Raw genomic sequence first — 72,089 nt, forward strand, 5'->3', positions numbered from 1 at the left:
TCAAAATATCCTCCATATTTTAAGGTCATCTGGTTAGTAACCTCAAATCCTTATGTAAAGTCCTTTCACAGCATCATCTAAACTAGTGTTTGATTGAATAATGAGAGGTCTGAGTCTTGGGACGACAACTTTGGAATTCTGCCTACCACACTGGCTTCAATAATAAAGGAAAATGACTTGCGAATTCAATCTGGTTTTGGTGAATGTCACTGTTTTCTGGGAAATTGGTCTATTCCAAATATCCATTCCTTGGGGTCAGTTTTGATCATGTCCTTTTTGATAAAGGAGATCATCCACTTTTTCCCGGATTTTTCAAATTTGTTGGCTTGCATGTAATATTATGATTCTTTTCCTCTTTTCTATATCTATGGTTGTTTCTTTTATCATTCATATTCCTTTTTTCTCCTTTCCCTTAAGTCCTTTAATACCAAAAAACAAAGTGAGGCACTCCATTCCATTTACACAGAGTTTTATTCAGGGTAATTTATACAGGGGAAATCAGGCTAGTGAATAGACGTTCCAGGTGGTGCTACACACCTATTCTCCGCTCCATATTCTCTACCCATTCTCTGCATCTTAACCCCCAGCTTTCATGTATATTTTAAAAACGAACACACAAAACAACTATTGCTTTTATTTATCCTTTTATACTACATTTTTATTTCTACTTAAATATTTGTAGTGTTTCTCTGTGTTAATTTCCTATTCATAATTTCTTGTGTATTATTTTATGCTTTTTCTATTTTCCTGAGATGAGAACCTTGGGATCCTTTTTACTAAATCCTTTCCAGGAAGAAAGAGAACTAGGAGCGGGTGGAAGAGGGAGAAAAATGAAAACTTTACATTTTCTTTTGAACTAGTTTTTGCTGTTATGCCACAGGCTTTGGAATGAAATGGTTTCCTTTTCATTTTCTACCTTATAATTTGAGTTTTGGCTTCTTCATCCCTTATTTTCAAATAGTAAATAAATTTAGAATTTTCCTTATGCTTATTCTTAATTTTATTGGATTTTTTAAATTCCTATATTTATTTTTAAAAACATTGGGTATTTCTTGGGGTGCCTGGGTGGCTCAGTTGGTTAAGCATCTGACTTCAGCTCAGGTCATGATCTTGAGGTTCGTGAGTTTAAGCCCCATGTCGGGCTCTGTGCTGACAGCTCAGAGCCCAGAGCCTATTTCAGATTCTGTGTCTTTTTCTCTCTCTCATTGCCCCTCCCCCACTCATGCTCGCTCGCTCTCTCTCGCTCTCTCTCAAAAATAAATAAACATTAAAAAAGTTTTAAAAAATATTGGGTATTTCTGCATAGTCCACAATACAATCAATTTTCTAAGAACAAAACCCAAAATTTATTTTCTCTGTTGCAGAGAAACTGAGGTCCATATCCATTACATCAACTTTATTAATTAGATTGTATAATTACTCTGCATCCATATTTTTGGGGTTTTGTTTTGTTTTATTTTACTTGTTTAACTCCGAAACAGATGAACTGAGGTCTTCCACTATAATTTTATTTTTATTACATTCTCCTGGGAATTCCAGTAGTTTTTACTTTATATAACTAGCCACTTTCTTCTTTGGCATATACAAAGTACACCAAAGATGCTGTTTTAATATATTGTATTTTCATTATTACATAACATATAAGGTCCTTGTTTATTGTTTCTAACCTTAAATTTTAGTTTATCTGATATTAATAATTCCATTCCAACTTCTTTTTGTTTCATTGGCTTGGTATCTCTTTCCTCACTACTTTATTTTCAAGATTTCTTTATTGCTTTAACTATATTTCTTATAAACAGTATATACTTAAGTGTTATTTCTTTAACTCAGCCTGAGAGTCCCTGTCTTTTAATGGGAAATTTCAACCTATTCAAATATAGTATCAGGACAGAGACTTGATTTCAATATTTTTATGATTTATTGTATATTGGTTCTTTTTAAAATTTTCCTTGTTTTTTCATAGTAATCCCATTCCCCTTTTTATTTGGAAATCTTATACATTCTATTCAATTAATCATTAACTCTTCTATTAAGATTATGCTTGAAAGTAATAACAAATCCAGCCCATATCTTAAGGAAAATAGTATAGTGAGTGTGCAAGTGTGTGTGTGTGTGTGTGTGTGCATATAGTGTGCTATACTTGAATCTCCTTAAGTGTTTGTATTATTTTTCTTATCAAATTGTTCCTTGTCTCCTCTAACAGCTCTATGTGTTCTGTTTATTTAATCGCTGGTTACTGAAAGAGTTGGACTTAGCAGGGTTAGCAAACAGGAAGCAACTTTATTTTTTCTAATGATTTTTCTCATTGCTAATCCTACAAAATTATTGTGTTTACCTATTCCTCCTCATCCCTGAAATGAGATTTCTGTCAATTTTCATAATTTTGCCCTTTTTCTGTTACAGTCCTGCGTGGCTGGCCACTGTCTGCTGCTGGGCCCCTTTAGATGAGTTACTACTTTTCTTAGTTGGCTCAGGGAAGTGCAGGTCTGTTTATTGCCATGTCTAGTAACTACAGTACTGTTGAGTGGTGGAAGGTAAAGTCTAACCCATTATGGAATGGTGCTTTAGAAGCAAGCAGACCACAATCCCCTGGTGAAGCATCTGAGGGAAAATTCACTGATCTCTGACTTCCCAGTGTTCTCACAGGCTTGGTGTTTCCTTCCTGGCCTCTTGGGACCAGTGAGACCAGAAACACTTTTATTAGACCAAAGGCAATCTTTCCCTCTGGTAATCCACAGATCCCAACAGCCAGCTGGTCTCAGGACACAGCACAACCTCCGTCATTGCCTTGTGACTCAGAATCTGGTCTCCAGGGCCATAGTCAGATCTCAGCATCAGAATAGAAACCATGTCTAACCTTGCACCCCGCTGCTTGACGATCTCAGCAGCTGTCTGGCTTAGAAGATGACAGATGGAAGCTGAGAGTAGAAGAGAAAGGTACTGAGCTTAGGTCACTACCTTCCCAGAATCCACTGCTCCCAGCTGTCCAGTTGTTTTAATGGAGAATTCTCAGCCAAATGGAATTGTTAAGTTGATTTAGTTCTTCCTAAAAGATAAAGCTCACAAGTTCCAGCAGAAACTTCCAAAAACAACTAAAATAAAAATCTTCAGTTCTAATCTGCATCTACTTTGGGCTAAAGTTCAAACACTGTAGTTAGGTCCAGCATTTAATTTAGAAAAGATTGGAGTGAGAGACTTTTGGGAACTTCTTTTGAGATGTTATATTAAGAGCAGGGGAAAGGGTGAAGATAGAAAGGGAATTTTTAATGAATGCTTACTATGCTCAAGGCACACCACATTAATTTTTAACACTGAAAATGATAATACTATAATAAGGTACTGTCCCATCTCAAGGCAAGGATACAGTAACTCAAGGCTCAGACAGTTTACATTGTTTGCTCAAGTTTAGTCATATCTGCCCACATTTCATTACTTTATAGTGACTATCACAAAAAACGACCATCATTACTTGTGCTATTACTAGGTATGTGTTCTATTTCTTATTGTTTTTATTGTTAGTGATTTAAAAGTTTGTGTTTTATCTTCTGAGCCAGCAGGGTAGTTAGGGATACTGTTTTGCTTTGCAGTGAGCCTGGGAGGAGGGAAAACGAGGATGGGGCGGGAGTGGGGAGTGAAGAGAATGGATGACAGCAAGCCAAGAGAACAAGAGGATCAATCCTTATTTGCTGGAAAAGAGACACATGACTTCAAAACTTTGACCTGCTGCTGTTGCTACTCCTCTAGTAACCAGAAGAAAGGTAAAGAGCCAGGATGCATGTATGCATCTCCTCTACCTCCTATATACCTGAGCCCATCACCCTATCTTAAAGCTCTTGCCTTAAATAAAAGCCCATCACCTTATCCATCACTCTTGCTCTTCCCTCATTTACAGAGTTTCCATTTGTACTTCCCCATCCCCTCCCCCACCTCCATTTTCTCTCCTTGCCATTCTATTTTAGAGCCAAAACCTGACTCTACTTGGGAAGAGGTGCCCAAGAGGAACATTGATGGAGCACAGTAAATAAAACCTCCAGTCTGAAGTGGAAACAGGAACCTTGAACATATTTATGTCCTTGCCTTTAAAAGTTTCCAGAGACCCCCAAAGCCTTCCTCTAAAGGAAATGTTTCTAATTAAACTTACTTCTCCTCATGTACTAACAGTTCAGATTTAAAAAAAAAGTTTAAACAAATGGATTAAAAATGAAATTTTGAAATACAACTTCTTGAAAACAGTAGGACATGGTTTCAAAAAATTTTTACCTTATTGTGAATAAGTTATTCTTTTAAATTATTTAACAATTCCAAAAAAAGTCAAAAGTATACTTGAAAAGGTATTGTATAGCAATGAGTTCAATGTCTACTAACAAAAAGCTATTTTAAATTTGACAAAGTCTTTTTAATTGCATGAATTGCTAATGTAATCCTATTTTCCAATGATTATCCAAAATGTTGATATATGATTAATTCCACATGCATCAAGTTAATGGTGCATTTGTCTTATTTGATATTCAATTATTGAGCAAGGTTATTGGTGCTGTTTGGCTTCCAACAGCAAATTTCCAGAGACGGTGAATGCCATTCTTGGTCCCAAATCACACTTTACTGTAGAAATGCTGATGATTGAGGAATCTAATTGAGTTCATAAAAATTCATGTATTAGTCCCTCTTGTGGATAATTATTTCCTAATTTTGTCCTTTTGTTTACTAAAAATGTTGGCTTTTCTTGAACAGATGACTGTTGATTTATAATTGCAATTTCTATGTTTTGCTTTTTTATACCATCCACAAGAATATTATTTAGGTAACAATTTCTTCTATGATCTTGGAGCTTCATTATTTTCTTTTTGTTACATAAATATTGCTGTAAAACAATATTTTTTGAGGGGCCTAATTTTCACTTGACTAGTTTAACAAATCATCCAAGGGTGTTACATTATTTAATTTATGGACTTTGAGTATATTTTTTAAAGGCTTTAAACAATATTTGACAGGTAAGGTACTGAATTTGCTAATTGGTTTTACTGTAGAAAACATTCTTTCAAAGTTGCCATGTCTAGCACTCATTTCTTGAATAACAGTTTTATCAAGGAAGCCCATAAAATTTTTTGTTAGGCTGGAAAAAGTCTGTGAGAAATTATAGAATTTACTCCAGGATACGTCTTCAAATGTCTTCTTACTAGTTTTCTTCCTTAGCTTACTCTCTACAACTCTATGGCCCACATCAACAGATATTGCTTGTATATTTCTTTTCCATGCTGTAGCCATTATCCTTTTAGGTTTGGAAGGAATAATAAATTGATCCCTAATTAAAGATTTGAGGGTTTCACAATTTCTTTCTAAGACAAAATCTGCTCTTTTATGTGGGTAAATGTTTTCATCTTCCATTCGATGGGGAGGAAGCCGATTTTTTGTCAAAAGTAACATTTGCACATATCCAGTTTCATGGAAAATTATGGGATTTGTGTCATTTTGTTCCTGTGGATTAAAGAAAAGAGTACTTAGTCATCAGTCTAGTGAGACAAGAAGGCTACATATATTTTTAAACGTGAAAATGAAATGGTAAAGTATACTAAAAATGACTACAGAGACATTTTTAATATGAACAATAATGGTAGTGAAACACACAAAAACGATGTGCTTATATGTGGCACACTTCCTTCTCTTAATATTCTGTCAAGATGTTAGGGGTAAAATCTGAACTTTTGGCCTATGAAAATCCTTTCTGAAATAAAGTGAGATATGACAAAATAAATACATTCCTTAAATGTCTGAGATGTTGTCATTGGAAAAATAGGATCGTTGGTGGGATGGGACATTGCTCTGGCATTTCTTAGGTTTCCATGTCCAGAAATAAAAGGCATACCAAAAAATGAATTGAATCAAAGGTGATAAGCCAAATTTAAGCCAAAATTAAAGTCTGCATACCGTTATAAATAATTCCAAGCATCTAAAAGTATCTTTATAATATTATATTTATTCTGATACTCCAACCCTTACCACAATACTTAGCATATAAAAAGCACTCAATATATATTTGTGTAATAATATAGCCAAAGTAATAGATTGACTTAAAAATAGACTATTTTTGTTACAGTAATAGCAAAATTTGTATGAACGAGCTACTTATTAAACTCTTTCCCATATTTCCATTATAGGGCAAAAAGATTAACTCTCAAGACATAAGAAACCAGGATCATCTAATTGTACATCAGTATACTTAGTGAGAAAGGTATTGCTTATAATTACTAAAAAGATAATGAAAGATCTGGTTTTGCAATCCATTGGGATGTCAGTGATACCTGTTTAGCCACAGTAGTGAGGATTTGTTCTATTTTTGTCCTGTCCAATGCCTCTGGGAATTCTCCACCTTACAAATCTCTGTACTCTTACATAGAGGCAGAAACTAACTTTATTAGCCTTCCTTGAGGTTAGGGCACAGGCATGTGACCCAGGCTCTGCCAATCAGATACACCTCAGATAAGTCTTCAGTTCAGAGAAAGCAAGCACTAAAGGTGGGCTATTTGAAAATGACTCTAGTGAGAATGTAGCACATGTATCTGCTTTGAAAGGCAGCAATAGCAAGGGTCTTAGAAATAGCATCTCCTGCCCAGCATCAGAGTCATAAACTGTGTAACAAAAGCATGGGTCTGGGTGGAGCAGTCTAGGGTTACAAATGGGTGACTCCTGACTGGATAGCTCTCAGGCCAGATTGTCTCTCCAGCCTTCCTACAGTCTCTGTGAGCTACCAAATAGCCTTAATGTATGTATTTTCTCATTCAGTTAGCTAAAATAGATTGTTAGAAAAGTGAAAAGCAATGCAGTTATTTAAAAAATACAAAATCTGTTTTATATTTCTTTTATAATCAAGAAAGGTTTGACAAAGCCTTTTTCATAAAGAAAAACACAAAATTTTCAGTTGATGCAAAGGCATCCCCAGTTTTGGGTTGGCAGTTCTAAAAAGAGCACTAAGAATCTAAGGGTGGTTGTCACTTTGTAATGCAAAACCGAGAAGTAAAAATAATTTATCAAAGATTCTAGTCACTAGAATATAAGATTCCTGCAAGTAGAACTTATGCACATATTTCCTGAACAATAGTAGGTATTATTACCATGTGAGAAGTTACTGTCTTTGCTGGACTAATGTTGATTATCTTGGCATTTGGCTTTTTTAATTCATCCTCAAAGCACAAGGGGAGCAAGCTTTTCTTTCTTGTTGAACAATATTCACTTAATTGGTCATTTATGATGGTTTTGTTTTCTTTTGTGCTAAAATCATCCATCTGTGGGGGAGATTTTCTTCTGAAAATGAGCACAAGTTCAGCATAAATAATGATTGATTTTAGGGTTGATTCTAGTTTGTCAGTTCTTGCTTGTCTCCCCGATCCCCGAAAGTCACTGACAACATCTTCCCCAAACTCTCAGCCACACACTTTCAATCTGGCAAGAGTATTCCTTCCTGCCTTTTTGGGGGAAATAGCAAAAGTGGGGGGAGAGGAATATATATATATATAGGCCCATATTAAATAGGCCCATACTATAAGTAATAATAAGCCAGAATAAATTCATTCCGGTCCAGTAAAAAATAAAACAAATAACTCTTCCTATTAAAAACATTGAACACAATAAAATATGAAAAATGTTAAAATAAATTACCTTTTATTGACAGAATCTTCTAAGTGACCAGCCAAATCAGATGATTCCCTAGGTTTTTTTCCAGTTTGAGCTGAAATTATAAAACATTTTCATATATCATGGCATTTAGAAAATACCTTCTAGGGGCGCCTGGGTGGCGCAGTCGGTTAAGCGTCCGACTTCAGCCAGGTCACGATCTCGCGGTCCGTGAGTTCGAGCCCCGCGTCGGGCTCTGGGCTGATGGCTCAGAGCCTGGAGCCTGTTTCCGATTCTGTGTCTCCCTCTCTCTCTGCCCCTCCCCCGTTCATGCTCTGTCTCTCTCTGTCCCAAAAATAAATAAATGTTGAAAAAAAAAATTAAAAAAAAAAAAGAAAATACCTTCTATAAAATATTTTACAGTGTAAAATAACAATAGAAAGCTTCCAGTATAGTGCTTGATCTGTACTAGATACTCAAGTAAGAATTTCTTAAATGAACAAGATAGAACTGGAAACAACTGCAGCCAAGGACCTAATATTTGGCTCAGGCAAATCAAACATAAAACTGGCCTTGGAGATTTTTGTGGAAGAAAGACATTCTCAAATTTTCAAATCTCTCTAACACGTAAGTCATTATTAGCCAGTAGGAAGCCTCAGATGGTTAAACACTGTTGGTAAGTGGGGAAGTTGGTTAGCACAGGTCAAACAGATCTTGCCACCTAGCAGGAAGGAAGTGTCTAGGGTTGAACTCTTCCAAATATGCCTGGTGGACACTTCAATATTTCCCTACTTTCTTTGAAGTGCTCCCAGACACATATGATGTGAGCAGTAAATTCAACTTTTCTCTTGTCCTGAAGTAGTTTGTATTCTAGTGCAGTGCTTCCCAACATTTTCCACATCATGGCAAACATACTAATTAATATTCTTTTATACAGTACACTGAGGACAAACACTTGAGTATACTTGTAGCCAGACTGACCTAAGGCCAACCCTTGCATTCTTGAAGGCTGAAGGATTAGTATTTCAGCATAACAGGTTACCACAGAAGCTCTATTCTAGAGAAAGGAAATAGTCAACAAACAAGCAAATAAACAAACACAAAAATACATAAAACAATTTCAACCACTTGTAAGTATTATAAAAACATATACCCATGGGACTTCACCTATGGTGGCTATAGAGGCTTCTCTCAGGAGGGCATATTTGAGTTGAAGTCTGAGAAAGAAGAGGCAGCCAGGTGAAGAGCTGGGCAAACAGACTACTAGACAGAGGAAAGAGCAAGTGTAAAGGTCTCAGTGTGAAATCAGCTTGGAATGGTAAAGGAGCTGAAGGCCAATGTTGTTGGATTGTAGCGAATGAGGGGGAGAGTGGAGTAAGATGAGACAGGTAGCAGGAGCCAAATTATAGAGAGCTACATAAGCCATACCAAAAACTTAAAGACAGTATTCTGGTTATAATAGAGGTGATTTAGAAGGTATTAAGCAGAATAAGAAAGTAGTTCGATTTATGCTTCAGGAAGATCACTCTCTGTGCTCTGCTTTGAGCTCTGCTGGCTTCACAGAATGAGTCTGGAAGTTTTTCTTCCATTTCTACTTTTTTGGAACAGCTTGAACAGAAGACATATTTACTCTTCTTTAAATGTCTGGTCGAATTCCCCTGGGAAGCCATCTGGCCCAGGACTCTTGTTTGTTGGGAGATTTTTGGTAACCGATTCAATTTCTTCACTGATTATGTCTGTTCAAATTTTCTATTTCTTCCCATTTGAGTTTGGGTAGAGTGTGTGTGTCTAGGAGTTTGTCCATTTCTTACAGATTGTCCAGTTTGTTGGCATATAATTTTTCACAGTATTCTCTTATAATTATATGAATTCCTGTGGCGGTGGTTGTGATCTCTCCTCTTTCATTTCTGATTTTATCTATTTGGGTCCTTTTTCTTTTATTTTTGAGAAGTCTGGCTAGGGGTTTATCCATTTTGTTTAGTCTTTTAAAAAAATCAACTCTTAGATTCATTGATCTGTTCTACTGGGTTTTTTTTTTTTTTTTTGGATTCTATATTTTTTATTTCTGCTCTAATCTTTATTATTTCTCTTCTTCTGCTGGGTTTGGGGTTTCTTTGTTTCTGCCTTTCTAGTTCCTTTAGGTGTGAGATTTGGTTATGTATTTGGGACCTTTCTTGCTTCTGGAAAATACAATGTATTTTCTTCTTAGGACTGCCTTTGCTGCATCCTAAAGGGTTTAATGCCATGTTTTCATTTTCATTTGCTTCCATGTATTTTTAAATTTCTTCTTTAATTTCCTGGTTGGCCCATTCATTCTTTAGTAGGATGTTCTTTAACCTCCATGTTTTTGGGGCTTTCCAAATTTCTTCTTATGGTTGATTTCAAGTTTCATAGCTTTGTGATCTGAACATATGCATAGCATAATCTCAATCTTTCTGTAACTGTTGAAAGCTGTTTTGTGACCCAGTATGTGATCTATTTTAGAGACTGTTCCATGTACACTTGAGAAATATGTGTATTCTGCTTCTTTAGGATGAAAATTTCTGAATATATCTGTAAGTCCATCTGGTCCAAAGTGTCATTCAAAGACGTTATTTCCTTATTGATTTTCTGCCTACATGATCTGTCCATTGTTGTAAAAGTGGACTATTGAAGTCCCCTACAACCATGGTATTGTTATCTATAAATTTATTTATGTTTGTGATTAATTGATTTATATATTTGGGTTCTCTCACATTGGGAGCATAAACATTTAAAATTGTTAGCTCTTCTTGATGGATAGACCCCTTAATTATGATATAGTGCCTTTCTTCATCCCTTGTTAGGATCTTTGGTTTAAAATCTAGGTTGTCTGATACAAGTATAGCTACTCCACCTTTCTTTTGATGTTCATTAGCCTGATCTATGGTTCTCAATCCCCTCACTTTCAATCCACAGTTGTCATCCAGTCTAAAATGAGTCTCTTGTAGGCAGCATAAAGATGGCTCTTGCTTTTTTTTATCCATTCTGATACTCTATCTTTTGATTGGGGCATTTAGTCCATTTACATCAAAGTGATTATTGAAAGATATGGATTTAGTGTCATTGTGTTATCTGTAGATTTCTTGCTTGTGGTGATGTCTCTGGTCCTTTGTAGTCTTTGCTGCTTTCCACTTACAGGGTCCCCCTTAGAATCTCCTGCAGGGCTGGTTTAGTGGTCATGAACTCCTTTAATTTTTGTCTGGGAAAACCTTTATCTCTCCTTCTATTCTGAACAACAGCCTTGATGGATAAAGAACTCTTGGCTGTATATTTTTCCCATTCATCACATTGAATATTTCCTGCCACTCCCTTCTGGCCTGCCAAATTTCAGTGGCTAGGTCTGCTACTACCCTTATATATCTACCCTTGTAGGTTAAGGCCTGTTTGTCCCTAACTGCTTTCAGAATTCTCTTTGTATTTTGCCAGTTTCACTATGGTATGTCATGGTGTTGACCTGTTTTTGTTGACTTTGGAGGGAGTTCTTTGTGCCTCTTGGACTTGGATGCCTGTTTCCTCAGCTATAATTTGTTCAAATAAACCTCCTGCCCCTTTCTCTCCATCTTTTTCTTCTGGAACTCCTATGATAAGGATACTATTCATTTCATTGACTCCCTTGGGTCTCTAATTCTCCCCTCATGGTCTAATAATTTCCTTTCCCTCTTTTTTTTCAGCCTCATCACTTTCCATAATTTTATCTTCTGATTCTCTCTTCTGCTCTTCCGTCCTTTCTGTCACTGCATCTACTTTATTTTGCATCTCAGTCATAGCATGTTTTAATTCATCGTGACTAGTTCTTAGGTTTTTGATCTATGAAGCACTAGATTCTCTGCTGTCTTCTACACTTTTTTCAAGCCTGGCTATTAGTTTTATGACTATTATCCTTTTCATATATATTTTTTATATCTGTTTTGAGCAATTCTCTGGATGTCATTTCTCCCTGGAATTTCTTTTTTTAAATTTTTTTTTTTTTCAACGTTTATTTATTTTTGGGACAGAGAGAGACAGAGCATGAACGGGGGAGGGGCAGAGAGAGAGGGAGACACAGAATCGGAAACAGGCTCCAGGCTCCGAGCCATCAGCCCAGAGCCTGACGCGGGGCTCGAACTCACGGACCGCGAGATCGTGACCTGGCTGAAGTCGGACGCTTAACCGACTGCGCCACCCAGGCGCCCCTGGAATTTCTTTTGAGGAGAATTCTTCCGTTCTGTCATTTTGGCTAGGTTTCTGTCTTTTACGTGTGTTAAATGCTTGTTATGTGTCCTGCACCTGTGAGAACTACTGTATTATAAAGGGGTCATACACTGCCCAGGGCCTGGCACTTCAGGAAGTGTTTTTGTAGCATATTGTGTGCACTCTGTTGGCTGCTCTATCCCACTGGTCAGTCTTCTACAAAGCTGCTTCTTACTTATAGTGGCAGATTGTTTAGACCTTCCACCAGACGTGCTTTGATTTGTTCATTGAAGTAACCCTGGAAGAAAGGAAAGGGCCAGGGACCTGATCCCATACAAAGAGAAAAATGAAAGGGGTGAAAAAGAGACCAAGCAGAGAGAATCAGAGAAACTATAAGGCTTAATCCAGAGAGAGAGAGAGAAAGGAAAATAAAGGAAATATAGAAAAGGTGTGAAAAGAATAGAGTAAAAATGCCTGATTACAGAGACAAACAAAGCACAGAAAGAATATATATTTTATATATAAAATAAGAATTGACCAAAAATCAAATCAGAAACTTTGAGCCTGATTCCAAAGGGGGAAAAAAGAAAAGGGTAAAAAGAAAAAGAAGAGAAAAAAAGAAGAGAAGGAAAGAAAAAAGAAAGAAAAGGAGCAACAGTCTAACACACAAAACCACAGGACAGTTATCTGTTGGTGCCTGGGACTGGTGGTTGTGCTGGTCTGGAGGAGAGGCCGTCTGGTTCTGTCTTTGTCAGTCTCACTCGACTAGATAAACAGTTGCCAGGCTCAGAGGGGTGGAGTTTGGTGTAAGTGGGTCCCGCCTCCACTGGGGCTGCTGTACTGCTCCCTGAAGCCCCACCCTGTTGGTGATGGGGAGAAAAATAGCGGCACCCCAATCTCTCCTCCTCAACCAGGGGGATTGCCCTGCTCCACAGTCTCCCGTGCCTCCTAGTCACTCAGCTGGGATTCAAAACCCATATTTTAAAGGATCCCACACTACATAGACCCGGTTCTGGGGTAGCACCAATCTGCCCTACAGATGTGGCAGGTGCCTGCAGGGTCTTTTGTCCTTGGGGGGCAATATACACTCTTCCCCCAGTACTCAAGGGAGGGCACTGTCCTCTCCCTGTGCACCCCTGAGGTCGCTCCCGTGCCCTGGGGCTAGCTCTCCTCTCTCCTCCCAAGGCATGCTCACACCACTACAGCAGCTTCAGTCTGGAGAAAGTCACGCACTTTTGAAAACTCTGATCTTCAGCTCCTAAGGCTGTTTGCAAAGTAGAGACTGGCACCGATTATATTTCTCGTTCCCCAGTCCGCAGTCCCGAGAGATTTTTCTCTTGTTCCAACACAATACCGCAATCCACAGTTTCTCTCTCTCTCTCTCCCTTTTGTCTCGCCACAGAGGGGATCCCTGCCCTCCATGCCCACTCTGTTTTATCTCCCCTAATTCGCATACAGGTACCTCTGTCCCGCCAAGCTGTCACCCTCCACCTCTGGAGATTTTTCTGTCACTCCGAAGACAGATTTCCTGGGTGTTCCAAGTGTTCTGACCTTAATACAGCTAAGTTTGAGGGACAAGGGAAATCCTGGTCCCCCTACTTCTCTGCCATCTTCCTCCTCAGATTATTCTAGATTATTATTAAATAATTTTCTTTCAGATCACTTCAGATATAATAGATTATTTTGGAGTTTTTGACTTTTGCAGTGTTAATCTTTTGCTTTCTTTTTAACTTAACTTTATTGAAGTATGATTTGCATACAATTAAATGCATGCATTTTACATGTATAGTTTGATGAATTCTGATAAATAAATATATATATATATATATATATATACACACACACTTATGTAAGCATCAACAAAATTGAGACTTTGACTATTTCTATTATTTAAAGATAGTTTTCCTATGCCCTTTTGCAGCAAGTTCATTTAATTTGTTCTGTTCTCTTTTTCAAACACATTGTTTATCTCGGTGTTGGATACCTCAATATACTATCTTGTCTGATCCAGTCATACTTCTGTCCCTTCATGTTGCATTCTATGTGATTTTCCTAAACTTGCTCTTCAGATCTTTGATTTGGTTTACTCCAATGTTTATTCTACTCTTCACAACTTTTAATATAATTTTAGGTTCTGCATTATCATTACTTATTACCTTAAAAATATTTTTATCTCTGAGGCGCCTGGGTGGCCCATTCGGTTATGTGCCTGACTCAAAACTGATTTTGGCTCAGGTCATAATCTCAAGGTATGTGCACTGACAGCTCAGAGCCTGCTTGGGACTCTCTGTCTCTCCCTGTTCCTCCTCCACTATCTCTCTCTCTCTCTCTCTCTCTCTCTGTCTCTCAAAATAAATAAATAAACTTAAAAAATATTTTTAGCTCTCACAGCATCATTTCATTTTTGACATGTATCTTTTATATCTTCAAATCTTATTTCACAGAATCCCTTATGTTCTTTAATCTCTTAAACATCTAAAAAATATTATTTTCTAAATTTCTCCTGTTTCATGGGGTACAATTTCTGTCAGAACGTGACCATAGCTATCTTTAAATTATCTCCTTTATTTGCTATGTGATATTTAATAAGCCCCACGTTCTTGTTTTTCCTACTCACCTTTGAATCCGGACACTTTAATCCAGGTTTGATCCTAGTCCAAATATAAAAGAAGTAAATTTCTTTGGCTACTCTCCCTGCTTATCTGGATACTGTTAAATTCTCCCCTTAGAAATTGACAGGCAAATCCACATGTTGTTACCTTGTAAATTCAGGCATTCAGCTGCCTGAGCTGCCTGGTGAGGGAGCCAGAGCCCTGAAACATTATGGGGAAATTTGTTCCTGTGCACTGTATGTTTTGTGAAACCTCTTCATGACTCTAATGAGGTGGTGAGGTGGTGATGGTGATGGGTGATCTGGTGAAGTGCCACTTGGGTTAGAGTCCTTTACCTCTCTCTTGGGGTAAGCAATTCAGGTTGAGGAGACATTTAGTCAAAGAAAGGCCTCAAAGTTCTTAGAGTGTTTTATGGGATCATATATTTTTTTCTTTACACAATTGTCTTTGTGGCTATTATTCACACTTGCAAAGATGGTTCCTAGGAAACTGCATCTTGTCTCTTCTGTTGTCAACTCCCCTTTCAAGACCTTGCTCCTCCAAGTTAGGAGGTTTTTCCCCCTGAGTCCATATGAAGCAATACTAGGAAGCCAAAGAAAGAAAGGGCTAAGTATGGTCATCACATTTCTCTAAAAACACTGCTAACACAGACTTGGACTGCTATTGACTTGCAGTGAGGAAAGGGATCCCAAAAGGGAGGAATTTCCATCTTTCTGTGACCCATCATTAGTAACAAACCCCTTTTCTTTGAGTATTTGGGTGGTGGGGCTAGGGAGTGGTATTAAAAGAAGAATTTTCAGAATATCTTCTACTGGCTTTTTAAATACTCTTCTTTCTCTTAGGAAATGGAATTGTGAATCAACTTCTGGAATCTTCTTTCAAACTACTTCATGTTGTAATATGTAGCAGATTTCCTTTCAGTTTGAGATAAAATGTCTTTGTTTCAATTTAATGAATTTTTCTTGTCTATTTTTCTTCTTTTTGTTATTCATTTTGGCCAAGATAAATTTGTATTTATGTTGCCAACTTTCCCAGAAGTCTTAATTTGGGACTTTGATAAAAGAACTGTAATTTTTCTTCTGTAGAGAGACTCAAGAAATTTTATAAAGGGAAATTTGCTTTGCTGAAAGAGTAGAACAGTCTGCCCCGCTGTTAGGAAACACTTCAGAGGCGACTTATGTGGTAAACAGAGAATTGCCTACTTAATAGTCCCCTTTCTCCCTTTTATGCTGACAGAGCTCTGATTTTATTTATCTTTCTCCAAACAACCATGTCTTCCACAGGAGGCTGGGCTCCTTCCTCACCCAAGGGAGTGAATCTTTAAAAGATCTAAGCCTGTGCTTTTAAAAACGTGAGCTATAACCCATCAATTTAGACACTAAATTAATTTAGCATACTTTGACCAACATTTAAAATTTTTTTTTTCCAACGTTTATTTATTTTTGGGACAGAGAGAGACAGAGCATGAATGGGGGAGGGGCAGAGAGAGAGGGAGACACAGAATCCGAAACAGGCTCCAGGCTCTGAGCCATCAGCCCAGAGCCTGACGCGGGGCTCGAACTCACGGACCGCGAGATCGTGACCTGGCTGAAGTCGGACGCTCAACCGACTGCGCCACCCAGGCGCCCCAAGACCAACATTTTAAAAAACAAAATAGAACAGCATACAGTGTATTACTTGTGTCCTTAGTAACAGCTGTACAAAACACTAAAATACTGCAATCAAATTCAACTAACAGAGAAAAAGACAATTAGGACACCATGAAGCTAAATCTTCTGCTCACTCTATATATCATATAATATACGTGAAATAGTTTATATATAATATATATATGTATACACCATGTTTAAAGCTGGAAAAACTTACCTGAGCTGATAATGATTTGTTGGTTAAAATATGGGTGCATTAAGCTATTCTAGTAAGGAGACACCAGGGAAGGTCTGCTGGAGGGCTTTGAGGAGCATTTTCCTCATTTTTACAAAGGAACCAAAGAGCTTTTCTCTTTTTCAGTGGATGTTGTTAGCCATACAAGTTATCTTGAATAGCAGTCACCATATTGTACAGCAAAACTAGGAGGACAGGCTACTTACTAAGAAACTTGAGAAAAGATGGAGGGACCAAGTATATCTCATCAAGACTCTGAATTAACCATGCCTGGAACTGCCTTACTGATAGACTTATTTGAGATATAAACATCTTTATTGTTTAAACAATATATAGTCAGATTTTATTTTAATTAAAGCTGTATGTCTCCTAAATATTAAAGATGAGTAAGGATCTATCAGGTGGAAAAGTCAGTTCTGAGTTATAGAGGCCAGAATGAATCGTATTACACTGTATTTGGAACAGACTGTTCACAGTGACTAGAATCAGTAAGGAGAAAGAGACAAAATAGAAGGCTAGAAAAATCTTTTATACCATAATAAGCAATCTAAATTTTACCATTTTTGTAATAGATATTATTCAGTTATTAAGTAGGGAAATAATGTGGTGATAAGATCAGATACGATATTCTTTAAAGATTTTCTTAATGCTTTTAAAAGTTAGATACAGTTAATTTTCAGCAATTTCAATATAAACACACAATGTGTATACCTGCAAATAAAGCAGAGTCTTTTTCCTTCTTATAAGCCTTAGATTGAATCGTGGGTATAGGAGAAATGGTTGTACAACCCAATGTTCTTCTATGCTCTTGTTTATTCTGTGAATAAGATCATGCAAAGGCTTAGAATTTTTTTTTTACCTGAACATTAGGAAAACTGGAAAACTATCTCAGAAATTATTTCTCTCTATGTATATTGATAAATAATTTAAATCTGATTATTCACACTTGGAATATATAATTATAATAACTAACAGGTGTATAGTTCTTTAAATTATTTTAAATGTCAATTTATATTTGAGAGAGAGACAGACAGAGTCCGCATGAGGGAGGGGCAAAGAGAGGGAGACACAGAATCTGAAGCAGGCTCCAGGCTCCAGTTGGCAGCAAAGAGCCCAACACAGGGCTTGAACTCATGGACCACAAGATCATGACCTGAGCCAAAGTCAGATGCTTAACCTACTGAGCCACTCAGGCACCCCCCCCCCACCCCCATCTAGTTCTTTAAATACTTCCAAATATAGTATTTATTTAATCCTCAAAAACAAAACCCTATAAGATGGATGTTAGTACCACTTTATGAGGAAGAAACAAATCTACAGAAATTTAAAACTTGGACTACGTTCACACTTTTTACTAAATTCTATTTTCTTTGCCTCTAAAGCTTAGCTATTATACTCATATAAAATTTATTTCTCCAAATGCAGGGAAAATCTAAAATTCAAATACTGAGGGGGGAAAAAGCCCTCTTAGTTTAAAAAGAAACTCGACTCATTCATTGAGTAGATATAGCAAAATACCTCTGAGTAGAATAAGAGAACTGGAAAAAAGATCCAACTTTTCCCAGGTTAGGGTCTCAGATTGGCTCTAATGTGGAGAGAGACTTTGGTGAATCCATTATGTCACTAGAAAGATTATTGATGCTTTTATTTTAGCAATTAACTTAGTCGGGTTCAAAATACAAACTGTCGGGGCGCCTGGGTGGCGCAGTCGGTTAAGCGTCCGACTTCAGCCAGGTCACGATCTCGCGGTCCGTGAGTTCGAGCCCCGCGTCAGGCTCTGGGCTGATGGCTCGGAGCCTGGAGCCTGTTTCCGATTCTGTGTCTCCCTCTCTCTCTGCCCCTCCCCCGTTCATGCTCTGTCTCTCTCTGTCCCAAAAATAAATAAACGTTGAAAAAAAAAAATTAAAAAAAAAAAATACAAACTGTCTCTGGAGCAGCAGCTCACATTTCAGTCCACTTGTTTTATCCTTAGCTGGGCTGCTTGCAGTCTCCCTAAACATGCATGGTTCAGGGGGCAATGAGATACTTGGATAGGGTTTATACATGGAAGATGGGGCTGCCATCTTTGACTTTCTTCTTTCTATTACTCTCCACTCACTTTCCAGAAGCTTGGGCTGCCCTGAACATTGCTCTCTAGTTCTCCTGGCCAGGAAAAACATGTTTCCTATCGGAGGTTTCGATGCCCCATGCAGTGCCAGCTTCATCTACCCTTCAAGCTAAAAGTCATAAAAATAGCCCTGTGTAAGTAAGTTATTCCAAGTTTCTATGCTTTTTGTTGTCACATGCTTCTGGTTACTTACTCTCTAGGGTCTTCAGATAATATGTGTGTGCGTGCGTGCGCGCGCGCGCGCGTGTGTGTGTGTGTGTGTTTTCTGAGTATCTTGTCTAGAGTTTACATTTATTGTCTGAGACAGGGTGGGTGTAATAGGGTTTACGCAGCCATACTAAATCAGATTTCTCCAGAGTTTTTACTACCTCTATTGTCTTTTCCTATTGCATTGTTCAATACTTCCTAAACATCTATAAATAATAGTGGCAATAAGGGTCACTCTTGCCATGCCATAGACTAGTGTATTGTCATTAATTATGAAGTTGGCTATTTTAAGGTATAATTTTTAAAATTATGCTGGGGGTGCCTGGGTGGCTCAGTCAGTTAAGCATCCAACTCTTGGTTTGGGCTTGGGTCATGATCTCACAGTTCATGAGTTCGAGCCCTGCATCAGGCTCCAAGCTGCCAGTGCAGAGCCTGCTTGGGATTCTCTTTCCCCCTCTCTGCCCCTTGCCAACCTTGCTCTCTCTCTCTCTCAAAATAAGTAAATAAACTTTAAATTTTTTAAAAACAAAATTATGTTGATATTCTTTATCATACAGCAAGTATTTTTTGTAGTTTTATCAATGATGGCTGTTGAATTTATCAATTATATTTAAAATCTTGCAGGTATTAAAATAACTACATTTTTCTGATGAAACTCCAGGCATAGAGCTGGCAGATATTTAGGGTGAGGATGAAAACAAAAGTTGTAAAGAGACAGGTTAACTGCAATTCTTTGGACTTTCTGAACCAACTGCCACCTCTTCCATTTCCCAGTTACCCTCTCCCACATACAGTTATAGAAAATTGTATTTAATTAATCTCAGGCTAAAATAAGTGCCCTTCTCTTAATAAACTTACTGCTAATGTTTGGTTCTCTGGAGTGAAACTCTCTTCATGCTAGCATTTGGAAGAAAGGCTACCAGTCAAATTACCTTCTCTCTGCCCTCTTATGCTAAAGTAAAGCTAGCTGGTTGAGAACTCTGATGTATACACGGAACAGCTGACTCTCCACTCTGAAGAGATACTTATTTATAAAATTAATGACAGTTTCATAGAAAAATTAACTTATATCTTTACTCTTAAATATGAACAAATGAAGATTTATTAGGTATGATAAAAATCAGTAACTTCAAAAATATCTATCATGTTAAACAAAAGGAATACTGACACCAGAAAAAAAAAAGAGATAATTCAAGAAACAGAAAATAAATTAAAAGAAATGAACTCTAACATCCTCAGAAAATGTTGAGAACACATGTAACAGGAGTCTGCAAAAAGAAAAACAACAACAACTAAGGACAAGAAAGAAACTTAAAATATCATTACTGAACCAAAATGCAATCAAAGGACTAGAATAAAAGGTAAATTTTCAGAAACAAAAAGTAGAGAATAGCAATATAGAGAATCAACCCAAGAAATCTAATATCTGACCATTAAAGAACACAGAAAATAGTGGAAAGAAATTGGAAAAGAAATAACAGATATTTTTTAAGATCTAAAGAAAGACATTTGCTTTAGGGTGGGGTCCACAGAACACTGAACAGAATGAATTGAAGAAAATTACCACCCTTGGGCATATCCTCAAGACATGTGAAAACAATATTGATAAAGAGAAGATCCTAAAAGTTCCAAGGGGAAAAATTAAATAAAATCAACTTACAAAAGACTGAGAACCTTTCATTAACAATACTGAATGGCATAAGACAGTCTAGCAATGTCATCAAAGTTTAGGGGAAAAAATGAAATTAAGATATAATTGTACTCAGCTAAATTATCAATCATATAATGGGAAAAATAAATATACACCCAGACATCTATGAACCACTTCTAGGGATGTTCCTTGAAGACATATTATAGGAAAATAAAGATGAAATCCCAGAAGAAATAACAAAACATGGAGTACTAAAATCTGGCAACTAAACCAGGAATGGAATGACCCAGTGACAACTGCAGAACAGGCTTAAAACAGGTCAAATTTAGAACAAAAAGTCACTGGGATCCTTGAACAATTCCTCCAAGAAGATTAGAATGGATTCTACTCAATAGAGATAATGAGTAAGAAAGCTTGACTATATTCACATATAACGATAAAACTGTATATTTCTTTTTTAGAGACTGCATATCTTACAGGCATAGAGCATGTATCAGACTGTTAGTTTCTTCCTAGCTCTGCCATTTATAATTTGATCTCAGCCAAATTACTTATATCTTCTTTGTACCTCTTTTTTCTTATCTATAAAATAGGAATAAAAATAGTACTTCCTTGGGTTGTTAGGGATGTAAATTTATATATATACACATATATACAAATATACATAATGTATATTTATACTACAAAAGTACTGTAAGTACTATATAGATGTTTGCTATTATTATCATCCTCCCACAAGAAAAAAAAAGGCAAATTGAATCTTCAGAAAAAAACACAAAAGTGTATACATGACAGTAAAGGTTTCAATATGAGGCAAACTAACACATGGCATTATTTTTGAATAACTGGTGGGGAATAAGAAAAGAAAGCCTTTTGCTTGTACATTTTACCCATTGAGAAGAATTGTAATCCTACAACATTACTTTGTTGCACATTCATTACAATGAATATTTAGTGTGATCATAACATAGATACTATTTATAGCCTTGAGTTTTAGAATTAACCTATAGACCAAACATGAGGGCTTAATCAGAGTTGCAAGACTGAATATAATCATTGATGTCAACAATGCAAAAGTAAAGATATACCTGACTTGGGGAAGAAGGTGTGAAGGAGAATGGGAGAAAAGGATAGGGCTGCTAAGTTCTTCATTTTACAAACAGAGGAATCAGGAGGTAGTGCTTAAAGTTAATATAAAAGAAAACATATTTAGATATGTTATTTATAGGTACAAAAGTTAACAACTGAGGAAATAAAAAAGTAACTACCAAAGATCCAGAAGAAAAAAAACAGGGGGAGAGATGAAATGTACAGCAATATAAATAAGCTAATTCAAATATATTTTACTGACTATATAATATTTAAAGTTGAAAAGCAAAAAAGTAGTAGTAGAAGCTCATTCTTTAAAATTACGGAGTTAATCATAAAGGAATTAAACCCCCCCCAAAAGTTAAATATGGTTCCCTTTGAAAAGAGGAAATTAGAACAAGAAGAATGGGATGGAAGTGCTTTGTATCCTTATTAGACTTTCTGAATTATTTAATTTTTTAAAAATTCATATGTATATTTTAACTTATTTTTTAAAAATTAAAATGTTGCATATTTTATATAAGATACGACTAAATTTATTATTATGAGTAAACTTGCTACAATATGTATTTCTTGAAAGGTATTTATTTAACATGAACCTAAATAAAAGATGTAGTTGATGATAATACTAATATTCTGGACAGTGGATCCTGTAAATTTTCTTAAAAATTATAAAAGGGGAGGGGCGCCTGGGTGGCGCAGTCGGTTAAGCGTCCGACTTCAGCCAGGTCACGATCTCGCGGTCCGTGAGTTCGAGCCCCGCGTCGGGCTCTGGGCTGATGGCTCAGAGCCTGGAGCCCGTTTCCGATTCTGTGTCTCCCTCTCTCTCTGCCCCTCCCCCGTTCATGCTCTGTCTCTCTCTGTCCCAAAAATAAATAAACGTTGAAAAAAAAAAATTATAAAAGGGGAATATGCAACAAAAATTATAATGTCATTAATTATGGTCCAAAGTATGTTTCTTCATGCTTCATTTTCCATATTAGCAGTAATCAGGGTTAATAATAAATTAATATCTAAGAGACTCTCTTAAATGACTTTCCTTTGCTGATTCTCTGGTTAACTTCTCTCCCTAGTTTCCTAGATAAAACCTAATGAACAATAGCCAAGGCATGCTCAGTGTTCAAGGCTAGTCAACTACTTTTCTGGATGCCCATGAACCTCTCTGCTCAAAAGGTTATCAAGAGTCAATGTTGTTGTCAAATCACTATGTTGTACACCTAAAACTAATGTAACATGTGTGTTATACTTCAATACTACAATTATGCTGCAATTTAAAAAAAGAATCAATACTGCTGGTCCCAAGCTTGTTTATAGTAATTGTGACTGTAATTATATAAATAACTATAGTATGCTAAGAAGAAATGGTCTTGGCTATACCTCAAAAGATTACAAATGGATGCATATTTTCATATTTTAAATTAAAATAAAATATTTAAGTCATGCATGTATTTTTTTATGATGTCCTGTTTTAACTAACTTTATGATAACTGTTAGTCCTTATCATATTCAAGTAATTTCTGCTATATGGACTGTCAAGCAAATAATATATTATTTTCTGTATTATCCTTTCACATAAAGTTTTACATAATATCAAAGATGAAATCACTTTAAAATTTTACACTTTGAATCCTAAAATAAATGTGAATTTGGGATTCATAGAAGTACATACAAAATTGTTAGTGCCAATCTGAATTTCTACAAAGTAATTGTTAGGTACACAAACTAAACCTACCTCAGCTGTATCCTTAAGATAAAGAAAAGGTCTAAAAGATCTTGAATTCAGATTTTCTTTCATTGGCTCTAAAGAAACAAATCGAAACATAAATGATATTTCTATACTATTAGGCTACTTCTAATTTAACTATCAATAAAATATTTTTTCTACTTCTAGTCAACTTTAGAAATGTAATTTGATAAACTTAGGTGCTTACATATGCATTACATTTTCAGAGCTAAATATATTCTAGAGTAATTTGCTTTAAAAGCCAATTCTATTAGGGGCGCCTGGGTGGCTCAGTCAGTTAAGCATCCAACTTCGGCTCAGGTCATGATCTCACAGTTCATGAGTTTGAGCCCCACGTCAGGCTCTGTGCCGACAGCTCAGAGCCTAGAGCCTGCTTCGGATTCTGTGTCTCCCTCTTTCTCTGCCCCTCCCCCACTCATTCTCTGCCTCTCAAAAATAAAGAAATGTAATAAAAAATTAAAAAAAAAGCCAATTCCATTAACAGAATTTATAACTTTTGATTATTAACTCCTGACTACTTATCAGAAACTATGGAGGTCCGAACTATGACCTCAGAACACACAACAAAGTGGTATGTTCTTGGAAAAAAATGGATTTCTAAACAAAATGGAATCATAATTAAAGGAATCTTTTCATTAATTCCTTTGAAAAGAGAAATATTCCCCTCAACTTGAACCCCATCTCAGCTCTAATTATTTATTAACCTGGGTTATCCTTTAATGGATTTTCTTAAGGTAGGTATGGTGTTAGGTCAAGCATACAGACTTTGGATTTAGATAGCCTGGGACCAAAGCCTACTTTTTTGTCTGTAAGTCATATACCCTTACATAAGTTATTTAACTTCCATGAGCCTTAGTTTTCTGATCTGTTAAGGGGAAATAATAGTACTATCTTAGAGGAATGCTGTGAGGAGGAAATGAAATAATAGATGTAACTAATTTAATAGTATCTGGTATTCATTCAGTCAACAGTTATTTATTTATTTTTAATTTTTTTAATGTTTATTCATTTTTGAGTGACAGAGAGAGAGTGTGAGTGGGGGAGGAGCAGAGAGAGGGAGACAGAATCCAAAGCTCGAAGCTGTCAGCACAGAGCCCGACACGGGGCTCAAACTCACAAACTGTGAGATCATGACCTGAGCTGAAGTTGGACACTTAACCGACTAAGCCACTCAGGCACCCCAACAGTTACTTACTGATCACCTACTACATGCCAGCACTGGTGTTAGACACTGTAATTGTGATTCCTGTGCCCAGTGATACATACATTTTAGTGGGTAATACAGATAATAAACAAGAGAGACAAAGAAGTGAATAATTATAAATTAAGATACATGCTGTGACAGAAATAGATTTTGGTGAGAGAGAACAACAGAGTGAGGTATATTTTAGATAGGTTCATTGCTATGGAGTGAATCTGTTCCCCCCAAAATTTATATGTTGAAGCACTAATCCTCAATGTGATGATATGTGGAGGTGAGGCCTTTGGGACGTACTTAAGTTTATATGAGGTAATGAAAGTGAAGACCCCTATGATGGGATTAATGTCCTTATAAGAAAAAACATGACAGAGAATCTCTCTCTCCACCATGTAAGGAATCAGGCAAGAGGACAGCTGTCTGCAAACCAGGAAGAGGGCTCTAACCAGAACCTGACCATACTAGCACCCTGATCTCAGACTTCCAGCCTCCAGAACTGTGATAAATAAATATTTGTTGTTTAAACCACTCAACCTATAGTAGTTTATTATAGCAGCCTGAACTCACTAATAGAGAAATTGGCACTGAGAAGTGAGGTGCTACTATAACAAATAACTAAAAATGGGGAAGTGGCTTTGGAACTGGGAAATGGCCAGAGGCTAGAAGAGCTTTGAGATGCATAGGAGAAAAACCCAGTATTTCCATGAAGGGAATTTAAAGGAGATTCTGGTGCGAGTTCCCTAAGATTCTTTTACCTTCTTTAAGAATACATAAAGGGGCACCTGGGTGGCTCAGTCGGTTGAGCGTCTGAATTCAGCTCAGGTCATGATCTCACAGTTTGTGAGTTTGAGCCCTGTGTCGGGCTCTGTGCTGACAGCTCAGAGCCTGGAGCCTGCTTTGAGTTCTATGGCTCCTTCTCTCTCTCTGCCCCTCCCTGCCCCTGCTCACACTCTGCTTTCTCTCTCTCTCAAAAATAAATAAACATTAAAAATTTTTTTAAAAAGAATACATAATCAAGTACAGAAATGTTGGTAGATCTATGGATGGTAAAAGCCATTCTCAATGAGGTCTCATAGAAATTAGCACATATTATTGAACAATGAAGAAAAGGTTATCCTTGTTATCAAGTGACAAGGAACTTGGCTGAACTGTGTTTGTGTTCTACTGTTTTGGGAAAGGTAGAACTTGTGAGCAATGAAACTGGATATTTAGCTCAAATTTCTAAGCAAGCATTGAAGGAGTGGCTTGGTTCCTCCTGACTGCTTGTAGTAAAATTCAAAAAGAGAAAAACGAATTAGAAGACTGAACTGTTAAGCAAAAATAAATCAGAACTTAAGGATTTGGAAATTTTTCAAAAAATAAGAAAATTTTCAGCATGTCCATGTTTGAAAAAGAACACTAAGGGTGTGGTAGAATGACTATTTGATAAGGAGATTGGTATGGGTGTGAATCACACACCTAAATAGATATCCCAACAGTGACACTGCCAGTTTGAACTGAAGGGGATGGAGATGAGACAGAAATGAATGAAATCTGTTGGACTTCTTGGGTTTTACAGGATAGGACCACAGAGCTATTCACTGCAAATATGTGCTATTCTTCAAGACAGGGAAAGAATGACCCTGAAGGCAATTCAAAAATCATCAGAGCTGCCTCCTCAGTTTCAAATGGGGTTACTAATGTCTCAGTTTCAACAGGCCAAAGAGCCTCCACTCAACACCTTTGGGGTAGGGCATCCCAGAGTCTTGGAGTCATGACCCCTACCTGGCATGCTATAGAGGCAGGACCTCTGCCCCAGTGGTTCCAGAAGAATATGCAGCCAGAGAGAATTATTCTTGAGTCTTAAAATCTTAGGAAGTTTACCTTGCTAAATTTTAGACTTGCTCAGGACCTATCACCCCTTGTTTCCTTTTATTTCTCCATTTTGTAATAAGAATGCCTATCCTGTGCCTGTCTGACCTTTGCATTTTGCAAGCACATATACTGTTTGGTTCTAGAGGTTCACAGGTAGAGAGGAAATTTGCATCAGGCTGAATCATTCCTTGAGTCTCACCTATATCTGATTTAGATACTATTTAAATAAGACTTTGGATTTTAACAATAACATAAAAGTCAGACATCAGTAAAATAATTTAAGTGTTCCAAAATTCTTTTATTGTCCAGAATGAGGATAATAATAGATTTTGAAAGGTTACATGTTGTAATTTCTAGAGTTATCATTTAAAGAATAGAAATAGAGTACATAACTTCCAAATTGATAAAGGGGAAAAGTGAAACTTAAAAAACTCAATTCTAAAGAAAACATGAGAGGACAGAAAAAGAAGTATAAAATCAACAGGGCAAATGAAAGAACAAAAAAATAAAATGGCAAAATTAAATCCAAAGATATTAGTAATTGCATTAAGTATAAATGGACTAAATGCTCCATTTCAAAGACAAAGAGTATGATAGTAGATTTTTAATTTAATAGTATGATGTTTATGAGAGATAAATATAGATTACAATGTTACAAGAAGGTAATAAAATGATGGAAAAAGATATACCATGCAATGGTAGCCAAAAGAAAGCTGGGCAACTACAGCAATATTAAATAGTAAGACAATTACTTTATAATGGAAAAGGGTTCAATTCACTAGAAACATAATTCGAAATATTTATGTAACTGATAACATGGCCTAAACTATATTAAAAATCTATAAAGCAAAATTTGACACTGCTTAAAATTTCAACAGTAGAACAGATAAGTTGTGATATACGGTTGATCCCTGAATAACATAGGTTTGAACTGCATGAATCCACTTACATATGGATTCTTTTGATAGTAAAATACTGTAAATGTATTTTCTCATCCTTTTCTTTCTCTTAATAACATTTTTCTTTAGCTTACTTTATTATAATAATATAGTATATAATACATATAAATACAAAATATGTGTTTATGTTATTGTAATGGTTTCTGGTCAACAATAGGCTAATAGCTGTTAAGTTTAGGGGAATCACAAGTTATATGTGGATTTTTGACTGTGCACTAGAGTCAGTGCCCCTAACCACCCTGTTGTTTAAGGATCAGGTGTACAGTATTTTATTTTATTATTATTATTTTTTATTATATGAAATTTATTGTCAAATAAATTAGTTTCCATACAACACCCAGTGCTCATCCCAAAAGGTGTACAGTATTTTAATGATGGAGAAAATAAATTAAGAAGAGCGACTGAGGAGTAAAATAGCAGGAAAACAAGAGATATGGGTTCCCAAACCCCTAAGAGGAAAATTTTAAGAAGGAAGGAATGATTGACCAACTATACTTGTTATTAAAATGTGGAAGAAAATAAAAACAGAAAATATTATTTGGATTTAGCAATGGAGATCATTGGTATTCTTGATCAGTGCAGCTTCAGTAGGATGGTGGAGGCGGAATCCAGACTGTAGTTGTCTCAAGTTTGAACCAAAGAGGAAGTAGAGACAGATGAAGAGTATCAGAGTAATGAGGCAGTATGGGGCAATGTGGAGTCAAGGAGCCTTACCCAAAGGGATTGATGAGAATGATGCAATCGAATGTTTTTTGATAATTCCAGAGAAAGAAAAAAAAAGGCAACACAAAACACTCAAATTCTCTGAAGATGTGGAGAATTTAATGGGTTTACATTAAATATTCATTTGTTCATTTAGTTTACTATCTGCCTCCCCACCTTATCCTAAAACATAAATTGAGGGCAGATTTTTTTCACTCTTGTTTTCCCAGCACCTAGAGTAGAGACTGACACATAGTATGTGTGTAATAAATATCTGTTGGGTGCACAAATTTTCCTGGTAAATTTTTATTAAACTTTCTTACAATATTATAAGTGCTTGTTCCTAGCTTACAGATTCCTTAATGTTCTAAGAAAGTAAGTTCCTTTACACTTTCTGTAAATAAGTTTTTATTAAGCAAGATGTCCATACTTGATTGATTTTTTTTTTTAATTTTTTTTTTTCAACGTTTATTTATTTTTGGGACAGAGAGAGACAGAGCATGAACGGGGGAGGGGCAGAGAGAGAGGGAGACACAGAATCGGAAACAGGCTCCAGGCTCTGAGCCATCAGCCCAGAGCCTGACGCGGGGCTCAAACTCACGGACCGCGAGATCGTGACCTGGCTGAAGTCGGACGCTTAACCGACTGCGCCACCCAGGCGCCCCGATTGATTTTTTTTTTAATAAGGAAACTCTTAGGGTAGAGCTAAAAGGAAACTCAGAAGCTTCCTTTCAAGAAAAATAAATAAACATAAAAATATATTCTTAATTTGTGAACTGCATAAATTGTCCATTCTGATATTTAACGTCTCTACTGCTTAGGAAATTCTTTATAGTTCACTGAAATCTTTCACACTGCAGTTATACACCATATACTTTCAAGAAAATTCTTTCCACAGAGACATCCAATGGTCAAGAGCTTTTAAGATATACATTAATAAATAATAAAGTATATAATACAAGCAAAACCACTCATTAATAAGTTAAAGGAGAAGTAAATATGGTACGCAGAGCATTACCTATTGACTTGCTTTCTTGATTTTTTATATTTGTTGGTACAAAGTGTGGTCTTAAATTTAATGTTTCAAAATCACTCTTTGTAGGTTCAGGCTCATTTTTAAAGGAGACATATCTAGAAAAAATAAAATTAATCTAAGTTAAAGTAATCAGAAAAATCTACAAAACTAATCTAAAAAATAAATTTTGAGAAATGTGGTGAAATGCAGATTGAATGTTGTTGTATTAGTACTATTATAGTACAAAGTGTAAAACGTTGGTACTAAGCCAGAGATGAAAGTATTCGTGATAATCACTTGAAGCAGAGACAGATAGTAAGCTACTGTTGTCATAGGATTGAGGGCACTCTAGGAAACTATAGTTCACAAGCTGATTAACCCTTTAAAAAATATGCTGGAAATTCATTAAATGAGATATTGGAGACATTGTCAGACCTGAGTCAAAGTGGTGGGACCCAGAGTTAGGGTCACTTCAGATACCAAAATAATATACTAGGTAGGATCACAGCATTTATTTACCATACAGGAAATTTTCTCCACTAAATTCTTTGACTACTGATAGTATGTAATAAAGTTAATAGTATTACATAATTCATGATATTTCTGACCTCTAAATGCTGGGGTAATCCATGACTCAGTCTTCTGACCTCCAACACTCACCCTCAGTTGATATCTAATCTCACATCTTCACGTATTATCTATATGCTCATGTCCCTGAGATTTATAAATCCAGGCCCTCAAACTCTTCCCTGAGCTCCAGATTTATATATCCAACTGCTACATGACTTCTGCAGTTAGGTATATCATAGGGATCTCAAACTTAACACATTCAAAACCAAATCTTTGCTTCTGCTTTCTTCCCAATCATTGAGGCTTCCCCATCTCCATTCAACCAAAGGCTTAAGCCAAAAACTTGACAATATCTTTGATTTCTTTCTCTCACTCCTCATTCCCATCTGTTGGCAAACCCCACTGGATATTTCTTTGAAATACGTCCCAAATCAAACTACTTTATTTCTTGTTACTTCTACCCTAGTCCAAGACACCTTCATCTCCCATCTGAGCTACTTCTATGTGTCTCTCACCTTCTATCTGCTCTCTCTGCTATCACTCATCCCCTACAGTCTATTCCTAATGCAACCATGGTGGCATCTGTAAAATATAAATGTGATTGCCATTTCCCTCCAAATGTTTCCTACTGGACTCAAATAAAGTTCAAAATCCTCACTCCAAGACAGAAACTGTCCCCAGTTCTCATGTTTCTAAGTAGAGGAACTTCGATTGAATGTCCTTTCAGGACTCTCTGTGCACCTCCCCAAGCCCCACCTCTACATGGAAGCAGAGTGAATTTTCCAACTGTTTGGTTTGAGGAAAGGAATTTAAGCTCCCACTTGAGGACCTTGGTACTTGCTCATCCTTCTGCCTGTAATATTTCCCAGTAATTGCCAAGGGTTACTCCCTTAAGTTATAAGAGAGCATTTTGTAAGACTCTGCTCAATTTCCATCTCTCCACAATGGTTTTTTCCTGCCCCTTTCTCTATTTAAAATAGTAACCCCATCAGTCTTAATTCCTTTCATTTACTATCATTTTCTTCATCGTATTTATCACTAATGGATTGACATTAAATATTCACTTGTTCATTTAGTTTATTATCTGTCTCCCCACCTTATCCTAAAACATAAACTGAGTGAGGATTTTGTTCACTCGTATTCCTAGCACCTAGAATAGGGACTGATACATAGTACATATGTAATAAACATCTGCTGAGTATACAAATTTTCCTGGTAAATTTTGACTAGACTTTCTTATAATCTTATAATTTCCAATGAGATTTTAGTTTATTCTCTTTGGATTTTTCAGTAAACATTCATTTAACCTTCATAAAACATTTTATCTATTCCTTTCAAAACATTTATATTTTTGTATCATGTTCTTGTTTAATATCACTGGCAAGCATTTCTAGAATAGTACAGTTTATTGGTGAGAATGGGCATCCTTCTGGTTCTAATTTAAATGGAAATGCGTCAAGGCTTCCATCCTAAGGATGAAGTTGGCTATATAGTCTTGTTAAGGAGTAATTTTTTTTATCCTTACCTTACTAAAGTATTTTTCAAATACATTTACAGAAACTATATAGAGATGTTTGGATATGGATTTCCTTATGGTGAACTAGAGAGTGTGGACTTTGGAGTTGGACCTTACTTTGCATCTTGACTCTACGTGAAGTTCTGCAGAATACTGATTTCCTCTGAATTTGTCTTTCACAGGCCAAATGCAGTAAAACTATCTTATAGGGTTAGTATAAGAAATACGTAAAACAAAGTTCAGAAGTTGCTTAGCAAAATGTTTGGGACATAAGAAGAGGTGAAATTTCAGTTCATTTGTTTTATCCTTCGCTGGGTTGGTTTATAAGATTGATTATACACAAACTCTGTCCACAACTGACCTTGACTTTCCTTTCTAGTTTATATAGCCTCTTGTCATATTGTTTTATTTCTTAAAAACTTTATTATATGGATTAATTTTAAGGATTTAGTTGACTAATAACTAAAATATAAATCCTGATGCCCAGAAGCAGATAGAATTATGGGATAGATAAATGGGGTATAGAAATAGAGTTCTTTTAAGCTCACAGGGACCTGGATAAGGGTGTTCTCCTACTCATTGAATAATGAGCCTAATGTATTTTACCACTCATTTTGCAAAGGAAGGGGAGGAGGGTGGTCACAGTTTCTGTCATTCTAGCTTCTTCCCTAAAAGTAGGTGTGAAAGGTCTGAGATTTGACATTACTTACAAGCTAACGAGTTAGGCTGCCACAGTTTGATCTATGCTCACAAAGAAGTAGACTCCTGAGTCAGAGACAAAGGCCTGTTTATTACTCACCATGATAGGAATAGCATTTTCTGTATCAGTTCTCTGAGCCTCTATTCCACAGGGCAACAAGCAGAGGGCCAGATGACTTCTGCACACATAGTGCGTTGTTACAAGAGTGGAACCCTGAGCTTACAGAACCCAAATTTTTTATAATGAATAGTAACATACCTGCTCTTGCTAAAAGAAAAGCACTACCTCTTTCAAGGCTATTTGTTATACAAAAATCCTTGAGAAGCTAGGAACAAGGTAACCAGTGCCTCTTCTCATAAGATGTACAGAAATATAAGAGATCCATGGAGATTTTTTTTCCCAGCAGCAGGAAGAACAAATGGGAGGCTAAGAGCCTAAGAATAAAAATTGAGTTCCTAGCACTAGATTCTTATGTAATATAAAGAATTAAACTTGGATTATAAATTTGATGGTTTAATTCACTAGCATAAAATCATAAATCTTCTCTTTATAAGTTCTATTGGTTTTGAGCTGCTTGTAATTTTTTTAATTCATCCACCTTCATTCTCTCTTTTAGGGTCTTATATTTAGAAAAATCCCCTGTAAAATTATACTCTGTTGCAGTTGAGTTAAAGGAATATAGGTAAAGGCCTTGATTTTGTGCTGCATGGGCTGGAGTTAAAGGAAGGTTACTGCACATCCATGGAATGGATATGAAATGGCACTGGTGCATAAAGGGAAGAAACCCAAGAGCAGGACACAGCTCAGATGGAAGTATGGGGATTGCTTCAAAAGCTGCCTCTTCCCAAATAGGAATCTGTTATGGATAACTTCCCTGCTTTGGAATGTTTTATGTCTTTACAGAACAGCCACTGTGAAACGAAGGTCCAGAGCTTTTGTTCTGGTACCATGGGAGAATTCTAAATACATTTTTTGTCATAAAGACATCCGGTTTGGATCTTTATTTTAATTATATTTGATTTTAACTTGCATAAAATATTTCTCCAGGTAAATGTCTCAGAAAGAATATATAGGTGGATTACCTTCTAGTTTTTCATATCCAAAAATTTCTCTTTTGTTCTCGTATATAAATGATGATTCATCTAAATAGAGGATTCCTGGATTGCCATTCTGTTCAAAAGTTTAAAATTGTTTATTGTTTTCTAGCCTCAGAGATGCAGATGAGACATATAAAACTCATTTGACTTCCTTTCCTTTGTAATTAACCATTATTTTTCTGCCTTTGGACTTAAACAATTTTACTGTAAGTCTAGCAGTTGGTAACCCTTTTGATCTGAAAATTCAAGTCTGTCTTCAAAAAAAGGTCATTTTTCCCTAATATTTCTTTATTTCCTTACTATGCTTCTTACTTTCCTGATTTATGTATTAGGTATATATTTCCAGGTTGAATATCTTGAAATCTTAGTATATATCTCTTTTCAATCTGATTTTCTTTTTTTTTTTTTGTATTTTCATAAGATATTGCTTCTATTTGACCTTCTAGACTGTCAATACTGTTTTTAACTGTATTCTATTTTTATTTTCCTACTCAATTTTTGATCCAGAAATATTTTTAAATCCCTTTTCCCTGATTATTTCTGTCCTTAAGATATATATTCTCCTAAGTTTTCTTCTGTTTCTTCCATTATCTACCTCATAATGAGTCACTTGTTTTGATTGTCTTTATCTCCCTCCTTCATATGAGTCCCCTTAAATGAGGGATTTCTCTTCAACCTCTCATTTCAATGAGTGTGAGTTCCCTCAGCACATATAAAGGTGAGGCTATTTGAGACTCAGGTAATATCAGTCAGTGACAGATAAGATTCTTTTGCAGAGTATCAGTGGCAAACAAGCTGTCATAAGAGGGTCTCTTGATTAAAGGAGTGACAAATGAAGAGGCCTCTAGAAATGTTTCTTAAATTTTTAGATGTATACTAGAATCATCTAGGGTGCTCTGAAAAAACACCAATGTCCAGACATCCCCCCCCCCGCCCCCCTGCCCATAGTTAAATCATGATCTCTAGGCAGGGCTCAGCATATTTTCCAAAAACTCTCAAGTGGGCAGTTACTGTAAAGAGGCCCTGCTCTAGAATGTCAGGCTCCTCTAGGTATGAGCAATAATAAGGAGTCCTCTTCCAGGTACAGAGAAGAGGCAGTGTTCAGCCTAGTAGTGAACCTCTCCCCATAGAGAGCTGGAGTTGACGTTGTTACCTTCCCAGAATCCTCCTGGGGCCTTGAAGGAGCCTGTGCTTACATAACTGAGAAATGGTGTGGGCAGCAGGAATGAGGCATGAATCTCTGCGTCTACTCACATAAAAGCCTCTTTCTTCTCTATCCTTCCTGTTCCCAGGCCACCCTACCCTACTTACCCATAAGTCATACTTTACCTAAGATTTTAGAAATTATTGCCATATGTAAACATGGCTTGTGTATCTCATTTACTATCTTATTTTTAATGATTAGAATATATGATTGCATATTTCAAAAATACAGCTTATTTATTTATTTATTTATTTGTTTATTTATTTCAGTATTGGTTTTGGGAGTAGAACCCAGTGATTCATCATTATCATATAACATCCAATGCTCATCACAAGTGCCCATCCCCCACCCAATACCCCTCCAGAAATCCTTGGTTTGTTCTCTGTATTTAAGAGTCTCTAATGGTTTGCCTCTCTGTTTTTATCTTATTTTTCCTTCCCTTCCCTTATGTTTAATACAGTTTATATTTTTATTGCTGGGTTTTGTTTTTGTTTTGTTTTTTTTCTGAGTGACTATTGTATGTTGGGGAATTTTAAACTCTTCACACATGTCAATACATTTAATTTGCAAAACAACCCTATGGAATACATACTATTATCCACACTGTAAATATGAGGATACTGAGACACAAAAGGTTATGTAACTTGTCCAAGGTCACAATTAGTAGTAAGTAAAGCTAAGATACAAACCTGGCAACTGGCCTATAAACCTCATCCTCTTAATCTCTGTGCCAGTCTAATGTCACACAGAGTATAAGACATGCATATTGAACTAAAGGAAGAAGGAATGTGGCCAATTAAATTTCACTATAGGCTGCAAGAGAATCCTTCATTAATATTTAACTATCTTTTCTGTATGCAAGTTTATCCTATTGTCATAAAACTATTTCTAAAAGGAATATTCTTTTGACAGGTTTCATTATAGATTTATTTTTAGGACAATAATTCTTCTAATGAATAGCCCCTATTAATCTATTAATCTAAAGGGAAATATTTTTGGGGAGCCTAAATGGCTCTGTCAGTTAACTGTCTAACTCTTGATTTTGGCTCAGGTCATGATCTCACCATTTTTGAGTTTGAACCCTGTATCAGCTTCCACACTGAGAGAATCCTGCTTGGGATTCTCTTTCTCCCTCTCTCTCTGCCCCTCCCCTGCTTTTGCTCTCTCTCTCAAAATAAATAAATAAACGTTAAAAAAAGAAAAATATTATTTTTTGTAACTTCAGTAGCTTTGAATTATTTACTGAGCTAACTTTCAGTGACAATTTAAATACCCTTAATCAACCTCCTTATTCCTAACTTGTTTTCTATTTCTTACCACTTTATAAGTAGTAAAATTGCCATTTTCAACTGATAATGCAGCACTAAATGCTTAAGTAATAGAGAAATCACTTTGTCTTTCCTTTATTTTTTTTAAAGGAGAGAGAGAAAGAGAGAGAGTGCTCACTCACCACTGGGGGAGGGGCAGAGAGAGAGAGGGAGAGAGAGAATCCAAAGGCGGTCTTGCACTGTCAGCACAGAGGTCTTGCACTGTCAGCACTGGGTGCTTGATCCCATGAATCTCAGGATCATAACCTGAGCTGACACCAAGAGTTGCACACAAACAACTGAGCCACCCAGGTGCCCCACTTTATCTTTATTCCAGGTAATTTTTAAAAGAGAATTTTGCTAAAATGAATATGACTCTTTTGTAAAAGGTCCATTTATGAAAAGTTGCAGAGAAGAGTATATTTGGTGTTTAATGAGAAATCTTAGAGACTATACACAGATTAGCTGAAAGATATCTTTAATATTTTATTGGTTCCCATTTATCCCAGAAAAATGCTGAAATCCTGAACTGATAGTTACATGGGAAACATGTCTCTGGGAGTAACTGAGAAAAAAAGCCCTAAGAATTTGAATAGTTCTCATTCTTAGTTTTATGTAAGAATCTTTTGGGGAATCTTAAAAATAGTAATGCCTGGGGTCTACTCCAAACTAATTAAAGTAGAATCCAATTATTTTAAAGCTCCCCAAGTAATACTAATGTGCATGTGGGTTGAAAACTACTAGTCTGAAGGCAAAGCACAGCTACAAATAAACCTGGGAAGGTTTACATCAATTAGGTGATCACAGCACCGGGCTGAGAGGCACTATGATATTCAGCAAACTATGGAAGAAAACTGGAATGAACAGATGTTGGTGTTGGGCAGCTAGATCAGCAGGACATAAGCTAGAGCAGAGACTCAAAGGATGGTCCCTGGACCAGCAGCACCAGCATTACCTGGAAACTTATTAGATGTACAAATTGTCAGGCCCCACCCAGACCTACTGAATCAAAAATATTAAATCAAAAACTCTGCAGGTGCAGTCCAGCACTCCGTGTTTTAAGGAGCCCTCCATGTTTGAGACCCACTGGGCTAGAGCAGTGCATCTCTGTCATTAGTGCTCACAGGAATCAGCTGTGTGAAGTGTATCTGCCATCACAACTCAGTGTAGGAGTGAGGTTTAAGAGCACTGGTGGAGACTGGCCTCCTGAATTATAATTAACAAAACTTACAAGACCAGGAACTGTATCTTCAGATACAGAGGAACTGAGTTTATCCAATACAACCCATATAACCAGGATATCATTGTTGATATCAGGACAGAAACGTTCTGCCTTATGCTCTGTTACTTAAGCAATCATTCTGTTACAGCTAAAAAAGACTTCCTGCCAAGAATGGGTTGCTTCCTAGAAGAAGAATGCCCCCTCCTCAATGCCCCACAAACATCTAAAACTTAATATATCCAAAATGAAACTCAGACCTTATCACTGTAATCCTCTTCTCTACCCCAATCTGTGTTTCATCATATATTCTCTACCTAAGTACAAAATGTCATAATGCACTTAGTAACCAAGCCCGAAAGCTGCAAGCCATTCTACATTCAGAATGGGGTAGTGATAAATTTGCCATCCAACATTCATCCAGTTGCATGAGTGATAAAGAGCACAAGTCTGAAATCGAACCGCTAGAGTTTAAATCCAGTTTGAGCCACTTACCTGTGTGACCTTGGGCAAGTTATCTAACCCCACCGAGATGGGCTTCTCATCTATAAAACTGCACTGAACACACTGAGTGTTTACACAGAATAAATGAGGTAAGAACAGTGTCCACACTACCATCAAGGTACGATAGAAGTTCTATTGATTCTACATCTTATTATTTCTTTTGTCTGGGCTCTCCTCTACATTTCTGATGCCTAGAAAAATTATATAGCATTATGCATGTCCACAATGCCAGTGAAAGACCAACTATGACATATTCAGGCTATCTCTTATAAGTACATAGAGAAACTGCCTTACTTGGTTTTCTAGGTGGACTTCTTTTGGCAGTCTATTGGTCTAAAATTTGAAATAAATCCTGACATTAATCTGGGGCAATGTAATAGAATTCAAGACAAGTCTTTCTTTAAACCTCCAGAATTGTAATTACTATCTAATAACACCTATAATAATAAACTACAATAAATATTTTATAAACTAATTTATTCAGAATGCTGAATGAGTATGGTGTAACTCATAAGCACTATGAAACATGCCTATGTTTGACAAAGCTTACATTTAATACAGATTACATAATCTAAAACAAATCTACAGTAATGCTTTAAAACATCCAACTGAGGGGCGCCTGGGTGGCTCAGTCGGTTAAGCCTCCGACTTCAGCTCAGGTCACGATCTCACGGTCCGTGAGTTCGAGCCCCGCATCGGGCTCTGGGCTGATGGCTCAGAGCCTGGAGCCTGTTTCCGATTGTGTCTCCCTCTCTCTCTGCCCCTCCCCTGTTCATGCTCTGTCTCTCTCTGTCTCAAAAATAAATAAACGTTAAAAAAAAAATTAAAAAACAAACAAACAAAAAACGTCCAACTGAAAGTTTGAGGTAATTAGGATGGTTACCTGTTTGGTTTTTTAATACCAAATGACTTGTCTTCTGTGCTCCTGGATACGTTCTTAGATGTGGATGGAGCAATAGCCTCTTCAAATTCAAACTGAAAATCAAATGTCAGTGGTGTAACCAAAGTCTTTTTCTTTACTTGACTCTGAAGTCTGTTTTTCTGCAATAAATCCAAAGTACAACACTGAAAAAAAAAATGAGCACTTTTCATATAGGAAAAATCCTGTATGGAAAGGATGAAATTAGTCTCACTTTATGCACTCACACAGAATTTATGTGCCAGTCACTAATAGCAAAATATTACAGATTAAAAGCTGGGGGGCCTGTGTACCAACATTTTTTATATCATTGCTGTGTGACCTGAGCTATTCTTTTCCTATTGATGAAATGATAGGATGTTGGACTAGATGATCATGAAGGCTCCCTCCTAATTCTAAAATTCAGAATTTAAGAGTGACCTATATATTACACAAAGAAAACACTGATACATAGAGTTTTTGGAAGGAGAGCAAGTTGATCTCTAACCTGCTGCTCTTGCTGTCCCCATGCATGTGGTGAATCACTCCAACATTTGTCTAGTTGCATAAGCCAGAAATGAAGTGAAGAAAGCAATCAAAAGACTTTGTTCAAATATGTATATAGATGGACTGAAGAGGGAAAAGGATATAGCTAACAAGTTAGTTAAGGAGCCAGAAATCTTTTCTAAAAAATTCTCTCACCATTGCCCAGAGGAATAAAGTGATGAAAAATTTGACAGCAAGTCAAAGGATAGGAACTTCTGCTTCTGCCAGGAAAGGATTAAGCGCTACAGGAATTGCCCTCCTGCTGTAAACAACTAGAAACCCAGACAAAACATACGAAAACAACTGTAATCAGGCATTAGAGAACAGGCAGAGGGGGAACCATAATCCCTGAGAAAAGGGAAACAAATGAGGTAAATCCCACAATGGCTCAGCTTGCTTATTGAAGGTAGTTTCCTGGCTGAGAAGCAGTGAGGGGGAACTCACATCAAACCTCGTGGCCTTGACCTTGTTGTGTTTAAGAGATGGAAATTGCACCAACAATTACATTCTTGGGCATTTACCCCAGAGAAATGAAAACTTACGCTCACACAAAAACCTGTACACAAATATTCACAGCAGCTCTCTTTAATCTTTTTTTTAAAGCAGCTTTATTTTTAAAAGCAAAATACTGAAAAAATCCCAAACGTCCTTCAATGGGTGAGTGGTTGAAACTCTGTGTATTCATATAATGGCATACTACTCAGCAACAAAATTTATATATTATTTATAATAATAAGGCTGTTGATTCATGCAAAATCTTAAAAGGGCCTCAAGGGCTTTATGCTTAGTGAAAAGTCAATCTCAAAATTTCACACACTGAATGGTTCCATTTATATAACATTCTCAAAATTACTGAATTTTAAAGATTGGAGAACAGATTAGCCATTGCCAGGGATAGATGGGGAATGAAGTGCGGATATGGATACAAATACAGAAAAATAACATGAGGGAGTTCTTTCATGGTGATGGGTACGTGCTGTATCTTGATTGTGGTAGTGATTACACAAATCTCTTATGGGATAAAATTGATAAACCTATACACACAAATGAAGGCAGGTTTAAAAATGGTGAAAACTAAATGAAATCTGTAGTCTGGTTAATGGTAACATGCCAATGTTAATATGGGTTGGGATTCATACTGGTTCTGATATTGTACACTACCCATATAAGATGTCACTACTGGGGGCAACTGGGTGAAAGGGACATGGGACTCTGTAGTACCTCTGCAACTTCCTATGACTTGATATTAATTTCAAAATACAAAAGTTAAAAAAATAAGGAAGCAATTACCAAAGTGATTTATATATTTTCATCTCATTTTTTGGTCGTTAAAAAAGAAAATAGAGACAATTCACCTTCGTAAATGTATGTAGGTGTATGTATGTGTATGTGTACCTGTATATTTATATTGTGAGTATATGTAAAGATAAATGGGTTTATGCATACATAGATAATATTTGTATATCTTTGTAACAGCACAAAAGAAGATGTGGACGGATAAACCCAAATTGCTAAATTTTGTTTGCCTCAAGGAAGCAGTTGAGGAGGCCAAAGACAATTTTTCTTTATGTAATTTCCTTTAAGCATAATTTATATATATAAATATGTATATATGTAAAACTGCTCCTAGGGTCATGGGATTGAGCCCACATTAGGCTCCATGCTCAGCAAGGAGCCTGCCTAAGATTCTCTCTCTCTCTCTCTCTCTCTCTCTCTCTCTCCCTCTGCCCCCACCCCCGCTCATGCTCTCTCTCTCTAAAATAAAAATAATAAATAAATAACATTAAAAATAAGAAAAAATTTAAATTTGATTGTATATACTTAAAAAGAATTTCCAGAAAATCCTCTATTAGTAACACATGAACTAGACATAGTAACACAAAATGAGAATATTTATGGAAATGGTTTACACAAAAGAAGACCCTAGTAAAAAAGGTAAGAATTATTATTACTAATCATAACTTAAAATTCATATAAAAGGAAATTTCAGGACAAACTACAAAGATTTATCTCTGATTATATTTTTTTAAAATACATTTCATTTTAAACAAGAAAATTAAAAAGGAGTGAACTTTGGGGTGCTTAAGTCTAATATGGTTGCATTAGTAAGTCACTCCTGGTTTGCTATTTCAAAATTTGGGTAGCAATAACAGAAAGAATTTATTGGTTTTCCCAATATTTCTCTTTTTTTTTTTTTAATAAAAGGAGACAGTTATGAAAAAAAGAGAAAGGTTATTACTCAAGCATTAACGTTTTCATTTTCAGGTTCACAAATATGTTCAGTCACTTCAGAGTTCCTCTTTGTGCTGTCTTCCTTGATTTCTGAGACTCTATGCTCTTCATGCCTCATTTATCCACATTGTTAAATTATTTTGCAAGTCTTTGTGTAACCAAATTAAATTCCTCATATGTGCTAAAAATCTAGTTTTTGAAAATTATATTCTTTATTAACATTTTATATTGAATTTTATAAAAGTCTCATGTTATTTAATTTTTTATGACCTTTACTTTTAATTTGGTAACTATACGAAATATTTTCTTCCTTTTAATAAACCAATTAAATAACTTTTTATATGTTTAACATATTAATGAGAACTATAGGAGTAGTCACATTTACTATTTGACTGCTTATTTGATTTTTTATCTTAATCACCTTAGATACATTATATCCTAATATAATGTGGCAGCTATCCAGAAGTTACCTTGTATATCTAATTAATTCCTTATAGTATACACTTACCTAGATGACTTTTTGAATATAATGATTTGCTTTTTACAAATTAGTTTACAACTCCATACTACTGCATCATTAACTAAAAAATAAAGATAATCATTCACATTTGAAATAACATTTTAATGATTAAATTTTATTTTAGCTTGGGGCGCCTGGGTGGCGCAGTCGGTCAAGCGTCCGACTTCAGCCAGGTCACGATCTCGCGGTCGGGAGTTTGAGCACCGCGTCAGGCTCTGGGCTGATGGCTCAGAGCCTGGAGCCTGTTTCGGATTCTGTGTCTCCCTCTCTCTCTGCCCCTCCCCCGTTCATGCTCTGTCTCTCTCTGTCCCCCCAAAAAAAATAAATAAACGTTGAAAAAAAAAAAACTTAAAAAAAAAAAATTATTTTAGCTTTTATTTACAAACCTTTGCTCTTCCGGCCAAGAGCATCTTTGCCTGCTCATCCAGAATATCTAACTTCTCTAAGATTTTTTCTGCCATTTTCAGTCAGTAAATTCCTATTTAAAAAGGAGAAAAAAGAAAAAATCTCCAAAACAATATAATTGAATATTTAGGCATAAGAGATCCACATTTACATTTCTGTTTGGGGTACAAAATAGAACTGTAGAGATCATGGAATAGGTCATGGAACTGTAGGGGTACCCAAGTTTTTTAGACAAAAAGGTCACATGATCAGAACTCCCAGATGTGTGTGAACCTTAGGAATTTTTAAATGTATGATAAAGGGAAGTTGAACCAGAATTGACTCATACTTGAAGCAAGGGCATGTGGCTTGATTTATATCTATTTTCTTTTTGTTGTGATATAATTTTAATGAAAGTAAATGTGAAGAGCTCACATTTGTATAATTAATTGCATTCAAATTAAATTGGTCAATGATCCAAGACTGTTAATACAGCACTTAGAAGGCGATCAGTCACACAGAAGGAGCAGCTGTCAAGCTGGTTGGGTCCTACTGCCATAATAATAAATATTCTCTAGTCAATTAATATTGCTGAAAATTACATCTGGGGTCAGGCAGTCCATATTAGGCTTGGGGACCTGAATGTTAGACATCAGGACACAAAATACCTTTCCAATGCAACACAAATAACTAGGAGGAGCTGAGTAGAGGCAAGAATCAGAGTATTAACCCAAAGCTCCCACTATATTTTTGCTCAGTGAATTGAATGGGTTCCAGTGGCATTTAAATGTAGAAGTTGTATGGTTCATAGGAAGTACTGAATTCATCAATATTTCTAAGGCACATCAATGTCAACACTAAGGTTCTTTCTGGCTCAAAAATGTCTACGCTATTTCTCCCATATTGCATATTATTCAATCAATATCTCACAAAGACACAAAGACAATAATACATGAAAAGCCAAGGATTAAGGATTCTATGCCAAAAGCTCACATTATTTAGTACTTGATTTCTCTTAACTATCTTTTCTACTCTTGGACTCTTCTGAGCCATGGGGCTGCAAGGCAGATTGTTTGCCTTGTTACAAACATCATAACTTGAAGTTGCAAGTTGGAGACGGGATGTGCAGGCAAGGGTGTTAGCACAATTATGAGTACCTTGGACTTTCTGGGTCTCCTATTGAAGAGTAAGGGACAGATTTTGGCAGACATTTTAGATTATCTGGATGCTATGTGTTGTCTTTTGTGATCCAGGAACCAATCCTCTCATATATCCTAAAAGCAACTAAAGGAATTTTAGTTTCTGTGTTTTTCTTACGCATAATGTGAGTTCAAGGTGGGGTGGAGAAGGCTCCCATATTTCTCTCCAAAATTTCTTTTATTGGAGACAAAAGATTTCTATTTCTCAATCAGGGAAAGAAAGGCTTTCCTAACTGTAGGAACCAGCATATTGAAGTGAATGGGTTTCCCAATTTGGGGAAGGTATAAATGACACAAGGGACAACTGAGACACACGGCTTCCTTGTGAGAGGGAACAGAAAGCAGGTATTTTTAAAGAGTAAGATGTCCTACACCTCTCACTTTCTACACATCTTCAACATCACAACAGACATTTTAGGATGCACCATATCATCACATTTTACACACACACACACACATACACACACACACAGCTGTAATTTGAAGGAATTATGTTGTTTATTTAAAATTATTTTGCTAGTCAATTATTTAGCTATGATATGATTCCTGGCAAATCACTGTGCATATCATGAGGTATTTTTAATGTTTAATTATTTTTGAGAGAGAGAGAGAGAAAGAGCATGAGTAGGGGAGGGGCAGAGAGAGAGGGAGACACAGAATCTGAAGCGGGCTCCAGGCTCTCAGCTGTCAGCACAGAGCCCAATGCGGGGCTCGAACTGACAAACCGTGAGATCATGACCTGCGCCGAAGTTGGACGCTTAGCCAACTATGAGTTTTTTTGTTTTGAAGTGAGAAAATCTAATTAACAAATTATTTTTAAGGGTCAATGACAGTTTTATGAATACTAAATTTGAAGTTAATGAAGTTGAAAGAATGTTATTAATTTCAGTTTTGTAGTTTTATTTTCATATTTTGAAGCCTATACTTTTTTTTTCAGTTTGCAGTGTGCCAGGGGTTTCTAATGGCTAAATCGCCCTGGGATAAAGTGGAGGTGAGGAAACACTTTAGACTAACTTGCTTACTTTCATCATTATACCAAGGGTACCAAGGGCTTAGCTGTATCAGGCAGGTCTAATATGACAGTGTATCCCAACTGCTTTGCATAAACTAAAAACTAATCCTTTAATGCTACATTCTGCATCATACGTTCCTCGATATGACCTTCTGAGTTTCAGTCCTTTCTTGATTCAATCATTTGCACTTTCATTTCATTTCCAGAATATTGGCTTCACACTTCATACTTCTTTTTCTATGGGCACATATTCTACTTCAAGAATTCTATTTCTGTGAGTATATATTATCATTTGATGGCATACATTTATTTGTTCATTTCTTCATTTGGCTACCTAACTGTATTACAAGAGAGATATGGTGCTAGGTACTCCATCAAATTTACTGAGGAAGTTGGACCTGATAGATATTACCTTCCTGGGCAAGGCAGATGGGCTCTCCTGTATCACTAAGAAAACAGAGACCATCAAGTAAGAACTTCAACTTCTCTCTCTCATGCCAAAATCTTATCTGCGTCCATTCCCATCTCACTTGTATTTTAATTTTAATGGAATTGTTGTCTCTCCTTTTCAAAGTTAACCCCTCCCAGTGTACTCTAGACTCTATTACCTCTGTCCTAAAAGAATTATTTCCATTGGTGTAGCCTCTCTCTAGTATCTGTCATTCTCTTTTCTTTACCAGTTGCTTCTCCTTAGCATGCTCACACCTCTTCTGGTTTAAAAAAAAAAAAAAAAATTCTTCTCCTAATCCTACTAGCTGTTATTCTCTCTCACCTTCCCTTAGTGACAAATTTCTTAAAATGCTCATCTATACTTACATCTCTTTTCCTTCTTAATTTACTATCATTTGGCTTCCTTCTATACTATATCTGCTCTGGTCACCAGGGTCACCATCTTATAAATAAGTGGGCACTTTTCTGCTCCTATTTACCTTATTTGAATGTCTACAACTCTTGTTAATGTTAGCCACTCCTTTCTATGGAAATTCTGCCCTCCCTTGGTTTCTATGACAACAGTCACATCTTCTTACTCTCTCTGAAGATTCCTTCTTCCTCAGATCACTCCTTAAATACTAATGTTTCTAAGGGCTCAGGCCATCTTTTTCATTATTCCATATTTTCTTCAGGATGACCACCCAAACTCCTGGCTTCATCTACCACCATCTATTTTCACACAAAAATCTCTCTTTCGAGTTCCAAACCTATGTTCCTAGCTCAACCCAGATTTCCTACAGGTAACCCAAATTAATCTAAAAGCAAACTTGTCCACACCTTTCCTCTTCTTCAGTCAAAAGTCTCTTCCAACCTTTATTATCACATTAGTTATCTCTTAGGCACCCAGCCCATAAACTTAGGCATTGTAATGGTTCTCAATCCTTCTCAATGACAAATGAATTCAGAAACTTCCAAGGAATCCAGATTTCCAGTTGTCACCCCAGTCCTGCTAAGTCAGAATTTATGGAGCTGAAGGTGCAGAATCTGTTTTTTAAAGCCATTCTAATGCAGCTATTCCCCAAAACAGGATTTGGTCACCACTCTTCTGGAAAACTCCTTCTTATCCCCTCCCTAAACATACACAATCACTTTATCTTGTATATGCTACATCCTACATATCCTCTCAGTTTTTCTTCTCTTATCCATTCACATTGCTACTGCCTCGGTTTAGGGTTCCATCATTTGATGCCTGGATTATTGCCATAGTTTTCAAAATATGTCTATACATTTGATCCATCCTATCCTCCATTCTATCCTTCACATTTGTCTGACTTATTTTCTCAAGAAAACACACACACACACACACAAACACACACACACACACACACACACACACACACACACACACACACACCCCTCCCTGATGAAAGCTTCAATCTATCCCTACTGCTTTCAGGACAAAGGGTCAAGCTCCTTGATATATCATGTGCGAATCATAGTTTGGCCTCTAAGTCTTTAACCCCATCTGCTCCTTCCAAATGTATACTTGATACCCCAGTCCTAATGGACTGTGGCACCTAATGAACAATGCCTCCAATGTGTTGTATCCTCTTTTACTTGTTGCTTGGCTCTTGCTGTTTCCTCTATCTACCATGTTGTTCTTCCATTTCCTATATTTCTAAGTTCTATTCATCCTTCAAGACCCAAACAAATAACACCTCTGCAGGGAAGCCTTCTCTGGTACACTGATTTAAATGTCCAATGTCTGTGCTCACATCATATCCTATATATACTGCTATCCAAGTACTTATCACTCTCTATTAAACCATTTGATATCCTTATTTTATTCCTCCTCTAGGCTATGTGTTTCTTGAAAGCAGGAACCATGTCTAATTCATCGTTGTATCCCTATTGCCTAAAAATCTGAATGAATTAGCCATCAGCCATAATGGAAATGGACAACTATAAATGTTATGACAGTTTTAGCTAGCATTTACATTTATGAGTTTGCATAAATAATTGTCCAAATCTTGTTGAGGTTCTTCTAGATCATGCCATAGCATTAAAAAATATTACTTTTTCTCCCACCTTCAAGCTTAGAAACACAGCATAGTATTTTGGTTAAGAACATAAACTCTGGAGTCAGACTGCCTGGGTTTGAATCCTTGGCTCTGCTACTTATAAGCTGTGTGACTGTAGGTTAATTGCTTAACTTCTCTGTGTCGCCCAATTGGTAAAATGGAAGTAATGCAAATACCTACTTCATGGGACTGTTACAAGGTCCAATTGAATGAATATAAGTGACATATAAGTGTTTGGTAAATAAAATAAGTAGATTCAAGTAATGAGGCACTTACCTATTAGGGATAAGATGTGTGAGATACTTATAAATCCTGCAAAATCCATATTCTCCATCTCCATACCATTTCATTTTTTTTCTGCCATACCTGCCATCATGCAATCACCAATGGTCTCCATATGTCTAATTGCCGGCTTGCTTCTTCCACAGTATACTTCTTTAATTTTACCTACACTAACCCCTTGGGTCTTGGTAAACAACAAGACTTTATTCAACAATTCAGTATCTTCAATTTTAATCTGGCAATTCTGTATCTTCTGTTTCAATCCAGCAATTCAGTATCTTCTGTATTGTATCATATGCTTATCTTGTTTCCTTTCTTTCTCTAGTTTTTTCATAGTTTTGTTCTCAATTTTCTATTAAATTCTTATTCTGAGTTCAGTGAGAAGAAACTAAAGCTCACTTTCCTGTAAAGCACAAATGTAAGCCTTAAAAATATGGTAAGTATTTAGGGAAAAACCCTGATAAACATTACTATGTCTCCATACTAGAGACTCATCAAAAATGCAAAATTAGTTGGTACTCAAGGAAATAGATCTAATCATCCCCCTTTCAACCAACAGATTAACTGGTTTGGGAGAGATGATCTCACTTCTTAAATATATACAGAGACATCTGAAGTGTTCTCATATGTACTTACACTTGTGAGGAAATGCTCTCTTCTGGAATGTAGGGATCTTATGTGGTCACAGAAGCCTAACTCACAGAATCTTGGGGGTAGAACAGGTCAGTAGTCTCTCACAAGATTTTATGAACCATGAGGCAACATTGATCCCAACTGGACAAGACTTTTCTGATTCTTGCTTTTATTTCACTGTCATTGTCTTCCCCAGGCCTTCAGATTTCACTCTTCCTTCCAGGTGATTACTGCACTATACAGCCCCTAATTTTTCTGCCCCAATCTTCCTCTTCATCCCTCAAATACTGATTTTTCACAGTTCCATAAGAACTGTATTTTTGATGATACTGAATTGTTGACCAAGTCCAGCTCCACAAACCTTAACTAGCTCCCCATTACCTGCAGAATAGCATGCAAGCTCTTTTTAGATGACATATGAGATGTTTCAAAAAAAGGCAGTCCAGGCTTTGGCTCAAGCAACCTTTGGAATTAATCTCCCACCACATCCGATCTTCTGTCAAACTCTACAACTCCTATTCCCTGGACACATCCTGCCTTTTCCCCAAGCGTGTTTTTTCCTCATGCGTTTCCTTTCCCTGGCAATGTTCTCTCCTCATGTCTTCCAGTCAAAAGACTATTCTTTATCAGATCCTAGTATGAAAGCTACCTCTTTGGTGAAACTTTCCTTGATATCCTCACATGCCTTGTCTTGGTGATAGTCTCTTCCTCACATGTGCTCCTATAAGTACTTTGTCTTTCACCACAGAATTTGGTACACTGCGCTACAGAAATTCACTCTTTGACAGATCACTTCCGCAACGTATTGAAACTCATCTAAAACAATGCTTACCCACTTCTGAATCTCAGCACCAGGCAAAGAATTTTACACCTAACTGAGATCTGAAAACTCCAATTTAATTTGGAGATGTCTCTGACAATATCATTTTATGGGGAGTAATCCCAGTTTATCTGTAATAGATGATGTTGATTCGGGATGATTTACTGCAGGATGAAACACAAAGTTGAGCAAGTGGTTATAAAATGTGGCTCTTGTCAAATCTAAATTCAGTAAAATTATTTTCAAAGGAAACTTGGATTTATGTTCTTAATTACTGGCTCAATAATGACAGTTTTTGCAAAAGAACACAATGAAACAGAGAACTTGCCAACTAGGGCAGAACGAAATTCCCAGTCACTCCTGCAGTAAATCTCCCACGGATCTCACTGTGAAGACTTGGCTGCATAATGAACAATTTCAAGGTTGTAGGGCCAATGTTATAAGCACATCAGAGGCTGAGTCACACTAAGAATAATGACATCAAACTAAAAAGTTACTTTGAAGAGCACTACTTCATTTTTAACAGCACCTTTGGGACTAAAAAAAATTCAAAAAGAAAACACACAAAAACCCCCCAATTTAATAACTACCAACATAATAGGATCTGCTAAGCAGTCTTCATCATCAAGTTCCAAATGTCTCCTATTAAAGGAAGACCTCAAGAAAACCAAAAGAGGCTCCAACTCATCAACCAAAGACAGGACTGAGTAATTATCTAGAAAATGGAGGCTTAAATTAAAATTTACTTCCATTATCTGGTTTCATCAGTTCAAACATTTACTCCTTGAAAACAAGGCCTCTGTCTTACACTTTTATCTTACACATTCACTAAACACTGTATTGAGCACATAGTAAGCACTCACTGTTCAATATTACATTTTACTTAATAATGAAATAACAGTCTGAATTTCTCCACCTCATATTCCAAGTATGGACACCAGGAAATCCTTTTCTTTAAGTCTAAAATATCAATAAATAGCCCACATTATGGGATGAATTATGTCTCACCAAAATTCCTAGGTGGAAGCACTATCTCCCAGTACCTCAGAATGTGGCTGTTTTTGGAAACAGGGCCTTTATTTTAAGAGGTAACTAAACAAAAATGGGGTCATTAGACTGGGACTTAATCCATTTGACTTGTGTCACGTAAGAAGAAGAGATAAGGACACAGACATCATGTACAGAGGAAAGTCCATGTGAGGACACATCAAGGCAGCCATTCCCAAGCCAAAGAAAGAGGCCCAAGAAGAAACGAACCCTGTAGGCACCTTGATCTTGACCTTCCAGCCTCCAGAGCTATGAGAAATAAATTTCTGTTGGTTAAGCCTCCCAGTCTGTGACATTTTAAAAACTTTTTAAATGGTTATTTATTTTTGAGAGAGAGAGAGAGAGAGAGAGAGAGAGAGAGAGAGAGAGAGAGCACATATGCACAAGTGGGGGAGGGACAGAGAGAGAAGATACAGAATCCAAAGCAGGGTCCAGGCTCTGAGCACAGAGCCTGATGCAGGGCTCAAACTCAGGAACTGCAAGATTATGACCTGAGCCAAAGTCAGACACTTAATGACTGAGCCACCCAGGCGCCCCTGTGGCATTTTGTTATGGCAGCCCTGGTAAACTAATACAGCCCACAAATTATGAGTACTAAGTTTAAAATTCACTATCAGAAGATTTAACTATTAAACCTGGCCCATATGCTTAGATCTAATTACCACACATTTTCTTGTCTCCTTTTTGTTTTTTCAAAAAATTTAATGTTTATTGTTTATTCTTGTCTCCTTTTTGTTATGAGAGAGGGAGAGAGAATTTACTCTTCATTTTGAAACTTTACTAAAATTTGCCTGTCACCAACTTGAGGATGGATAGGAAGCTTCAAAGGAAATACACCAAGGAAGTTTTAAAAGTATGATGTATAGACTCTGGGGAGTATTGTGAGCAACCGATCAGATAACAATTGGAGGAATCTCCAAATTCCACAATTATTGCAAGAGTGATCAACTCCTACCAGCCCATTCCAGGTTGGTTCTGTCTGGCCAGTTTGAAATGCACCAATTAGGCCCCCTCAAGCCAGCTCACACCTTGCGCCCACCCCATCCCACTCCCTCTCACCCCCTCCCCAGGGTCACCTTCCAGGTGGCAACTCTACTCCCTTGGCCTGCTCTGGTGGGGGGGGGGTGGGCAGCTAGAAAATAAGCACACCAACTCAAAGGCTCTATGCTTTTCTTCTAAAGGGAAGTCAAAACGGGGGGGGGGGGGAGAGGAAGATCCTTAAAAGTAAGCATAGAAGAGGCAGAGGTTGTTTTCAAGAAACCTGGAAGAGCCCCAGACTGGCCTCCCACCTCCATCCCAGACTCACCTGAGAAACCCTGGTGGGAGCAACCCACCAGCCCTGCTTTATACATGCCCCTTTGCACATTTGCTCAATCTCTCTCCCCAACCAGACGCGGCTGGAGATAGTTCCACCAACTGGGAGGACAAAAAGAGCCTAAGATTTAATAAAACTATGTCTTTCCTATTTCATTTCCCATCACTACACAAATTTTAATTTCCAGTCTGTCAATACCTCTGCCTGTTCTTCTTTCTTTCTCTTCTGGTTCTGATAGTCATTTTCTCCCCACCCAGTCACCTCCAGCCCTATTACAAAACATCCTGTGTCCATGGAAAGTTTCCAGAACTCTCCATACCTTGAAAAGGTCAGCTTTCTCTCTCCAGAGAGAGGTTTCACCCACATACTTACATCACTAAAAGTGAAAGTGACTCACCAAATATCACGGAGATAGAAACAATTATGCTGAAAGATCAGAAGGAGAAAGAAGTTACAGAAAAGATCAAGTATAAAAGGATTGGGAGTAGTGGCTTTTCTTTTCTTTTTTTGTTTCTTCTTTTTTTACTTTCCTGGAAACACAGAATTCTGAAAAGAAGCTTAAAACTTCTTCCATACAGCTTGCAGGTCTGAGTGAAGTCAACAGCCTGTATTTGAACATTTGTGAAAGGCTGCTATCATTACTTATGGCATTAAAAAACAAAACAAAACATTCTTATTCCTAAAATCAAGAAACTACCCATGTGATTAGTAAGATCACACTTCACCCTTGTATTTTATAAGTTGGATAGCAGGTTTGGACACCCCACCACTCCACCCCCATACATACACTATTCACACACACATACCATGGAATCATAACTTTAAAACAAATGACTTTATTTTTTCCCCTTTTTTTTTCATTTAAATTTTAGTTAATATATGGTGCAATATTGGTTTCAGGAGTAAAATTCAGTGAATCATCACTTACATAAACACCCAGTGCTCATCACAACAAGTGCCCTCCTTAATGTCCATCACCCATTTAGCCCATTCCCCACTCACCTCTCCTCCATCAACTCTCAGTTTGTTCTCTATCTTTAAGACTCCCTTGTGGTTTGTTTTCCCTCTCTTCTCTTTTTTTCTCCCCCTTCTCATATGTTCATCTGTTTTGTTTCTTAAAATCCACACATGAGTGAAATCATATGGTATTTGTCTTTCTCTGATTGACTTAGTTCGCTTAGCATAATACATCCTAGCTCCATCTGTGGCATTGCAAATGGCAAGATTTCTTTCTTTTTGATGGGTGAGCAATATTCCATTATATGTGTGTGTGTGTGTGTGTATATATATATATACACATATATATATATATATATACACACATATATATATGCATATACATATATATATACCATATCTTCTTTATCCATTCAATGGGAATTTGGGCTCTCTCTCTCCGTAGTATGGCTATTGTTGATAATGCTGCTATAAATATTGGGGTACATGGTACTCCATTGAATCTATATTTTTATATCCTTTGGGTAAATACTTAATAGTGCAATTGCTAGATCATAGGGTAGTTCTAGTTATACTTTCTATTTTTACTTTGGTTTCCATACTGTTCTCCAGAGTGGCTGCACTAGTTTGCATTCCCACCAACAGTGCAAGAGGGTTCCCCTTTCTCCGCATCCTCGCCAACACCTGTTGTTTCTTGTGTTGTTAATTTTGGCCATTCTGACAGGTGTGAAGTGGTATTTCATCATAGTTTTGACTTGGATTTCCCTGATGATGAGTGATATTGAGTATCTTCTCATGTGTCTATTAGCCATCTGGATGACTTCTTTGAAAAGTGTCTATTTATGTCTTCTGTCCATTTCTTAACTGGGTTATTTTTTGGGGGGTGTCAAGTTTGATAATTATTTTATAGATTTTTGGATACTAACCCTTTTTCAGATATGTCACTTGAAAATATCTTCTCCCATTCTGTAGGCTGTCTTTTAGTCTTGCTGATTATTTCCTTTGCTGTACAGAAGCTTTTTATCTTGATGAGGTCCCAACAGTTCATGTTTGTTTTTGTTTTCCCTACCTTCAGTGATCTCTCTAGTAAGAAGTTGCTGCGGCCTAGGTCAAAGAGGTTGCTGCCTATGTTCTCCTCTAGGATTTTGATGGTTTTCTGTCTCACATGTAGGTCTTTCAGCCATTTTGAATATATTTTTGTGGATGGTGTAAGAAAGTGGTCCAGGTTCATTCTTTTGCATGTTGCTGTCCTGTTTTTCCAACACCGTTAATTGAAGAGATGGTCTTTTTTCCATTGGATATTCTTTCCTGCTTTGTCAAAGATGAGTTGACATATAGATGTGGGCCCACTTCTGCATTTTCTATCCTGTTCCTCTGATCTATGTGTCTATTTTTATGCTAGTACCATACTGTCTTGATGACTACAGCTTTGTAATATAGCTTGAAATCTGGAATCGGAATGCCTCCAGTTTTGTTTTTCTTTTTCAGGATTGCTTTGGCTATTTGGGGTCTTTTGTGATTCCATACAAATTTTAGGATTGTTTTTCATAGCTCTATGAAAAATGCTGGTGGTTTTTTGATAGGGGTTGTATTTAGTGTGTAGATTGCTTTGGGTAGTATAGATAGTTTAACAATGCTTGTTCTTCCAATCCATGAGCATGGAGTATTTTTCCATTTCTTTGCATCCTCTTCAATATCTTTCATTAAGTGGTCTATATGTTTAGAGAATAGATCTTTTACCTCTTTAGTTAGGTTTATTCCTAGGTATCTTATTGTTTTTGGTGCAATTACAAATGGGATTAATTCCTTGATTTATTTTTCTGCCGCTTCATTATTGGTATATAGAAATGCAACATATTTCTGCACATTGGTTTTATATCCTGCAACATTGCTGAATTCATGTATTAGTTCTAGCAATTTTCTGGTGGAGTCTTTTGGGTTTTCTACAGAGTACCATGTTGTCTGCAGATAGTGAAAGTTTGACTTCTTCCTTGCCCATTTGGATGCTTTTTATTTCTTTTTGTTGTCTGATTGCTGAGACTAACACTTACAATACTGTATTAAACAGTGATGGTAAAACTGGTCACCCTTAACTTGTTTCTGACTGTAGGGGAAAGGTTCTCAATTTTTCCCCATTGAGGATGATATTAGCTGTGGGACTTTCATAAATGGCCTTTATGATGTTGAGGTATGTTCCATCTATCCCCACTTAGTTGAGGATTTTTATCAAGAAAGATGTTATATTTTGTCAAATGCTTTTTCTGCATCTATTGACAGTATCATATGGTTCTTACCCTTTCTTTTATTAATGTGATATATCACATTGATTGATTTGATTTGTGAATATTGAACCAACCCTACAGCCCAGGAAAAAATCCCACTTGATTAATTCTTTTAATGTACTGTTGAATTTGATTTGCTAGTAACTTGTTGAGAATTTTTGCATCCATGTTCATCAGGGATACTGACCTGTACTTCTCCTTTTCAGTGGGTACTTTGTCTGGTTTTGGGGAAAAAAATGACTAACTTTAAAATATTCTTGATTTGATCAATAATGGTGGAACATTTCTACATTAATTAAACAGTCAAGAGTTATGTTAGTAAGCATTTAAGAAATTTACTTTATCATGCAAAGCAAAACAGAAAAAGTTTTTAAAAACAGCATTAACATCACAACACAAGTCCATACTAGTGGCAATGGGAGAAATTTTGCAAAAAAATGTGCTTGTTGCTATATAGTGATCAAAATTTGGCTAGAAATTTTTCTTTATAGTCAATGCATGAAAACACTGGAATAAACTTATTTCACATATTTAAAATATGACAAATACAATAATAAAAAGTACAAGGTGGTTTAATTCTATCATATTATAAAGCCCTATACATTCAAGTATAATGATTTGTAGGGAATCAGTAACTAGAATCTAGTTGATTGCGGAGATTTGTCTAAGATTATTATAATGCTTTCACCTCACAAATTTGCACAAAGGTGACATTAGCTTCTTAAATAAAGAATTGAATTCAGAAATGTTAACTACTCACCAGTTTATGATCAATAAAATTTATAAAGCATGAATCTTATATAAAATTCTTAGAACATTACCATTATTTCAGTTAACATTTATGGGATGCATGCTATGTTCGAGATACTACACTAGAAATTTTTAATAACATATCTCATTTCATTCTTTGTCTTATTAATCTGTAATCTTTAATTACTATCTATGGGAAAGGTATTATCTTCAGTTTTAGAAATGATAAAACTCAAAGAATTTACATTATGTCTGCATCATACAATTAGTAACTATTAATATAATGCAAAATATTTTCTCTTTAATAGAAAACATTTGGTAAGATGTACATCAAACAATTGAAATGGATTCTTTCAATTCATTCAACTGAATGAGATCATGAAAGCTATTATATTCAGGACACAGGGAAACTATACAGATTAGAGTCAGCCAAGGGAAAAAGTGCATAGGACACAGTTCAGGAGAAGGACTAAATGCAGAGCTTCTGTTGTCTCCTCCTATGGAGTCAGGACAGGTTACTCTTCCAGTATGGATATATGATAATACATATGAAGTATTGTCAACCAGGGAAGCTTACCTAAGCTTCGTGTCCAGAGTTTTTAGTGGGGCTTCATCATATAGGGATGTTTGACTGATTGCTTGCCCTGCATGGTTAATCTCAGTTTCCATTTGACCCAAAGCACCCACCTTAAGTCACATTGTTGACCTTTCTGCAGTGGCCAGCCCCCACCTTAAGACTAAATGGGTGTGGCCAGGCCTCCACACTAAATCACACTGTTAGACTATTCAGTATGACCCAAGGCCCCTAAGCAAACAAAGAAATTCTATCAGGCACAACACCCCTAGGACTCAAAGATTACCCCCTAGAAGCCAGGGCAAAGGTCAGAATTTTCTTTGAGCAAAAGATTCTTTATTATAAATTCTTTCCTACACACCCACTCTATTTGGTTTTGAAAGCATCCAAATTTTTTTTTTAATTTTTTTTTCAACGTTTATTTATTTTTTGGGACAGAGAGAGACAGAGCATGAATGGGGGAGGGGCAGAGAGAGAGAGAGACACAGAATTGGAAACAGGCTCCAGGTTCTGAGCCATCAGCCCAGAGCCTGACGCGGGGCTCGAACTCACGGACCGCAAGATCGTGACCTGGCTGAAGTCGGACGCTTAACCGACTGCGCCACCCAGGCGCCCCAAAAGCATCCAAATTTTTATTTACCCATTTTGAAATGGTGAAAAGCCTGAAATTCCCCATCCCCATCTTCTGTCCTCTCTAGAGAAGGGAGCATTTCCTTTCTTGCCCCACAAAAACCATGAGGTCTGAGAGACATGTCACTATTCTTCAGCCTCCCTATTGTCCCTTTTATATCTTTATTATTCCTCTTTCTTAGGAGAGGCCTCCTCTTATGAGATTCATGCCAACCATCTCTCCACACCTACTTACTAACAAATTTCCAGTCATTTCCCACTTCTACCAATTTAGGAATGTCAGTCTTCCTTTCCATATTAAATCCATGAATGCAAAAGTTTTGCCTCTAAACTCATTAACCTACCAAATTAAAGCTATCTTTACTTCTTTATCCTCTAAAACTGTAACTCTTTAATCTTGAGCTCTGATCTCTGATCACACAATCTCTTATCCCTTTAGTCCATTAGTCTCTTCCTTCCAGATAGTAAGCTCTTTGGTCCCTTAATCACCCCTTAATCCCATCTTTTTCATTTGCAAACCCAACAGACATCTTTCAGACCCTGTTATTTGATCTTTGTTCTGAATTCGACACTTCTAATTCTGGTTTTTTGAAACATTCTCATCCCTTGGCTTCAATGATCCCACTCTCTCCTACGTCTCCTGCCTTACTGCTGATTTCCTTATTACTTTCCTCTATTCCTCTGCTCACTCCTCAAATATTATTGTACCCTAGAATTCTTTCCTGTTTTTCTTTTCCTCCCTTCATTCCTTTCCTGGGCTTGACAATGCCCTCAGAATACAGTCAAAATTATACAACATAGAATATGAAACCTTATATCATCTGAGTCTTGTCTATGTTGAACTGAGTTCTGATTTCCTTTCCAGCTTTGTCTCAGTCAACCTATGGTACACAAAGTAACAACCTTATCAGTTAATGTAAGTTTTTCAGATGTTCCAGGTTTTTCTTATCTCTGTGTCTTTGTTTATGCTGCTCCCTCTGCACAGGCACTTTAGAAGAATTTATTCAACCCTGTGGTCCCAAGGGAGGAGCACTTTATCTATGCAATACCAATGAGACCACTGGCCACAACTCTCTAACCACAGTGACTGGCTCAGGAAGGGACATATGACTCAGGTGAAGTCAATTGGGACCCAGAAAGTTCAATTCTGAGACATCGAACCTCCAGGAAAGCAGATTCTTTCTCTTCTCCTATCTGTTGTGGGCTTTGGGGGCCACCACAAATAGCCTGAGAATGGAGTCAATCCAAAGGAAACAAACTGAAAGATTGGATATTGGTGGTATCATCTGAGCCCAGGGTGAATCTACCACTGACGCTCGAGCCATTGCTAGACCTTGTCAGCTTACATGATTAAATAAATTCTCTTTGTGCATAAATTAGTTTGGATTTATTTTTCACTTTCTAGAAGAGGAAGTCTAAAAACTGATACTGTGCTCAACAAATATTTGTCAAATAAATGGAAATGGTAAAATTAGGAAATTAATGATCTCATGGGCCAATCTGAGAATTAAATGATTTAACAATCTGAAGTGCCAAGCATAGTGCCTAGCAAAAGGCAGATAACCCAAAACTTCCTTTAGGTTTCTGTGCCCCTTAGCCTTCTCACTATCTGCACAAAGTCCACACAACATAATTCAAAATGGCTACCTGCACCAGATTTTATAGTAATATGAAAATACATACTCTCAAGCATTTCAATTATTAAATCCTAGACTTTTTCTCTGTAAATCCTTTCCTCCTATTAAAGACCACAATTTTAAACACATCCCTTAGTATAGCATCTTAAAATGTTTTGCCTGCTATGCATGCAAAAACATAATATTTAGAGTAAAAGATTGTCAGATCTGACTTCATATTTAAAACTTCTGCATGTCAAAAAATCATAACAAAAATTTAAAATATATTGCACTTGAAAAACTGCCCAACATGTGTAAACACAGAGTATCTTAAAAATCTTACAAATCTTGAAAAAAAGACAAACGCCATACTGGGAGAAAAAATACGTGTTGCATATAAACTGTTCATTTGCAAAATAATACCTACACATAACCACTAATTATATTTTTAATATCAACAAACTTATCAAAGGCGTATTCATTAAACCAACAAAATATAACTCTCTCCCTTGTATTGGCAAGTTGGAGAAAGGAACAGAGACACATGTATACCTAGGCTCTGCTGGTGCAAATGTAAATTGTCAGGATGGTAACTTTACAATTTACCTCAAAAAATATATAACCACAATTCCACTTCCAAGAATTTATATTTGGGAATTAATCATAGAAATCCACAAAGAATTAGAAATAATGATGTAAATGTAACAATATACTTTATAAGTGTGAAAAATTGAAAGTAGATTACTAGCATCTATTATTTAATTACTGAATTCCCATTTAACTTTATTGTCTATCAAATGGTCTACTGAATTTCACATACATTGTCTCATTCAGTTTTTATTTTATAGATTTAAAAATTTGATTCAGAGATGTTAAACCTCTTGATCAAAATAATAAACCTACTGGGTAGGGGTGGGGAGGGAAAAAAAATCATAAAGCTATTAAGTGGCAGATTCAGAATTCAAACCCAGTTGTATTTATTTCCAAAATCTATGATCTTTACTACTATTTTTAGATTATTTATTTATTTATTTACTTTCAAGTTAGTTAACATACAGCGTAGTCTTGGCTTCAGGAGTAGAACCCAGTGATTCATCTTTTATGTATGACACCCAGTGCTCATCCTGAAAAGTGCCCTCCTTAATGCCTGTCACGCATTTAACCCACCACCCCCTCCAGCAACCCTCAGTTTGTTCTTTGTAGTTAAGAGTCTCTTATGGTTTGCCTCCCTCTCTGTTTTTATCTTATTTTTCCTTCCCTTCCCCTATGTTCATATGTTGAGTTTCTCAAATTCCACATATGAGTGAAATCATATGATATATCTCTCTGACTGACTTATTTCATTTAGCATAAAACCCTCCAGTTACATCCACATTGTTGCAAATGGCAAGATTTCATTCTTTTGCATCACCAAGTAGTATTTCACTGTGTATATATACCACATCTTTTTAAAAATTTTTTTAATGTTTTTATTTATTTTTGAGACAGAGAGAGACAGAGCATGAGCAGGGGAGGGGCAGAGAGAGGGGGAGACACAGAATCTGAAGCGGGCTCCAGGCTCTGAGCTGTCAGCACAGAGCCTGACTTGGGGCTCGAACTCATGGAGTATGAGGTCATGACCTGAGCTGAAGTTGGACGCTCAACCAACTGAGCCACCCAGGCGCCCCTATATACCACATCTGAATCCATTCATCAGTTGATGGACATTTGGGTTCTTTCCGTAATTTGGTTATTGTTGATAGTGCTGCTATAAACATCGGGGTGCATGTGACCCTTCGAATCAGCATTTTTGTATCCTTTGAATAAATTCCTAGTAGTGCAATTTCTGGGTCATAGGGTAGTTCTATTTTTAACTTTTTGAGGAACCTCCATACTATTTTCCAGAGTGGCTGCACTAGTTTGCATTCTCACCAACAGTGCAGAAGGGTTCCCCTTTATCCACATCCTTGCCAATATCTGTTGTTTCCTGAGTTGTTCATTTTAGCCATTCTGACTGGTGTAATGTGGTATTTCATTGTGGTTTTGATTTGTATTTCCCTGATGATGAGTGATGTGGAGCATCTTTTCATGTGTTTGTTAGCCATCTGGATGTCTTCTTTCGAAAGATGTCTGTTCATGTTTTCTGCCTGTTTCTTTACTGGGTTATTTGTTTTTCTGGGTATTGAGTTTGGTAAGTTCTTTATAGATTTTGGATATTAACCGTTTGTCAGATATATCATTTGCAAATATCTTCTCCCATTCCACTGGTTGCCTTTTAGTTTTGTTGATTGTTTCCTTTGCTGTGCAGAAGGTCCCAACAGTTCATGTTTGCTTTTATTTCCCTTGTCTTCAGAGACATGTCAAATAAGAAGTTGCTGCAGCCTAGGTCAAAGAGGTTGCTGCCTCTTTTATCCTGTAGGATTTTAAGGGTTTCCTGTCACACATTTAGGTCTTTCATCTATTTTGAATATATTTTTGTGTATGGTGTAAGAAAGTGGTCCACTTTCACTCTTCTGCATATTGCTGTACAGTTCTCCCAGCACCATTTGCTAAGAAACTGTCTTTTTTCCATTGGTTTCTCTTTCCTGCTTTGTCAAAGATTCATTGGCCATATATTTGTGGGTCCATTTCTGGGTTCTCTATTCTCTTCCATTGATCTCTGTGTCTGTTTTTGTGTCACTACCATACTGTCTTGATGATTACAGCTTTGTAATACAGCTTGAAGTCTGGGATTGTGATGCTTCCAGCTTTGGTTTTCTTTTTCAACATTACTTCAGCTATTTGGGGGTCTTTTGTGGTTCTATGCAAATTTTAGGATTGTTTGTTCTAGCTCTGTGAAGAATGCTGGTGGTATTTTGAAAAGGATTGCATTGAATGTGTAGATTGCTTTGGGTAGTATCGACACTTTAACAGTATTTGTTCTTCCAATCCATGAGCATGGAATGTTTTTCCATTTCTTTGTGTCTTCTTCAATTTCTTTCATGAGCTTTCTATAGTTTTCAGCATACAGATCTTTTACCTCTTTGGTTAAGTTTATTCCTAGGTATTTTACGGTTCTTGGTGCAATTATAAATGGGATCAATTCCTTTTATCTCTTTCTGCTGCTTCATTATTGGTGTATAGAAATGCAACCAATTTCTGTACATTGATTTTATATGCTGCAACTTTGCTGAATTCCTGTATCAGCTCTACTAGTTTTTTGGTGGAGTCTTGGGTTTTCCATGTAGAGTATTATGTTATCTGAGAAAAGTGAAAGTTTGATTCTTATTGGCCAATTTGGATGCTTTTATTTCATTTTGTTGTCTGATTGCTGAGGCTAGGACTTCCAACACTATGTTGAACAAGAATGGTGAGAATGGACATCCCTGTCTTGTTCCTGATCTCAGGGGGAAAGCTCTCAGTTTTTCCCCATTGAGGATGATATTAGCTGTGGGCCTTTCATATATGGATTTTATTATGTTAAGGTATGTTCTTTCTATCCCAACTTTCTTGAGGGTTTTTATCAAGAAAGGATGCTGTATTTTGGCAAATGCTTTTTCTGCATCTATTGACAGGATCATATCATTCTCATCCTTTCTTCCATTAAAATGGTGTATCACATTGATTGATTTGTGAATTTTAAACCAGCCCTGCAGCCCAGGAGTAAAGCCCACTTGATCATGGTGAGTAATTCTTTAAATGTAGAGTTGAATTCAATTTGCTAGTATCTTGTTGAAAATTTTTGCACCCAGGTTCATCAGGGATGTTGGCCTGTAATTCTTCTTAGTGGGGTCTTTGTCTGGTTTTGGAATCAAGGTAATGCTGGCTTCATAGAATGAGTTTGGAGACTTTCCTTCCATTTCAATTTTTTGGAATAGTTTGAGAACAAGGGGTATTAACTCTGTTTTAAATGTCTGGTAGAATCCCCCTGGGGAGCCATCTGGCCCAGGACTCTTATTTGTTGGGAGATTTTGATAATTGATTCAATTTCTTTACTGGTTATGGGTCTATTCAAATTTTCCATTTCTTCCCATTTGAGTTTTGGTAGTGTGTGAATGTCTAGGAATTTGTCCATTTCTTCCGGATTGTCCCATTTGTTGGCATATAATTTTTCATAGTATTCTCTTATAATTGTTTGTATTTCATGGTGTTAGCTGTGATCATTCCTCTTTCATTTGTGATTTTATCCATTTAGGTCCTCTCTCTTTTCTTTTTGAGAAGTCTGGCTAGTGGGTTATCAATTTTGTTTATTCTTTCAAAAAACCAGCTCTCAGTTTCATTGATGTGTTCATTGATCTTTTTTTGGATTCTATCGTGTTTATTTCTGCTCTAATCTTTATCATATCCCTTTTTCTACTGGCTTTGGGTGTTATTTACTGCTCCTTTTCTAGGTCCTTCAAGTGTAAGGTTAGATTATGTATTTGGGACCTGTTTTTGTTTCTGGAGATAGGCCTGAATTGCAATGTATTTTCCACTTAGGATTGCCTTTGCTGCATCCTAAAGGATTTGGACTGTCATGTTTCATTTTCATTTACTTCCATGTATTTTTAAATTTTTCTTTCACTTCCTTTTTAACCCATTCATTCTTTAGTAGGATGTTCTTTAACCTCCATGCATTTGGGGGCTTTCCAGATTTTTTCTTGTGGTTGATTTCAAGTTTCATAGCTTTGTGATATAAAAATATGCATGGTATGATCTCTATCTTTCCTTATCTGTTGAGAGCTGTTTCATGACTCAGTATGTGATCTATTTTGGAGAATGTTCTGTGTGCATTCAAGAAAAATGTATATTTTGGTGCTTTAGGATGAAATGTTCTGAATATATCTGTTAAGTCCATCCAGTCCAATGTGTCACTCAGAGCCATTGTTTCCTTATTGATTTTCTGCCTAGATGATCTGTCCATTGCTATAAGTAGAGTATTAAAGTCCCCTATAACCATGGTATTGTTACCTATACATTTATTTATGATTGTGATTAATTGACTTACATATTTGGTTGCTTACACATTGGGGCATAAACACTTAAAAATATTAGCTCTTCTTGATGGATAAACCCCTTAATTATGATATAGTGCCTTTCTTCATCCCTTGTTACAGTCTTTGGTTTAAAATCTAGCTTGTTCATAAGAGACTCTTAAAAACTGAGAACAAACTGAGGGTTGATGGGGGGTGGGAGGGAGGGGAGGGTGGGTGATGGGTATTGAGGAGGGCACCTTTTGGGATGAGCACTGGGTGTTGTATGGAAACCAATTAGACAATAAATTTCATATATTAAAAAAATAAATAAATAAATAAAACAGGGGGAGTAAGGTAAAAAAAATAAAATAAAATCTAGCTTGTTGATATAAGTATGACTACACCAGCTTTTTTTCTTTCTTTTTTTGATGTCCATTAATGTGATAGATTGTCCTCCATCCCCTCACTTTCAATCTGCAGTTGTCCTTGAGTTTAAAATTAGTCTCTTTTAGGCAGCATATTGATGGGTCTTGTTTGTTTGTTTGTTTGTTTGTTTGTTTTAATTTTTGATGTTTTTCTATTTATTTTTGAGACAGAGAGAGACAGAGCATGAGCAGGGGAGGGGCAGAGAGAGAGGGAGACACAGAATCTGAAGCAGGCTCCAGGCTCTGAGCTGTCAGCACAGAGCCTGACGCGGGGCTTGAACTCACAGACTGTGAGATCATGACCTGAGCTGAAGTCGGACGCTTAACCGACTGAGCCACCCAGGCACCCCAGGTCTTGTTTTCTTATCCATTCTGATACTCTATACCTTTTGATTGGGGCATTTAGTCCATTTACATCAGAGTGATTCTTGAAAGATATGAATTCAGTGCCATTGTGTTATCTGTAGATTTCATGTTTGTTGTGATGTCTCTGGTTCTTCACAGCCTTTGCTGTTTTCCACCCACAGAGTCCCCCTTAGGATCTCTTGTAGGGCTGGTTTAGTGGTCACAAACTCCTTTAGTTTTTGTTTGTCTGGGAAAGCGTTTGTCTCTCTATTCTGAATGACAGCCTTGCTGGATAAAGGAGTCTTGGTTGTATATTTTTCCCATTCAGCACATTGAATATTTCCTGCCACTCCCTTCTGGCCTGCTACATTTCAGTGGACAGGTCTGCTACTACCCTTATGTGTCTACCCTTGTAGGTTAAGGCCCATTTGTCCCTAGCTGCTTTCAGAATTCTCTGTTTATCTTTGTATTTTGCCAGTTTCACTATGATATGTCATGGTTTTGACCTATGTTTGTTGATTTTGAAGGGAGTTCTCTGTGCCTCTTGGACTTGGATGCCTGTTTCCTTCCCCAGATGAGGGAAGTTCTCAGCTATAATTTGCTCAAATAAATCTACAGCCTCTTTCTCCCACTCTTTTGGAATTCATATGATATGGATATTGTTTCATTCCATGGGATCACTCAGTTCTCTAATTCTCCCCTTGTGACCTAGTAATTTCCTTTCCCTCTTATTTTCAGCTTCATTATTTTCCATGTTATCTTCTATTTCACCTATTCTCTCCTCTGCTTATTCCATCCTCACTGTCACTGTATCTAGTTTATTTTGCATCTCAGTTATAGCATTTTTTAATTCATCGTGACTAGTTTTGAGGTCTTTGATCTCTGCAGCAAAAGTTTCTCTGGTGTCTTTTATGCTTCTTTCAAGCTCAGCTATTAGTCTTATGACTTATCCTAAATTCTTTTTCAACATATATTGTTTGTATCTGTTTTGAACAATTTTCTGGCTGTGATTTCTTCTTGAACTTTCTTTTGGGGAGAATTCCTCTGTTTTGTCATTTTGTCTAAGTTTCTGTCTTTTGAATATTTTAATTTTTTTTAAAAAAGAGACAGAGTGCATGTTGGGGAGGGGCAGAGAGAGAGGGAGACACAGCATCTGAAGCAGGCTCTAGGCTCTGGGCTGTCAGTACAGATCCTGATGCAGGGCTTGAACCTATGAACCATGAGATCATGACCTGAGCTAAGGCCGGATGCCCAATCAACTGAGCCACCCAGGCACCCCTGGGTGTTTTAAATTCTTGTTGTGTGTCCTGAGCCTACCAGTACTTTCATATTAAGAAGGGATCATACACTGTCCAGGTCCTGTCACTTCAGAAAGTGTTTTTAGTGTATGTTGCATGCACTCTGCTGTTGCATTTTGGCTGCTCTGTCCCACTGGTCAGTACTCTGCAAAGCTCCTCCTTGCTTGTAGTGGTGGAGTGTTTGGACCTTTTACCAGGAATGCTTTGATTTGTTTGTTCAAGTAAATCTGGCGGTGTGGGGTGGGGAAAGGAAAAGTGGGGGGAGGCGGGCAGGAGCCTGATCCCAGAAAAAGAGAAAAATGAAGGGGGCAAAAAGAAGATGAAACAGAGAATCAAAAAAGTAAAGTCTAAATCCAGAGAAAGAGAAAGGAAAAGAAAGAAGAAAGAGAAAAGGAGGAAAAAGAATAGAATAAAAATGCTTGATAAAACATTTAGATATATAATTATTTAAAATTTTTTTTAATGTTTATTTATTTTTGACAGAGAGAGAGACAGAGCATGAGCGGGGGAGGGGCAGAGAGAGAGGGAGACACAGAATCTGAAGCAGGCTCCAGGCTCTGAGCTGTCAGCACAGAGCCCAACGTGGGGCTCGAACTCACAGACTGCGAGATGATGACCTGAGCCGAAGTCAGACACTCAACCGACTGAGCCACCCAGGCGCCCCAAGATGCATAATTATTGTGTATATATATATATATACATATATATATATATATATGATTGTTTAATGTGTGTGTGTGTATATATATATATATATATATATACACACATATAATAAGAACTGACCAAAAACAAATCAGACACTATAAGCCTGATTCCAAAAGAAAAATAATAAAAGGGTAAAAATAAAATAAATTAAAATAAAATACAAAACAAAAAAACAGTTGTCTGTAGATGCCTGGGACTGGTGACTGTGCTGGTTTGGAGGAGAGGCCATCTGGTTCACTTAGTGTCAGTTTTTCTCCAGTAGATAAGCAGTTGCCAGGTCCAGAGTGGCAGGGTTTTGTGTAAGCATGTCCCGCCTCCACTGGAGGCCACTGTGCTGCTCTCTGATGTCCCACCACATTGGTGTTGAAGGTAAAATGAACATCTCTTCCCCCTGACTGGGTATCTCTACCCATGCTGTTCAGGCAGCCCTTACAGAATAGTGAGAGCAGTCGGCTTGCTCTACTCCACAGTCTCCCGATCTTTGTAGGCACTCAGCTGGGAGTCAAATGCAAAACCTTAAAGGACCCAGCTGAGTGTGGTTCCTCTCCCCTGTTCCAGAATAGAGCCACTCTGGCCTGCTGATAAAAGGCCTTTGGTTGGCACCTGCAGGGTCTTTTGTCCTTGGAAGGGCAATAAAGCCTCTTCCCAAAGTACTTGAGGAAGGGAACTGTTCTCTCCCAGTGAACCCCTGAGATTGCTACACTGAGCTATGCACTCTGGGGCCGACTCCCACCTCCCAGGAGCATGAGCCAAGGCTCCCGGTTTTGCTCTGGAGAAAGTCACACACTTCTGAACCTCAAGTTTCAGCCCCTAAGGCTGTTTGCAAAAAAGAAACTGTCACTCTCCATATTTCTCATTCCCCAGTCCATGGTCCAGAGAGGTTTTCTCTTGTCCTAATTCAATGCTGCACTTTCACACCTCTCTCTCTCTCTCCCTTTTGTTTCTCCACAGAAAAGTTTCCCTCCCCTTTGTGCCTATGCCGTTTTATCTCCCGCAATTCACATACACACACCTCGATCCTGCCAAGCTGTCTCCTTCCAACTATCCTTCTGTACTCGGCAGACTGATTTCCTGGATGTTCCAAGTGATCTGACCTCAATACAGCTGTGTCTGAGGGACGAGGAAAATCCAGTCTCCCTACTTCTCCACCATCTTAACTCCCTCTCAATTGTCTTTCTTTTTCTTTCTCTTTCTTTCTTTCTTTCTTTCTTTCTTTCTTTCTTTCTTTCATTTTATTTTATTATTTTTGAAAGAGAGGAAGACAGAGAGCAAGCAGAGGCGGGGCAGAGAGGGAGGGAGACAGTGTCCAAAGCAGGCTCCATGCTGTTAACACAAACATTACATTACATGGGGCTCAAACCCACAAACCGTGAGATCATGACCTGAGCGGAAGTTGGATGTTCAACTGACTGAGCCACCCAGGCGCCCCTATTTTTAGATTTTCTCATCTAAATTCTTATCTAGCCATTTGATGTTACATATGATGCACATATTAAAAGTGATATAAAGGAATATTAATGATCTAGGGAAATATTTATGATATTGTTAGTTGAAAAAAACATATTGTAAGACTTTAGACATAGAATTATTTTCTTTTTGACAAAATAAAATATGGGTCTCTGTTCACAGAAAAAGAACTGTGATAAAACATCCTAAAAGATGGTTACCTTGGGGCGGTAAAATTGTATCTTAGAAATTTTTTACTGCTGTTACTCTTGTTTTTCCTAAATGCACAAAGACTAACACCTAGAGAATACATATAAATATGTATTATTTTTGCAGCCAAAAAGTTATTTAAAAGCTTCAGTATGGCCTTAAGTTTTCTTTCCTTCTTGTGAGGTTTGGAAAGTCAAAAGCCTTTTAAAATAAAAAGTTTAAAATGTCTTTCCATTTAACACCCCAAAAAAGTTTTTACAAAAGTACATGAAGCTAAAGATTAAAACAATAATAACTTAATGATTTTAAAAGTAAAGGATAAACCAATAGAAAATAGAAAAGTTGAAAGTAGACAAAAGAAAGATAATTGATAATTTCCAAGCAATCACCTTTAAAATGCTTCTGTTCTCTGTTCCAGGCTGTGGCACTTTTTCCTGAGGGAGGAGCCAAGATGCTTTTGTGCGAATAAGAGCTGGAGCCTCTCCAATTGGCCTGCTCTCCAAGATAGTTTACAAATACAATAAGGCAATCTGTTTTGTTCGTAATGCAGGGAAAATCTGAAATGAGCAAGACATTTTAGCTCTGACTTCAAAACTACTAAGTTTTGATTGTATCCTACAGTGGAAATAATAGATTAGTTATTCCTATGACTCAAAATCAAATGTAAATATTTTTATTGCTCAAAACTAGTGAGGATACATCCAATTAAATTGAAATAGAGTCTCTAATGCTGAATTGAACATAAAATTCCTGCTTAGATTAAGTTAGTGTTGGGAATCTTATTATAATTCCAAAATCAGCTTTTCAACTCTTCTAGAACAGTGACAGAAAAGAGTTTAATGTGAGTTTGAAATATTTATATGTTTTATTTGAAATTTTGCAAGGGATTCTGTTACTTTTTTAAAAAGTTCTCAGAAATCTGTCTTATTATTTTAAAATATTTTTAAAAATACTCTAAAACTAAATTAGAAAAATATTATTATAGTCCTCATAGACCAGTGACAAACCAGGCAAAGGTGGATAAGGGAGTGTTGATAGAGAAGGCAGGAGGAAGGGAAGAAGGAGAAAGAAATTAGAATGAATTGAACAGGTGGGGGAGGGGATTAAAGAGCAAATAAATTCTTTAATAATCATGGAAGGTTTTATGGTACATATAAGAATATGTCCTGGATAGCTTTTTTGTTATTTTCTTTTTGGTACTATTTAGAGAAAGAAGGTGAAACTTTAAGAGAAAGAGGGCAGGGAGAAAGAGCAAAGACACATGTGTGAGGTATTTTGCTAGATGTTTTGTTTCTGTTATTACATTTAAAAAGTAACCACTTTTTAAAAAAGTTTAATATTTATTTTGAGAGAGAGAGCACATGCAAATAGGGGAGGGGCAGAGAGAGAGGAGAGAGTGAGAATCACAAGCAGGCTCCTCACTGTCAGCATGGATCCCCATGCGGGGTTCAAACCCACGAACCATGAGATGGTGACCTGAGCGGAAATCAAGAGTTGGAGGCTTAACTAACTGAGCCACCCAGGCTCCCCAGAAATAAATCACTGTTGATTGAACTGTGCTCAATTATCCCCACAAGCTTAAGAAAAAGGTATTACTATCCCCATTTCATAGACAAAAAAACTGACACTGAGATAGATGAAGTAATTTGACAAAGTTACTTAGGTAGTGAGAGGATGTTTTTATTTTCCTTTCAAAGCCAGGATCTTTCTCCTCTCCCCCACCCCCCCCCCCCAGCATAACAAAATCAAAAGCTATACATGTGCTTCATGTAAATAAGTAGAGTGTAATATCCTGTCTGTGACTCAAGACAAATTTGACAGTCTGCTGAGAGACAGGCAATCTTTAGATTGTTTGAAATGAGTAGCATAACTTAGGATATAGTGCTGGGAAGAATTTTTCCTTCAAAAGTAAAATTAAAGGTGAATGGATCATGAAAATATAAAGATCATTACAAAGTGTTCTACTGTTGGTGCCTGGGTGGCTCAGCCGGTTAAGCATCCAACTTCAGTTCAGGTCATGATCTCACAGTTTCTGGGCTCGAGCCCCGCATCAGGCTCTGTGCTGACAGTTCAGAGCCTGGAGTCTGCTTCAGATTCTGTGTCTCCCTCTCTCTCTGCTCCTCTCCCACTCACGCTCTGTCTCTCAAAAACTATAAACATTAAAAAAAAAATAAACAAAGGGTTCTACGATCTTATTTGCATTGTCCCAAAAGCAGACCAAGCAAAGACAAAGATTTCAGTACAAGGAGTTTACTTAGCAAGTAATCCCAGGAAGTGTGATGAGGTAGTAAAGCAAGGGAAGAAGAAAATTTAATATGTTAATGAGTAGGTCACTGCTGCTGGCAACTGGGGCTCAGTTCCCCTGGGTAGCTCTGAGAGCTATTGGAATTGATGTAGAACACAACAGAATTGTCCCTTCTATGGGTGAGGAAGCTAGGGTATTTATCTATAACACTCATCCCTCATTGAATGATGGTTATTCTGTGTCATTATGTCCCTGGCACTTCCACCCTGCCCACAAATGGGCTGAGCTCACTTTTGAGACCACAGATGACTGAAATAAGATGTCTTTGGAATATAAAGGAATTCTCCATGAAGCTGCAGGTGACCTTTAGGAGTAGACTGAAGGAATATATAGGCAGGACATCAACAGAATTGACCATGGGGACCAATAAATAATATCATGTGTGTCTGTGCATGTGTGTAGCTTCTATAAATAAAACACAGTTTCAGAAGATAAGTAGATTCAATAGAATAAAATGAAGAGAAAAATTGTATTCTCTTACTTATATACATCTTCCTACCTCTTGGTGGCAGTTTACCAAAGTTTAGATGGAAGGAAGGAAGGGAGGAAGGGAGGAAGGGAGGAAGGGAGGGAAACAAAGTCTTGAAATGACACTGAATATCTCATAATAATGACCCCAAAACAACTTCCCCAGAAGATGCCCTTTTCCAGTTGGAGATTAAGCTACTGTTACTATATTGTAAGAGTGCTTCCCTTCTCCCCCTAGCCCTGACCATTTTTATACCTATTATAGTCATGAAATTACTATTACAGTGCAGTGAAACTGTTGAATTAATACTTAAACCACTTTCTTACTTTGTATATCTCTTTACTCTTTACTGCTACTTAAGGCCTGATTTGTCTCTCTTTATATTGGCATTTTTTATAGAAACAAAAATATCTTTCTTTTCAGTAAGAGAGGAGCTGTTTTTCTAACCAAAATGCTGATCAAAAATTATTATAAATGCTGATAATGATAACCATTTTTCTGTATCCATTTCTTGTGTTATATTCATATTTCTTCTTACACTACCTAACAATGATAAATTAAAAACTCTATTAAGTACACTTAATCAGGGGCGCCTGGGTGGCGCAGTCGGTTAAGTGTCCGACTTCAGCCAGGTCACAATCTCGCGGTCCGTGAGTTCGAGCCCCGCGTCAGGCTCTGGGCTGATGGCTCAGAGCCTGGAGCCTGTTTCCGATTCTGTGTCTCCCTCTCTCTCTGCCCCTCCCCCCTCTCTCTGCCCCTCCCCCGTTCATGCTCTGTCTCTCTCTGTCCCAAAAATAAATAAACGTTGAAAAAAAAAATTAAGTACACTTAATCATAAGCTTGTATAAGGAGCACCTGGTTGGCTCAGTCGGTTAAGCATCTGACTCTTGTTTTCTGCTCAGATCATGATCTCACAAGTTTGTGAGATCAAGCCCAGAATCTGGCTCCCTCTGCTTCTCTTTCTCTCTCTCAAAATAAATAAACATTTTTTAAAAAGCTTGTATAAAATAACATCATTATCTTTGAACTAAATGTAAAATTAAACATTGATAAAATATTATTAATGCTAAGAGGATTGATAAGCTCTCAAAAAAAATTAAAAAAATAAAAGGATTGATATGCTCTCAAACTCCCTTTTCTACTTCCTTTTGGTTTCCTCCTATTGATTAGATTGTTTCTACTGTGGGCTCTTCTTTCTCTCCTCACTGAAAAAAAATTATTTTAATGTTTATTTATTTTTGACAGAGAAAGAGAGACATGATACAAGCAGCTGAGGGGCAGAGAGAGAGGGAGACACAGAATCCAAAGTAGGCTCCAGGCTCTGAGCTGTCAACACAGAGCCTGATGTAGGGCTCAAACCCACGAACTGTGAGATCATGACCTTAGCCGAAGTCAGACACTTAACCAACTGAGCCACCTAGGCACACCACTGTCTCCTCATTTTTTAAATGTTGGTATTATCCAGGGTTTTATCTTCAAACTTCTATTTTCCTTCAACCTAGTCACCGCCCCTAAGCAATCTCACCCATATCTAAAGTGTTTCACCTCCTCCCACTTACTGACAATTCCTAGACTTATATTCCCAGCCCCAACTCTCTCTGAAGCTCTAGTTTTATTTTTGTGATTACCTATTAAACATCTCCACTGGAGGTCCCATCATTGAGAGTGACATATTAAAATCATTTTAATGTGAATAATAATATTACTAATTGAGTTCCTACCTTGTCCCAGGCACTGAGTCTTTTATGTGTGTCACCTTTTTAATACTCAAAACAAGTAAGTGCTATTGTTCAGATCATTTTACAAATGAAGAACAGAGACTTGTCCATAGCTACATGGCTAGTAAGTAGAGGAAGTGGGATTTAAACTCAGGCAGTATGTTTTCAGAGCCCATATTACTAATCCACACTGTTAGTGATAATAGCACCAAATATCCATATGTATCTAACAATTTTTCCACCTGCCTTGCAATTAGGTTGGGGCCATCTATCTAGTTCTGGCCAATGAAATGTGAATGCAAGTAATGTATGTTTCTTCCAGGCCATGGCACTTAAAAAATGGTGTTCCTCTTGATCTCTGTTCCTCAGCTATGGCAACCTTAGAGGCCATGAATTCCAGATGGCATAGCTACATGATGGAAGAGATTCCATATGACTAAGGATAAAACTTCTGTGGTAAGCTCTGGAAATTTCTGGATTTGTTATGAGCACAGTGTATCCTAGCCTGTCCTGACTGATACAGGCAATATGCCAATAAATTCCTCCCTCTCCTTTACACTCCATATCCAACCAATCAGCAAATCTCAGGCCTCCCTAATTCTTCTTCCTCTCTGTTCTTTCCACACTGCCAGAGACTAAGTCCTCATTGTCTCTCTAGCTGGGACAGCCTCTAAGTAACCGATCTTCTTGCACCCATCCTTAGCCATCTCCCATGCATATTCCACTGTGCAGCCAGAGTGACCCTTCTAAAATAATATTATATTAATTCCCTGTTCTCACTTGAAATTTTTAAATGGTTTCCCATTCCCCAGCAGATAATATCCTAATTCCACAGCATGGGCTCTAGGATGCTTGAAAAACCTGATTAACACTTACCTCACTAGCCACTCCCCTCAGGCTCATATTCATCCCATTCAGGTTCTCAAAGGTACCTTATTCTGCTTTTCTAATATGCTGCTCCTCCTGGTAATGTCTCTCCTATGCATCTTTAGAAATTCAACTTAGTTGTTGCCTTTTAGGAAGAAATCCTCCCTGACACTTTGTTCCATCTCCTCTTTTCTGTGTTCCCAGGACCCACTCTTTTCTAGACCTTACGCACTGCAT

The 72,089-nt window shown here is 37.0% G+C and overlaps 1 protein-coding gene across 1 annotated transcript; it reads right to left on the minus strand.

The window, feature by feature from the left end:
* Positions 1-4,398: 4,398 nt before the first annotated feature.
* Positions 4,399-41,595, minus strand: CC1H1orf141 (chromosome C1 C1orf141 homolog). The gene is made up of 6 exons (XM_032594140.1): positions 41,521-41,595; positions 37,822-37,979; positions 28,825-28,937; positions 7,654-7,723; positions 7,110-7,296; positions 4,399-5,475 (listed from the first exon to the last, which is right to left on the minus strand). Exons 1-6 carry the CDS (start codon positions 41,593-41,595, stop codon positions 4,903-4,905), a joined length of 1,176 nt encoding a protein of 391 aa, XP_032450031.1. The 3' UTR covers positions 4,399-4,902.
* Positions 41,596-72,089: the final 30,494 nt, after the last annotated feature.

The sequence above is a fragment of the Lynx canadensis genome, chromosome C1, assembly GCF_007474595.2.
Source record: "Lynx canadensis isolate LIC74 chromosome C1, mLynCan4.pri.v2, whole genome shotgun sequence".
In the NCBI taxonomy this organism is placed as follows: Eukaryota; Metazoa; Chordata; class Mammalia; order Carnivora; family Felidae; genus Lynx; species Lynx canadensis.

Excerpts from the sequence above, each read along its gene's own strand:
- CC1H1orf141 (XM_032594140.1), bottom strand. The coding sequence starts at position 41,595 with ATGGCAGAAAAAATCTTAGAGAAGTTAGATATTCTGGATGAGCAGGCA. Across the intron at positions 28,938-37,821 it reads GGTATTAAAAAACCAAACAG|ATATGTCTCCTTTAAAAATG; the intron begins GTAACCATCCTA and ends TATTTTTTCTAG. Across the intron at positions 5,476-7,109 it reads AGACAGTAACTTCTCACATG|GAACAAAATGACACAAATCC; the intron begins GTAATAATACCT and ends TTTAATCCACAG.